This window comes from Dioscorea cayenensis, chromosome 15 (genome assembly GCF_009730915.1).
Source record: "Dioscorea cayenensis subsp. rotundata cultivar TDr96_F1 chromosome 15, TDr96_F1_v2_PseudoChromosome.rev07_lg8_w22 25.fasta, whole genome shotgun sequence".
NCBI lineage: Eukaryota > Viridiplantae > Streptophyta > Magnoliopsida > Dioscoreales > Dioscoreaceae > Dioscorea > Dioscorea cayenensis.
Genome location: NC_052485.1, coordinates 7,859,097 through 7,931,185, shown reverse-complemented (window position 1 = coordinate 7,931,185; position 72,089 = coordinate 7,859,097). Strand labels below are relative to the sequence as shown.

The 72,089-nt window shown below is 35.5% G+C and overlaps 5 protein-coding genes across 14 annotated transcripts; 2 read left to right on the top strand and 3 right to left on the bottom strand.

The window, feature by feature from the left end:
- Window positions 1–29,493: 29,493 nt before the first annotated feature.
- On the bottom strand, window positions 29,494–31,277 carry LOC120277661. Its single transcript, XM_039284518.1, has 3 exons — window positions 31,103–31,277; window positions 30,386–31,004; window positions 29,494–30,034 (listed from the first exon to the last, which is right to left on the bottom strand). Exons 1-3 carry the CDS (start codon window positions 31,275–31,277, stop codon window positions 29,494–29,496), a joined length of 1,335 nt encoding a protein of 444 aa, XP_039140452.1.
- A 2,032-nt stretch (window positions 31,278–33,309) lies between these two features.
- LOC120277068 (probable carboxylesterase SOBER1-like) lies at window positions 33,310–37,264 on the top strand. Of its 10 annotated transcripts, none has more exons than XR_005541455.1 (7): window positions 33,310–33,547; window positions 33,927–34,016; window positions 34,197–34,208; window positions 34,897–34,936; window positions 35,772–35,895; window positions 35,982–36,495; window positions 37,114–37,264. XR_005541455.1 is itself a non-coding variant. In XM_039283816.1 (5 exons), exons 2-5 carry the CDS (start codon window positions 33,945–33,947, stop codon window positions 36,008–36,010), a joined length of 237 nt encoding a protein of 78 aa, XP_039139750.1. In that variant the 5' UTR covers window positions 33,311–33,547; window positions 33,927–33,944; the 3' UTR covers window positions 36,011–37,061. The 10 variants fall into 10 exon arrangements, 1 of the variants encoding a protein (XP_039139750.1); XR_005541453.1 differs by having other exon boundaries at window positions 34,897–34,946; XR_005541450.1 differs by lacking the exon at window positions 34,897–34,936 and having other exon boundaries at window positions 33,927–34,208; window positions 35,982–36,089; window positions 36,396–36,495.
- Window positions 37,265–41,623: 4,359 nt separating this feature from the next.
- Window positions 41,624–43,815, bottom strand: LOC120277067 (auxin-responsive protein IAA30-like). Its single transcript, XM_039283815.1, has 5 exons — window positions 43,486–43,815; window positions 42,766–42,998; window positions 42,215–42,356; window positions 42,057–42,118; window positions 41,624–41,938 (listed from the first exon to the last, which is right to left on the bottom strand). Exons 1-5 carry the CDS (start codon window positions 43,743–43,745, stop codon window positions 41,901–41,903), a joined length of 735 nt encoding a protein of 244 aa, XP_039139749.1. The 5' UTR covers window positions 43,746–43,815; the 3' UTR covers window positions 41,624–41,900.
- Window positions 43,816–56,010: 12,195 nt separating this feature from the next.
- Window positions 56,011–57,354, top strand: LOC120277418 (auxin-induced protein 22D-like). The gene is made up of 4 exons (XM_039284263.1): window positions 56,011–56,292; window positions 56,408–56,613; window positions 56,703–56,802; window positions 56,912–57,354. The coding sequence occupies exons 1-4, from the start codon at window positions 56,102–56,104 to the stop codon at window positions 56,985–56,987; spliced, it is 573 nt and encodes a 190-aa protein (XP_039140197.1). The 5' UTR covers window positions 56,011–56,101; the 3' UTR covers window positions 56,988–57,354.
- A 2,317-nt stretch (window positions 57,355–59,671) lies between these two features.
- Window positions 59,672–68,321, bottom strand: LOC120277417 (protein OSB2, chloroplastic-like). Its single transcript, XM_039284262.1, has 5 exons — window positions 67,807–68,321; window positions 66,750–66,891; window positions 66,566–66,650; window positions 60,346–60,452; window positions 59,672–60,087 (listed from the first exon to the last, which is right to left on the bottom strand). Exons 1-5 carry the CDS (start codon window positions 68,175–68,177, stop codon window positions 59,899–59,901), a joined length of 894 nt encoding a protein of 297 aa, XP_039140196.1. The 5' UTR covers window positions 68,178–68,321; the 3' UTR covers window positions 59,672–59,898.
- Window positions 68,322–72,089: the final 3,768 nt, after the last annotated feature.

The following is a 72,089-nucleotide window of genomic DNA, read 5'->3' as shown; positions in this document are numbered from 1 at the left end:
GTATATATGCATATATGTATATGAGTATATATATATCTATAAATATATGTATATATGTGTATAAATACATATATGCATATGAGTATATATATCAGTATAAGTATATGTGTGTGTATAAGTATATATATCTATATAAGTATATGTATATCTATACATATATACATATACATATATACATATATGAGTATATATATGTATATGTGTAAAAATACTTGTATATGTTGATATAAATATGTAAATGTATATGTATGTGTATGTGTATGTGTATGTGTATGTATATTTCTATATATGTATGCATGTATCTATATATATATACATTGGTTTTTAACTCCCGGGATTTGGTTTTACGCCCAATTTTGGCGTAAAACCAAATACACCAAAAAAGCTATTGTAATGTAATCCCAATTACATCAGGGTTTGCAGATACACCCAAACAAACAATGAATTTCATAAAGTAAAGTATTTGGTTTTACATGTAAAACCAAATACACCCAAATAAATATACCTAACCAAACACAAGATTTAATTGCACTGTATTTAGAAAACCAAGTATTTCCAGTTACATTGTAACTGGAAATCCACTACATTTAGAATTACATCCAACCAAATGCCCCTTTAAATTCTTCTTCCTTGCTTCTCCTTTCCTCCTCCTTCTTTCTTTCTTCTTTTCGACCGAGCACCCCAAACCCTAATAAATTTTTTCGGCGAGCTTTTCCTTCGAATCAAAGCATCAAATTTCTTCCTCTCATCCTCTTAAGTGTGGTAAGGCCTTGATCCAAGGTTTTTTCTTCGTATTTTCTTCATATTTTCTCGTCTTTTGAAATCTTTGAAAACCTATAAATTTACCTTGGTTTGGGTTGTTTTTAGGTTTAAATCAAAGCCCTTTGATCTTGTGATTCTTTTGTGTGGATGCTTGTCAAGAAATTTCGTGATTTGGTGATGTAAATCAGCGAGAAACCATCATTTTAGGGATGGGTCACTGTAGCACTTTCTTAAGTACTGTAGCAATCTCGAGGTTACTGTAGTGCCGAAAATCTTTGGTCTTTTCTTGTATTTCTTTGGTCCAAATTGAAACCCAAGACATTAGGAATTTATTGGTAACCTAAAATTCAAGTTTTGAGTCAGCATTAGGATTGATTTAGCGTTGTTTGATAGCAAAACTTATTGTCTCGTTGTGTGATTTATTTTTGCTTAATTTGTTGGTGTTTTATTGTGCTTTGGCAAGGAGGTGAAGCGTTGGTTCGAGGCAAGGATCAGGTAGAGGATTAGCATTTGGAGAAGCGGCATCATCTTAGTTGTGAGTTGGATTAATTATGCACAATTATACTAGGAGAATGCCTATAATTATTCTATATTGCTTAATTATGCACAATTCTACTAGGAGAATGCCTATAATTATTCTATATTGCTTAAGTAAATTTTTATTGGTTATTATACTTGCATTGAGATTTTAATGGAATTGAAATGAGTTATTTACGTATGTTTCATACTTGAAAAGTATTATTGTTCAAAGGAAAGGATTTTCGGGTTGTAACTTGATTCGTAAGTTGTGAGTCGATTTATATTAAAATCTCTGAATAGGCTTGTGTTTATCATTTTCGTGGGGAAATGAGAGATATTTTAGATATTAATTTTTGTCCTGGTTATGGACTCCTCATTGCAAGATGCATGTTTGTATTACTTGATTGGTGACATCCTACTACAGTAGGTGGTTTTTCACGGCCAGCCTGTTGAGGTGGCGTGGAAGACCGGCAGACTTATTGGTCCTGTTTAGGTGGGAGTATAGAGACCTGACTAGATTTTCATCGGGAAACCGGGGTCACCACATGGTGGACCGATGGGTCAACGTCAGTGACATGAGTTTCTTGACAGCTCTGAACCTAGCCGCGGCCACGGCGAAGGTTTAGAGACGTTTCTAGACCATGTTGCGTTCCTATTGTAATGTCATATTAAATTTGTGGTTTTAGCGGTGAGTATTTATTTTATGGATTTTGAGACTCGTATTATATAGTTGTTCTATATATATATATATATATATAAGTGGAACTGTTATGATCCATTTGCATTATTATAAAAGTTTGGTTTGATGTTTAACTTGTTTTGTAGTACAATCCCTGTATTTGGTCTTTCGTTGATTTATTGTTGTAAACCCTAGTTTGGGTAAAAAGGCTTTCTTTACACTATCTTTTGTTATATTGTACCGATGATTTCTGTTATGTTTATTTATATTCTAAACTGTTGGTATTAGTAAAGCATTATTTTGGTGAGTTATTTCGTGTATTTTGGTCTATTCTTGTAGTATTGTGCTAACCCAATCTCTGAGTAACTTTAGTTGCTCACCCTACTTTCTTCTTCCCAGGCTGTTACAGGCAATAGTACAGTATTAAAGTGGTATACTAGCCATCCACTGTTTGTTTTCATTCAGTACCACGTTCATGTATGTTATCCTTGAGCATGTATATGTTGTAGTCGAGCACGGATCCTATAGTGTGTTTGAAACTCTAAAAGCATAGTTTGTATGTTTGTCCAATCTCTTCAAAACTCCGTTGTACTTGTGATCAGTGCAGTTCTTGAACTCGGTTATCAGGTCTTGTGGTTGATGCTTCCCTTGCGTACCTTTGACTTCCCCTATTTTGTACTTGTTGTTTGAGGTTGTTAATTCCCGGTGTTTTGTCAGCCTTGCGACGACTTGAGGGTTGAGTGGTGGAGTGTTCCTCCTCAAGATCATCATGGCGGTTATCGCGTCCCGGGGGCCCGTAGGTAGGGGCATGACATTGCACCTCCAAAGGAATTGTCTCACAGCCAGGATCTGATCATTGATCCTCCACCGAGTCATTTGATTGTCTTTATAAACCGCTTCAACTAGGCTTGTAGAGTCCATGTATATTTGACTAGGTATAGGGTCTCTGTCCAAACAACACCAAAACTCATCTTCCATCGCTTTTGCCTCGGCCTATGTGTTTGATTCCTCTAAGATATTAATTGCACCTGCTAGAATAACAAACTTATTAGAATCAACAAGAACAAAGCCCAAGCCACAACACTTGGTTTGTTTCAACCTATCAGCATCAAAAAAAGGGAGCTCAGAATGAAAAGGAAAGAAAGATAACTTTCCTGTTGCTTCTTTGAGCTCTCTACACTTATCCTCCACCAGCTCAACTACCTGATAATTAATTTTAATAAAATCTAGTTCTATATTGTTAAATACCCGGTTACAATGTATTTTCCAAATTATCCAGGCACAAGTAGCAAGGGTTACCTTGAACTTAGAGATTCCACACTTGGTTTTCCCATTCCTTAAAAGCCATATTACCCATCAGTTAACTGCTTTAAACTCTTTAGATCCACTACAGCATACCAACCCACAACATTCCAAGCCGCTCTAATCTTCAAGCACGTCCACAACCCATGCTCATCCATTTCCAAATCCAGATCATAAAAACGCCAATTTCTAGCTGGACCAATATTCAATCTATATAGATAAGCGAATGTAGGGGTCCTGCTATGAAACATCCTCCATAAGAAATGTCTAACCCTTGGAACGGTGTGAAGCTTCCAGAGTGCAGACCAGCCATCCCAAGCATCGTCTATAGAAATTCCATCTCGATTAAGCTAATTATAAATTGAGCTAGCAAGAGATGACTTAGAACTCTTATAGGTCCAAACCTAGTGATTTTTACTTTCTCTATTCGACCACCCATTGCTTGAAGGGGACCAATCCACATTATCCCCAAACAGCAGCCTACTAGTCTCATAGTTTCCATGATAAAGGCTAACACAATCTTCGACGGAAACATTTTCCAAATGCAAACTCATATTAAGAAACATCGGTTTGAAAGCAAGAAGAATGTCTGAAAACCAAGGGTTCAACAAGAAATCAGTTTGGTTAGGATTGTACTCTTTAATCCAGTAGTTGGACTTAATTTTAGAAGCAGCAAGGCAGAGAGCACAAACTAGAGACATTTCTCAACAGTTTAGTGTTCCAGTAGTTAAAAGGCCCATATTTTAACTGACACAGGTAAACCCAAAAACAATCCTCAGAATTCAAAAGTGTGAAAACATTTTTGGACATTAAATCTTGGTCACCCCCATCAAGTTTAGCAAGTGTAGTAGTACTCTATCCCATAGTGTGAAATCGCTACGATTGTAACTCCCACCCCAGAGGATTTTCCTAGCTATCTTCGAAATTTGGTCTAATATAGAGTCAGGCACATCAAAACAAGATAATTGATAAGTAATAATAGGCATTAACACACTATTGATCAACATAGCTCTGCCAACCAAGGAAAGTTTGTTAAGGTTTCAAGCTTTAATATAGTTTTGAGCTCTAGTAATCAGAGGTTGAAAACAATTCAAATTCACTCTTTTAGGACCAATGAGGGCTCCCAAGTATTTGAAAGGGAACCTACCTATTTTCATGCCCAAGATAGTGCTAATGGCTCTACAAATCTTTTTGTTAGCCCAAGAAGGAAAATGAACAGTGGACTTATACTCACTGGGAGTTTGACCAGTTAGATCTGTGTAGATGTTCAAACATGTCTTGTAGCCCCTAGCCACCAAATAGGAAGCTCCAGACACAATTATGAGGTCATCGGCAAACATAATATGGTTCAAATTCCTAGGGAGACGAGAATCAAAGCCATGAATCCAATTCTACCAAAGAGCACGATTAAGCAAAGTTGAGAGGATTTGATGGAGATTTTTAGGGAATTCTTCACTTTTCTTTTAGGTGATTCTTTGAGGCAAAGTTAGGGAAGATAGGAGACAAATCTCCAGCACTTAGGGGGCTATTTTAAGGGAGATTTGGATCCACATTCAAGGGAATTGGAGATCATAGACGTCAAACTCACCTTGGTGGCATGCATGGAAACTTTCCTAGGGCTTCTTACTATTGAGAAAGGGGTTTTCATGGCTTTCATGTTTCCTCATATTTTTTGTATCTTGAATACTTACTCTTAATTAATGGAGGGCTAATTTGTAGATGTTTGGGTATAGTTGAATTCTAGGGTTTATTTCTTTGATATTAGTTGTTGGATCTTTGATACTTTAATTGTTTCCTAAATTACAATCATTTCTATTTGAATCTAATTGCGTGTTTGAATGCTTGGTTGCTAACAAGGCTAAAGCCGTAGCTATCATGTTTGATGTGCTATGTGACGAGTATAAATGCTCACCTAGCATAGACATATTATGATTAGAGTGAATTGTGAGTAAGACAGGAGGTTTTCAACATGAAAGACCTTGCTTATGAAGATGTCCTTTTAGATCTCACCTACTTCCTCTTCGAATCATGAGTTGTGCCTAGTGGTGTTCCTAGTGGGCATTTGGCCATGATATACCCGACACCTGAACAACGCTGCATGTTAGTTGATGCCAACATTTCTCCACACTGTGTTCAGGTCTTAGGCATCTTTTACATGCAGGTGTCACTAATATCTGGGGAGCAATGACATTTCAAAGTTGGAGCAGTATCTGTCTTAACGGCACTAAACATCTGAGCCTTGCCATTCTTATGAATTGTTTGCCATTCTGAAGCTTTCTCAGAAGTGTCTAGATGAGGAGTTTCAGGAGTTTGGGAGCCTTGTACCACATCATCATAAGATCTTCCTTCTCGAATGGAATCTTCTGTAATTAGGAAGGTCTAGGCTTGTGAAAGAAATGAGATAAAAATGAGCCACTGTGAGCACCGCCGCAGGTGCCTCTATGGAATCTACTGAAGAACCTCATTGTAGTTGTTGTCTTGCTTGGATTTCTATAGCTAGAGACCCGCATCAACAATTCCCTTTTAACTTACAATGAAACATCAGGTGCTCCCTTGACTTCTTAAGCTTGAGATCTATCTGCTGACTATGCCAACATCATAACTCAGCAACCACTACTGGAGTGATTCCCCCTAGATAGCTAGATTAGACCTTTTTTACCAATTAGTGGACTTCATCAACTCAAATGTGGTTAAATTTTTTCCCCCATATTATGTTGTTTTTTTATGTTTGGTCGTTAGGAGTGCATTACCCCTACTGATGGACTTCTAACCTTTGTTTGGCCTTGGTGCTTTCTCTTGTACTTTGTTGGTTCTCTTGACACTTGTTAGCTTTCAACTAGTTCTGTCTATACTGATTTTTCATTTTAATAAATTAGTGGTTTATCCAGTTTTTATAAAAAAAAATATATATCTAAAAATTAATAAAATGCTTTTGTTATCCAAGAATCACCATCACCTAGGGTCTCACTACCAATTATGAAGGAGATTATTAAATCAAAGGAAGACCTCAAGAAAATGATGATTATTAAGGTGTTATCTAGTAATGCTAGTGTAAGATCCTTATCGCATTGCTAGAGATGCTGAAAATTTTGATAGTTTTTCCAATGCAAATTATCATCAACATTGGAGTAAGAAGCTTTATTGTGTTGCTTGAATACTATGGTATTTCAATACTCTGATTGAAGATAATCCAGACCTCTATTGTCTCATCAAAGACAAACGTCTCAAGCTCTGATAAATAGGAAATGTTCAAAACTCCTAACACTGGTGCCCATCTTCTCCATGATTATTGTTATCAACCATCCTATAACACTCATCAAATACTAAAAGAAGCCAAGGATAAATCTACGGTACAGGTGCTACTCCCTGTCGTGAATTCCTTTAAGTCTGTTAAATGCGGCTCTGGGCTTGGCCTATCAATGGAGGTTGGTGATGTTTCCATTGAATCCACTTAACCGGTGTCACCCCTCTCTCCTCTCACCGTGATAAGACGAAGCTCCGGTGATTGGTGAGATAATGGTACTAATGAGTGTACAACATTCATATATTGTATATCACTTTGTACACTCATTCTGCATGAGTTAGAGTCATATTGTGTAGTTCAATGATAAATCTAGAGTATTTCACATTCTCAGGCTTAGGGCAGCATTTCAAGATGAGAGAGAGCCTAAGAAGCATTTCAAACCTCAAACAATGAAGTTGGAGCTCTCTCGGCATCATTTAAACAAGGAAAAGGCAAACTGGGTGGCTTATGGCCAATATTACGCCCGTAAGTTAATTCCAAAGGACCTTGCAGGCGTGCTTATGCCTGTAAGAAGGATTCAGAGCCAATTTAGAGGACTTTATGAGCAGGGCTTACACTTGTAAGGATGCTTGTAAGGACCATCCAGAGAAGCTCATGACTACAGCTTACTCCCGTAAGAACAATGGCAAAAAGCATAACAGTGAAGCTTACGGTCCATCGCGTACGGCCGTATGCTAGACAATAACACAAATAGAAGACCTTATAGACGTAACTTACAGCGGTAAGTTTTTTCATAAGGCTGACAACTATCTTCTCTAGCTCCCTTATGGCCATGTTCTTACACCGGTAAGTAACCCATAAGCAGTCGGGTATAAATAGAACTTATGAGGATTTTTAGGGAAACTTCTTGGTTTTCTTGGGCCGAATCTTGGAAGTGAAGTTAGGGAAGATAGGAGACGAATCTTCAATACTCAAGGAGAGATTTGAACGGAGATTTAGATCCACATTCAAGGGTATTGGAGATCATAGCCATCAAGCTCACCTTAACGGAGCGCATGGAAGCTTTCCTAGGGATTCTCCAGCGATCCTTTATCGGCACAATTGAGAAAGGAATTTTTATGCCTTTCATCTTTCCTCCTATTATTTGTATCTTGGACTCTTATCCTCCATTAATAGAGGGCTAATTTGTAGATGTTTGGGCATAGTTGAACTCTAGGGTTTATACTTCTGACATTAGTTGCTGGATCTTTGATATTTAAATTGTTTTCTTAATTACAATCATTTCTATTTGAATCTAATTGCATGTTTGAATGCTTGGTTGCTAACGAGGCGAAAGCCCTAGCTATCTTGTTTGGTGTGCTAGGTGACGAGTAGAAATACCTACCTAACATAAACATTCCGTAATTAGAGAGAATTGTGAGTAAGCCTAGGTATGGGGTGCTTTGGAGACTCTATCTCCCTCAATTCTCCCGAGTGAGATATTGGCAATCTCCGTGCTCTTTGCATTTCTGTTCTGTATTCAGATTAGGGGTAATCTCTCTCTTTTGGGGAGAATATCTATTTAAGAGATTATCATTAGCTTACAATGACGTTTCATAGAGTGTTAATGCAATTGTGTAGATGTCTGTATCAGCTCTACACCTATTCAATTACTCTTCACCTAAAAAATTGGGGTTTAGTATAATTCTGGAAATCTCTCAGTTCAAATAGGATTGCATGCATAAACAACCTTTGTCCTATACTTTATAACCTAAGAGGGATGGTATGCCTGTACATCACTTTCTTCCTTGAATTCTCTCCTAATATTTTCCATATTTTCTTTTCTTTTCTTACTTTTGTTCACACACACAACATTCGATCACTTAAGCTATTTTTTGGGTTTAGGGTTACTACTAATATTCACTTTCTTCCTTATGGATCGACACTCTGCTTCTAGCATACTATTATTACATGATTGGCACGTACACTTGCATCCCTATCAGGTGCCCCCATGACCCCTCTGGTCTCGAGTGTGAGTGTCAAGGCCGGGGATGCACTATTGATGAGCGCATAATATTCTATTATTTTATATCATTTTCTACACTCATTAGGCATGCATTAGAAGTATATTATAGAATTCAATGCTAAATATGGTGTGTTTTATATTCTTAAGCTTTGGGCAGCATTTAAAGATGAGAAAGAGCTGAAAAAAGCATTCTAGACCCTAAACGAAGAAGATGGAACTCTCTCGGCATCAATTGATTAAGGACAAGGTAAATAGGATGGCTTACGGGCAGCCTGCGACCTAGCTTACGGCTGTAAGCCTATTCTAAAGAACCTTGTGGGCATTCTTATGCCCATAACGAGGAGTATGTCAAATCAGAGGACTTTATGGGCAGGGCTTATACTCGTATGGCAGTCCATAAGAACCATCTAGAGAAATTTACTAGTAGAGCTTGCACCCATAATAGCGATTGCAAGGGTAACACAGAGAAGCTTATAGTTCAACGCTTATGACCATAGGTTGGACCGTAATATAAGACAAAAGACCTTACAGTTGGGACTTACGACAGTAAGCATTTTCATAAGGCTGGCGACCCATCATTTCCAAATCTTTACTGCTATGTCCTTATGCCCATAAGCATTCTATAAAAAGTATAATTTAAATAGATCTGATGAGGATTCTTAGGGAAATCTTTGATCCTTTTTTTGGAGGCAAGGCTAGGGAAGAAGGAAGGTGAATCTCCAAGGCTTTATAGGTGATTTTTGAAGGAGATTTGATTTTGTCAACAAGGAGAGGAAGATCGTAGCCATCAAGCTTACCTTGGCGGTATTCAATGAAGTTTCTTTGGAGTTTTCCAATGATCAACTTTAGGCATGATTAAGAAGGGGGTTTTAATTCTTATGTCTATTCTCTTCGTATCTTGTAATTTGAATGCTTGCCCTAGATGGAGGGCTAATTTCTTTGATGTTTGGATATAGTTAAACTCTAGGGTTTTATCCTTTGACATTGGTTGTGGATCTTTGTGAATTAATTATTTTTTAATTGCAATCCATGTTATTTGAATCTAATTGCATGTTTGTATTGCTTGATTGCTATCATGGTGAAAGCCCTAGTTTTTATATTCGATGTGTTTTATGACAAGTAGAAATACCCACCTAGCATATAAATGCCCAAAATCTCCTTAAAGAACTTAGTCTTATTAATGCTCATCTTCATGCTTGAGGTTACACATGGACCCAACTGTTAGATAGACCTAATATGGATCCAATTAGATTGTTTCTTACTTCCCACAATTGATCTACTATCTTTCTAAGGACAATATGCCTTGCCTAGATTTGGGTCTAATTATGCCCCATTTGTCTAGAGTTCGGTGCACACCCATCACAACCTTGGACTTTTTCGTTTGGAAAATCCTGGCACTCCAGCAAGCACTTGGGTGTGCTTATCCAGGATTGGTGGTCTAAGATTAACCCTAAGGGATATGGTGCTTTTATCCTCTCAAAGAGACTCATCAATTTGAAAACTAAGCTTTAAAGATGGGCCTCAAAGATTTTTGGGTCAGTAAGAATGCATAAGAAAGCTCTACTATTGGAACTAAATTCCTTGGATTCTAATAGTGAGAGGAGACCCCTTTCTGACATTGACTCCAAATATATCTCCCAATTACAGTTGGAACTCTACTTCCTTTTGCATCATGAGGAAATATACAGGAAACAACAATCCATAATTACTTGACTTAAAGAAGGTGATTCCAACACAAAATTCTCTCATTTGATGGTTAATGGCAGATGCATCAAAAACTTTATTCCTTGTATTCGTCATAATGGGGCATGGATCTAAGGGGACCAAAAACTAGGCAACACCTTCATAAATCACTTTCTCCTTCTTCTCAATCCGTATGGATCCTATCGCTTCCTTCTGGATTGGCAAAACTTGTTTGCATACAAAGAGAAAATAGATCTCTCGTCCCTTGAATGACCATTTACAATTGAGGAAATAAAATAGGCAATATATTACATGGGAGAAAATAAGGCCCTAGTACTTAGTAAGTTTCCCAAGTTTTTCTTTCAAAAACACTAGACCCAGTTGAAGATGTTTTTGTCAAACTTTGTGACGACTTCTTTGAGGGTAGGATTAACCTAGAATGCCTAAATTGGGTTAACATAACCCTAATAGGGAAGAACCAAACACCATATAGTGTCATTGACTTTCGTCCCATTAGTCTAATCAACTCCTTATGTAAAATCATTTTCAAATTGTTCAATAATAGACTAAAGTTGGCTAATCAGTACATTTGTCAATGATTTCCAATTGGCATTCATTAAAGCAAATGTATAGTGGATAATATAATTGTTGCATAAAAACTTATCTTCAGTCTTCAAAAGTAAAAGCTCCTAGGATATGCCTATAAAATACATTTTACAAAAAGCGTTTGACTCACTAGATTCAAATTTTCTTCTGGATACAAAATATCCTTAGATCCACTAAGACTCTAGTTCTAATTAATGGGGTGCCTGAGGGACACTTTAAGGTGTGTGTGAATTATGCAAATATATAAACATGCAAGTGCACAAATAATATTTCAATAAGTCCATGAATACCGCAAATGTATGGGTCATCAAGTAATACCTCATGGGTGAGCACGAGGGTCATATTTCCCCAGGAACGGCGAGAGGCTCCTATTACTTTCTTTGCGCTTAATCAATAGCCTGAACGTTTGTGTTCTTTCTTTAATCTACTTCTACAATTAAAGAATAGTTAAGCACAATTGGAAGGAGTTGAGTGGTTGTATGATAGTTATCTTGAGTATGACAATCATATTCTAGTGTTGAACCTGAGGAATTCAAGGGCCTACTAGTCCTAATATCTTAGCAACCAGGTCTAAACATAGGAACTTAAGATGAAATCTCTTCCACCCCAACCTCCTATGTTTACCTTAAGTACAAGAACTCCACTAGAAGGGTTAATTAAATTCAAATGTAGAAATCTAATCAAACCCTAATCTAGAGATGTAGCAATACCTAACCTCTTAGAGCATGCATAGATCTAACATAGCACATGTCTTTTAACATGGGGGCATATCTTCCTCATCGACATTAACTCTGGCCGCCCTACCTTATTCGGGAAAAGAATCTCCCCGAATTTTGAGAAACCTATAGTATTTATAGGATCGAGTCTGCCACGGCCTCACCACAGGCATTATGATTCCTGTAGTAAATAAGTTATTACTTGTGCTCCAAGTGGCATCTTAGCACGGCTCTCTCGGAGTTGTATGGCTCGATCACGGCCGTTATAGTTTTCACGACGGCCGTTGTGGCTTCTGTGTTGCTTCCAGTGGTTCCATGCTACCACGGCTTGATAACGGGAGTGGTAAGTGTAGACAATGGGTGTGGTACCTTGTCACCACGCCCATTGTAAACCGTGGTGAAGCTTTGATTCAAGAACTTGGTCTATTTTGCTTTAAAAAACCCCTGAATTCACTTATTTTTCCCTAAAACAAAAGTAAAGGCTATGGTGAACAAAAAAATGAAAATTCATACTATTTAGGTGCTAAACATGTCAGAATCCATGCTAAATGTAGTGTAAATGATGAGAAAAATGAACTATTTTGTACTTATCAATACCATAACCTTGTGTGAATTATCATACCATTCCATACAATCTTCAAGGAACAAGATCTAAATGGTGATAGAATATGTGTAACACCTACCCTGAAGAAGGATTAATTCCTAGGAAGTGTGTGAAACAGTGGTCCTGCAGGTCCTCTATTCAGATAATTGAAATGGATGATTTTAAATCAGCAGTTTAATGATTTATTGAGTATAGGAAACTCTTAGAGTAGTTAATGGTGAGACTGAAAGAATCTTCAAAAGATAAAGAATTAGTTTAATGATTTGAAGGTCTTCTTGTCTCCAGCTGAGAAAATAATGAGATCATCCGCATATTAAAGGTGATAGATGTTCCCTAAGGTCTAAGGGATAACCCGATTAATACTTTCGAACGAAGCGTGTGTGTGAACATTATAGTCAAAGTATTTATTGCTAATGCATAAAATGGGGATGAGAGAAGATCTCCTTGTCATAGACCTCGCTTATAGCGGATATATCTATGTGGCACTAATAATTGTTAGAAAGTTCATATTTTACATATCATCTATACTGCATTAAGCATGAGATTTGACATGTTTAGCACCAAATTGGTACATAATTTCATTTTTTTTTTTCACAATGGTGTCAAATTGCATTTTAGGGCAAAAGAAGCAAATATTGAGGCGAATTGAAGCAAATCGGACCAAAACACAATTCTCATAACCTCACAATGACCTCACTGGACAAAGGAGAATAGCATACAGTATGAGTGAGCTCTATTTTGTCAATATTTAGAAGATTTATCGATGCCCACACACATCTTGGTGGATTTCAATCACCAATCACTATAGCAATAATATTGTAGCAGATATTACTATAGCAAATCACTGTAGCAAATTAATATAGTAGTAAATTTCAATCACAATGGGCATGTTCCAATCATGCTAAAGAGCAATTGACTTCACAACGGGAATCACCATGCCCGTGGTGAGGACGTTGTGAACATAACAGGCATGAAACTACACCCATTACACCCCTTGGAAGGTCGTGCCAGAGATTTTGAGATTCAAAAGCTCACAACGGCCATGGTGAGATCTCATAATGGTCGTAGTGATCACAATAGCTTATTTACAATGCCCGAAAAGACTGTACCAGGACGCGACTTGGAGCCCATGTAATAACTTACTCACCACGGGCATCACAACGCCTGTGGTGAGGCCGTGGTGGATTCGATCCTATATGTACCCTATGTTTTTCTGATTTTGGGGAGATTATTTTGCTGAATAAGATAGGGCGGCCGAAGTTCTAGAGATCTTAGTTGCTGGAGATGACTTTCAAGCATATTTCAGCAATTCCAACGAGTTTCTCAAGGATAATCCAACGATCAACGTTAGAAGAGAGCACGTGAAGGCGTTCGGCATTATCTTGTCAATCTTGAGATCCTCTCACCCTCAACCTTGACAGACCTATTGGATGAAGTTAGTTTAGGAATTCTTTAAATGCTTATCTATTCTTTGGTCTTATGGCTCTCTCTTGCTTTAATGCTTTATTTTATGATCCATAAGAACACAATTTTAGGGGAATTGTATATCTAGGTCCCTCAATTATTGTTTATGAATCTTGATTGATAATTCAATAAATCTTCCTAGTCTTTTGTGAATCATTGCATATTTACTTGAATGATATTCTTATTAATGTGGATGAGGAAGATATGCCCCACATTAGGAGACCCATGCTCTGTTAAATCTATTCATGCTCTTAGAGGTTAGGTATTGCTAGATCTCTAGATTAGGGTTTGATTAGATTTCTGGATTAGAAGTTAATTAACCCATCTAGTGGAGTTCTTGTACTTAAGGCAAATATAGGAGGCTGGGGTGGAAGAGATTCCATCTTAAGTTCCTAATATATTGACCTAGTTGCCAAGATATTAGGATAAGTAGGTCCTTGAATTCCCATGGTCCAAAACTAGAATATGATTGTCATACTCAAGATAACTATCATACAACCACTCAACTCCTTCCAATTGTGTTTAATGATTCTTCAACTATATTGTGTAATAAATTATAGAAGTAGTTTAATAAATCTTTCTAGTCTTTTGTGAAATCATTGCATATTTGCTTAAATGATATTTTTGTTAATGTCGATAAGGAAGATATGCCCCCACGTTAAAAACCCGTGCCATAATAGATCTATGCATGCTCTAAGAGGTTAGATATTGCTAGATCTCTAGATTAGAGATCAATTGCCCCTTAGGCTTAGGGTTTGATTTGTCACTTCTAGAGGAGTTCTTGTACTTAAGGAAAACATAGGAGGCTGGGGTAAGAAGATATTTTGCCTTAAGTTCCTAGTAATTTAGACCTAGTTGCCAAGAGATTGGGACTAGTAGGCCTTTGAATTCCTTCAGTCCAATTCTAGAACACGATTGTCACACTCAACGCCTACAATAAGTAATAATCAAGATAACTATCATACAACCTCTCAACTCCTTCCAATTATTGTTAACGATTCTCCAATTGTATTGTGTAATAAAGTGTAGAAGTAGATTAAAAAAAGAACGTAAATGTGTAGGCTATTGATTAAGTAAAAAGGAAGTAAAAGGAGTCTCTCCTCGTTTCTGGGGAAATACGACCCTCGTGCTCATCTATGAGGTATTACATGATGACTCATATACTTGCAGTATTAACAGACCAATTGTAATATTATTTGCATATTCGGATATCTATATTTGCATATTTTCACACACCCTAGAGGTCCTTCAGGTATGATAATTGGTTAAAAGGTAGAGCTCAAAAAGATTTATGACCTGATCTTTTCAATGATTGCATCCTTCCTTGCATTTTGTTCAAATAATTCACACAAGCTTTTTCCTCCCTAAAGATGTTATTTCAAACAACCACTCCTATCGAAATCTAGGAGTACTACCTCCAGATTGCTCTAGACATATAAAGAAATGAAAACATAAATCAATGAATATGAGCACAAGTATGGTCAAACAAGTAGGGAAAATAAGATGCTCGGGCATAGACTCCCTCTAGGATTTTATAAGTAATGGACAAAGGTTGTAAGTTAGAAACCTATTTGAACTGAAGGAAATTCTAAATTATACTACCCCTTTTCTTAAGGTAAATAGTAACTAATCTAATACGGTGCTGATACAAACAACCCCACGATCGTAATGCACTCTATGAATTCTCAACAAGAATTAACAAGAATTCAAAGTGTATCCAAACCTTCTTTGGAAGAGATTGCCTTAATCCAATACTAAGTAGAAATTATATTTCTCTCTTGATCTACTCCCTATAATTACAAAGAGAATGGAATTGCTTGCTAATTCAATAGGGAGGATTATGGCAGGAGAACTCTCAATTCTAAAGTACCATATTTCTAGGTTTACTCACAAATCCCCGCCAATTGCAGCTGGCCTATGTTAGGTAGGTCTTTCCACACATCACACAAGCATATCATACATGAAAGTAGAGCATTATCCTTAATAGCATTCAAGACAATAACAACACGTGATTGATTTTGAATATAAAGGATTGCAATTAGAAAATAATTAAAACATGAAAGATCCACAACCAATGTCAAATAAATCTAACCCTAGAGTTCATCTATGTCCAAACATCTACAAAATTAGTTCTCCATTAAGAGAGAACAATCGTACAATTTATAAGACAGTAAGAATTAATGAAAACATGAAAATCCCTTTTTCTATTGCCCTCTTGAGATTGCCATGAAATCTTCCCAAAATCCTTCCAAAGATGCTACCAAGATGGTTTTTGATGGCTCCAATCTCTATCGTCAAAGGTAGATAGGCTCCATGCCACTCCTCTTTTGCATGTATGTACCGCAAGTGCATGGGTGTCAAAGTAATAAAGTACCCAAAGGTCGGGTAGTCAAATCCACAGGGAAATGAGAGTACTAGTAGTCACTTTTTCTCTATAATATATCCTTAATGAAGTTGTTGGATACAAGAATAATTAAGTTAAAGGAGAGGAAAACACAAAGGATGAAAGAATACAAGAAAATAAAGAAACAATCCATAATGGAGTGGATACTCAGGTGATGATCCCCAAGGGTTGAAAACATGAAGTGGGGGACTTAATACATGCTTTCTACTCAAGATGAAATAAGTCACGGTAATCCTAAGATACACCAGTCCCGTTCTTATGGCAACCTGTGACTATTCCTATGCTAGGCTCTAGCAGTGATCTCTCTCTTCGACTAAGCCACCTATGAATGCAATGCGTTCTAGGAATCTCGAATGATCAACTAGACTCCCAAAATTAGGTTTAAAACTCTCTTGAAATAACTAACCCCTAATCCTATACAAACCCTAGTGGTGATCTCTCTCTTCACTAGGGTTCATATGATCGCCTAACGCTCATAGGAGTACGAAGGTAGTTGTGATCAATTCGGAGGGGAAACAGGCACTCCTCTACCTAAGGTTCACCCTCTCAATCCTCTCCCAGCTTGGTAGGTCTAGCCCTAATAGGTCTCTCGACTCGTGATAGAAACGCAAGTGTACGTGCTGATTGCGTAATAATAGTGTGTATAAAGTAAGATGTCGGTCCACAAGGAAGAATAAGAATACCGGTAATAGCCCTAATTCTGAAAATTAGCCTAACTAATAAAGTGATGCGTGTGTGAATAAAAGAGAATAAAAGCTAGAAATACGGAAATAAAATCAAAGAGAAATCAAGGGAATAAACGATGTCTGAGCATAGTATCCGTCTAGGGTTATGAAGTACAAGACAAGGGTTGTCAATATATGCAATCCTATTTGAACGAAGAGATTTCTAGAATTATGCTAAACCCTCCTTTCAATTGTAAAGAGTAACTGAATCAGTGCAGAGTTGATACAGACATCCACATAATTGCATTAACACTCTATGAAATCTAACCGTGAGCTAATGATGATCTCTTGAGTAGATAATCTCCCTGATAAAGGGAGATTACCCCTAATCCAAATACAGAGTAGAGGCGTAATTTCTCCTAAAATCTACTCCACATGACTGCAAAGAGCACGAAGACAATCATTAACTCACTCAGGAGAATTAAGGAAGACGGAGTCTCTAAAGTACCCTATACCCAAGCTTACTCATAATTCCCTCTAATTACAACATGCCTATGCTCAAAGCACATCAAGTATGATAGCTAGGGCTTTCACCTCATTAGCAACCAAGCATTCAAACACGTAATTAGATTTAAATAGAATGAATTGCAATAAGAAAAATAATTAAATCATAAAGATCCAACAACCAATGTCAAAGAGTAAACCCTAGAGTTTAACTATGCCCAAACATCTAACAAATTAGCCCTCCATTAATGGAGGGCAAGCATCCAAGATATAAGACATGGAAGAAAACATTGAAAACATGAAAACCCACTTCTCAATAGTGCCATAGGTCGATCACCGGAGAAACTATAGGAAAGCTTCCATGCACACCGGCAAGGTAAGCTTGATGGCTACAATCTCCTATCCCCTTAAATGTGGATCCAAATATCCTTTAGAATTGCAATTTTTGAGACTTGGAGATTCATCTCCTTTCTTCTCTAACTTTGCCTCCAAGAATTGCCCCAAAGAAAACCAAAGAATGACCTAAAAATCCTCATCATATCTATTTATACCTGACTGCTTACGAGTATAGGGACATGGCCGTAAGGGAGCTGGAGAAGATGGTCATGAGCCTTACGGGAACACTTACAGTCATAAGTCATGTTCGTAAGGTTTTCTGTCTTTGTTACAGTCCAGCTTATAGCCGTAAGCTCTGGATTGTAAGCTTTACTGTGCTGCTTCTTGCGACCACCCTTACAGGTGTAAGTTCTAGTCGTAAACTCCTATGGATGGTCTTTACAAGCATAAGACATGCCTATAAAGTCCTCTGGTTTAGCTCTGACTCCTCTTTTTGGGTATAAGCATGCCAGTAAGGTTCTCTGGAAAGTACTTACACCCGTAAGCCTGGCTGTAAGCTGCCTGTAAGCCACCCAGTTTATCTTGTCCTTAGTCAAATGATGCCAATAGAGCTCCATCTTCTTAATTTAGGGTCTGGAATGCTTCTTTTAGTTCTCTCTCGTCTTTAAGTACTGCCTGAAGCTTGAGAATGTAAAACACACTAGATTTAGTATCAAATTCCACAATATAATTCTAATATAAGTCAAATGAGTGTACAAAATGATATGAAATACATGAATGTTGTACACTCATCAACTTGTCACTAGGTTAAACCAAGCATACAACCGAGCTCCCACTACAAATGGATATATGGAATTCAAACACAAGGTTGGCGCCTATTCCTCACCAGTTCCAAAAAGGTTCACTCATGTTGAAGGGAGAATCCCACTCAGTAATCGGGCCGCTAAAGCGAGGATGAGGGAAGTCAGTTAGTGTATCTGTCATCCTCTATGAAGGAAGTAGTTAAATCAACAAGAAGTAGAAAAGCATGAATTAAATAAAACAAATGAAACCCTAGGGTTCATACACCCAAGTATCCAAACAAGATTTTAGCTCCTCATTGAGCAATGTATTCCACAAACAATAATGAACATCAAATACATGAAATATAACAAATAAACTCCTTCCAAAATAATAGTAAAAACTCTAACGATCTACCCTCTGAACGGCCAAATGACACTTCACTGGCGAAGACTCATTAGTGTCGAATGACTCTTCTGGAAGGCCTCCCGGTGGTGTGGATGATGGTGTGGACGACGGTGAGTAATGCCGCAGTCTCTCCTTAGTTGGATCTGCCAATAAAACCATAGCCCAAGTTCCCTCCTTTCCTCTACAAAGCCGCCAAGCAAAAAAAGTCCCTTTCCTATTAGATAAATTGGCTTATATTGGGTTATATCGGGTTTTCCCACGGCCTTGGGAATTTTTCCCACGACCGTGCATCTCTCTGCCTTTTCACCTCGTTCAGCTAGAATAGATATGCTACAGTACTGTTCACAAATATGGCTATGTATCACACCCGTATGAACTCCAATGAATGTGTGGTTGGTGATGTGATCACCTATTTTCTGCATTGGGCCGATTTTCTGCTCAAATGCACTGAATTTGCTTCACATCACCAACTTTGCTCTTATGGGGCCCACGCACACCCTAGCTATGCAAATAAATGTAAAAACACCAAATGGGCACATATAACTAATACAAGACATGCTCAATCTATGTACCATATAAACTTAAAATATGTACAAACAAGCACTTATCACTCCCTCTCTTTGATAATTCATCTGGAAAGATCTGGTGAGAAACCCCCTCTCTTTCCCCAAGCTTGCCTGTCTTCAAAGCCCTCATCAGATATTTATACTTATCCACTTACATCCTACTTACAGGCGTAAGAATGAGGTTGTAAGAAGCAGAAGATAGAGGTGGGCACGGGCCATCTAGAAACCCGACTTGGCACGTAACATGCCCGAAAGTGGCCCGCTGGGTCAGTGGCCCGGTGAGCCAGTTCAATGAACGGTAACCTGGCCGTCATATAGACGGGCCCGTTATGGGTTAGGGTTTCCCCAACCCATGACCCAGCGGGTTGGCCCGGCAGGTCAAACCAGATTCCCAACCAGCCTAGTAACCTGGTGGGTTGAGAGACAACGGCAAGCCCTGGTGATAACCCTAGTTAATTCCCTTTTTTAAAAAAAAAAGAAAAAAGAAAAAATCCAATTTACTGTCACCAATCACCATTATCCTATTCTCATCCCTTTAATCCTTTTCCCCCAGCCGAAACATTCAGTCTCCTCACTGGTTCGTCTTCCCAGATCAGTTCTCATTTCGGTAAGCCTCGGCGATAACCCTCAATGAAGACTTCCTCCGTGGCTTGATCGCCACAGTCTATTCCAGCCTCCGGCAAGCCTCCTGCTAGGAGAGCATTTTCTTCCACTTCCTCGTCTCCCAACTGAAGCTTGAAACCGTAGTTTGCTCCGCCTTCCTTGATCTCCACTTCAAGGTCTAATGCTTCGATCCCAATCGCATCTGCAATCTCATATCCACCTCCGTCCGCTTAGCCCTCGAGCAACTGCCTCACAGACCTCTTCAAGCCCTAAAAGGCCAGGCGGGTCCGTTCGGCGGTTCAACCTGGCCCGTCGGGTCAACAGGGAGCCGGGCCAATTCTGGGTCTGGCTCCCTCTGACCCAAACCCGCCAAGTTAGACTGTTCAACCCAGCCCGGCTAGTTTCATATCCCTGCCGGGTTGAGGTTCCGGTGAACCGCAACCCGGTGGGTTAGGCTAGTCGGGCCGGTTAACAGGCCTGTGCCCGACACTAGCTAGAGATAATGGGTCACGTGCCTTATAGGCCATCCTATGATGGTAAGTCCTATCCGTATAAGGTTTTCTGTTTGGTGTTATGGCCCAGTTTACGGTCATAAGCATTGGGCCATAATCTTCCCTGTATTGTACTTGTAACCACCCTTATAGGCGTAAGTTGCTCCTCGTAAGCTCCTTGGGACAGCCGTTACGGTCTGAATTACAAGCGTAAGTCCTACCCGTAGGTCCCTCTGTTTGATCCTTATGCTCCTCCTTACCAACTTAAGGTCATAAGTCCCTCTATTTGATCCTTATGTCCACAAGGTTCTCTGCCTAAGGCTTACGGTCGTAATGTGTCCGTCAGCGATATTAACTTACATGTTCTTTATTTGTTGTTACCGAGAGAGCTCCATCTTCCTCATTTTGGCTTTTGATTGCTTCTTTTGGCTCTCTCTCATCCTTAAGCACTGCCCATTATCTGAAAATACAATTACCATCATGTTTAGCACCATCTTCCATAAGAATACTCTAAAACATGCCGAATAAGTGTACAAATGATATTAAATAAAGTAAAAATGTACATTTATCAATGATGTGAAGACTTGGACTTTGGAAAGCAATAGAATATTTTTTGTGCAATTATTTTATAAGTTTTTAGTGGATGGTGGACTACGTAGTCCACTATACCTTCGATTTTAGAAAATTGATTGGTCGAGTAAAATAACCTTTTTTGTTGGCTGACATGGGAGGATAAAATTTTAACACTTAGCAATCAAACCAAGAAAGGTTGCAATATACAAAGCACCACTGATACTTGTGTCTGTGTCACAAAGACTCAGAAACGGTAGATTATCTCTTACTCAGGTGTGAATTTTTCAAGCATATATATTTGGTATTTCTTTAAGAAGAACCTGGATCTACAATCCCATTCTTAGTCTCTTTCAGAGGTTTGGACGTCCTGAATTCCATCCATAGAAGCTCGATAATGACTTCTTTGAGATCAACTTTCAAGAGCAATTTTCTGGAGCATATCGCTTGAAAGAAACAATCGTATTTTTAGATATGCATTTTCTCTATCATTCTCATTAATTTCTCCATCATTCTCATTAATTCATTGGTTTTTTTTTGTGTTCAATAAGAATGCTATTTTGTCATATTAATGAAGATATATCACATGAATTTTCTATAGTTCATATATAATCTCTATTTCTATCAAATTACATGACTTCTTCTGATCTTTGCATTAATATATATATATATATATATATATATATATATGTATATTCTTTACTTGATTTAAATTACACATCTTTTTTTGCTGTTTGCATTAATATATATATTTTTGTTTCTTTGCTTGGTTTAAGAGTAGGTAGAATGTTGCTAGCCATACATGGACGACCTTAATTACGTATTTTTTTGTTCAAATTAGAGCAAGATAGTTTCCTTTGCTTTACCCATTGAATATGTACAAAATTCTAACTCTTGTTTTTATATATTAGAGGGAGAACTATAAATGTGTTAATCATTTATTATTTTATCATAAAAAATTGGGTAAAAAGCCTAAATGGTCCCTTACTTTTATTGTATTTCTATTATGGTTGCGTAGCTTTAAAAAGTTACGTTTGGTCTCCTACTTTTAACTTTTGTTACGATTTGATCATCCAAACATCTGCCATTAATGTCGATCAGATGTGGCATATGCCAGGTTAGATGCTAGCTCTAAGAAAAGATATGCCATGTAGTATGCCACATGTAATCGCCATTAACGACATATGTTCGGGTGATCAAATCATAACAAAAAACTAAAGATAAAGGACCAAATCATAAATTTTTAAAGTTGAGTGACCGAAATAGAAACATACGGAAAGGTAGGGAATTATTTAGGTTGTTTACCCCCTTTTTTTTGTTAAGGTATACAAATTACTCAACTCAACTAATGTTGTAAATAGAAGTTGATCTCTCAATCTCTCATTTGGAAAAGAAAAGAGTTACAGTCATTTTAATGTGAAAGTAGTAACTCTAGCTTCGTACATTCATATTTTTATAGTGACATAAAAATCAGCGAAATTATATATATATACACACACGCATATATTCCAATACTACCTTGTCAGCTAAATAATCTCTCCTTTTTAATCAATATTATTAAGTTGCAAGTTTTCATAATATATATATATATATATATATATAAGAAAAAAATACAAAGCTCGTTCTTGTTGAATCCCTTTTTTTTATATATTTTCCCTATAATTGATGGGAGCCCATGTGTTATTTTTATTATATATATATATATAAACACTTATTTAAATTTAAATTTTATTTTATATTTAATCTATAAAATCCTTTAAATTTAAATTTTATTTTATATTTAATCTATAAAATCCTTATTTAGTTCTCCTTTTTAATCTCAAACCTAACCTTATCAAAACCATAATCAAATTTCATGATTTTCTCGCCTCAAATCCCTCTTTGTTTTCATTCAAGTGGAGTTGTAAAGAGAGACAAGAACCTTAGTTTCTTCTTTATTTTTCTTTACTTCGTTAGTGTGGGTGATTGTTGATCTGTAAGCTTGAGAGCCTGTGGAGTGAATACCCAATCTACAGCACGAGCCCTAATGACCATCTCTTTACATTAGTGCTGTAAACGAGCCAATACGTTCATTAAAAGCTCTAAGGCTCGGCTCGTTAAGGGCTTGGCTCGGCTCATTCGTTAAGTTAAATGGACGATTCTCAAGCCTGATTATTAAGCTCATAAAATAAACGAGCCGAGCCTGAACACCATCAAGCTCGGCTCGTTAAGGCTCATGAGCAGACTCATTTATATGAAGCATTAAAAGCTCGTTTATATGAATCGTTAAAAGCTCGTTTATATGCTCATTTATATGAATCGTTAAAAACTTGTTTATATGAATTATTAAAGAACTTGCATAATGTATCAATTAAAGCTTGTTTATAAGAATCATTAAAGGACTTGTTTATCATCTCGTTAATAGCACATTTATAACCCTTATTCATTTTGTTATTATTGTTTCATGAGGCTTTTGACAAGTTTGAAGTCGAGCCGAGTTTTAAATGATTCCCGAGCTCAAATCGAGCCGAGCTTTAAATGATTCCCGAGCTCAAATCGAGCCGAGCCTTAAATGATTCCCGAGCTCGAGCCGAACCAAGCCTGCGTTAAACAAGCCTCAATGATATTTTTTTAATATAAAAATTAAAATTAATAAAATTATCGAGCTTAAACGATCTAACGAGCCGAGCTCAAGCCTTTAATTTTCTTAACGAGCCGAGCCCGAGCCTTATTAATGAAACTCGAAATAAGCTCGGCTCGAGCTCAAGCTTGATCAAAATAGTAACGAGCCGAGCTTAAAGATAGCCAAGCTCGACTCCGCTCAACTCGTTTACGGCCCTACTTTACATAAATGCACTTATGCAGTGGTTATAAAATTATTACAATAAGCTATCTATTGCAGCAGATTTGTAGTGATTTCATATCATTGAAGGCAATTTTCTAGATAAGTATTACACTTGACTCAATCTGTTGCAAAAATCGCTGCATATTAGAATAGATATGTAACGGTTTATACAATCGCTGCAAATATTAAAAAAAGTAGGGTTTATAACCGCTGCATATGCATTGTAATGTAGCGGTTCTCAATAACCGTTGCGTAGGGATTATTATATACAACAGTCTTTTTATAACCGTTGCATGGTTTTGATTAAAACCACTCCATATGTGAAAATAAAGCATAAAGTTTAATAAAATTTATACTTATAGATGACAAAACCACCAAATCTAATAAATAAGAAAAAAAATTATTTGTTTAAAATAAATGATATAAATAAATAAATTAGAAAGAGTATTTTTACTTGCGCGAGTATACTATTGAAAATAATTTGTTTTTAAGTATGGTACACATCTCCTTAATCAACAATTAATTAATTAAAAAAATTAAACAATTAACCGGTAAAGAAAAAGAGCAGTTAGAGCACACATCTCTCTTTAATCAACAATCAATTATTTAATAAATATGACGGGATATATATGTATTACAGGAAATTTAGAGAATATATTATATTTATGACAAATATATGCAACACATAATAAAAAATTTAATATATGAATAAATTGTTATTAAATAGATAAAATATCAAGACGACAACAAATATTCATACTTTGTTTAAATATTATTATATATTATAAAAACTATGTTTCTAATTTGCTTCTATAAAAAGCTAGAAATGGATTTAAAAATTCATATTTTTGTTTAAATGTCAATTTATATATTTTTAAAAAAAATTCAAATAACTTATTTTTACTCATTATTATTCTAGTAATATAAATAATTATTATTAGAAATTTTATTTTTTAAAAATATATATTACATTTTTGGGGAAAAAGTCTTTACATATATATAGCCTTATTTGTTTATTTTAAGAGGAATTGCTCAAAAGGTCCAGGAAACACTACCACATGGCCAAAAAATCCCTTGATTTTGCCAAATCCCTTAAAAGTCCTTCTTTTTTCATTTAATTTCTATAAAGCCCAACGGATGGATAACACCGTTATCTTTCAAGGGAAATTACCTGATTGCCCATTCAGTTTTAACTGATTTGAAAGCTTTGAAAAATGAGAAACTAACTTCTCATAAAATACAATAACTGTCACATCATTCCCCACCTTTTCTTTTTCTTCTTCTCCCGAGACAACCAAAAGTTTTTCATCTTCCATTTGAGTTACAAGGGCATCCTCGCCGGAGTTGCACCCATTGCCGCCGGAGACCGGAGAAAAGAAGAAAGCCACTTGACTGGACCATCTCGCTGCTCCCGTGCCATCGTTACAAGCAGGTATGAAAGCCCTATGATTTCCATGGCCAAAATCGTTTGTGTTCTTGGGTAATGTTAGGTTAGTTAATTTTATTGTGCATTCTATGATGAATGAAGCATGGAATCATTTGGTGAATGATCTATATTTCTTCGAGAACATGTGATCTTGTAATTTCCATCTAATGGTTGGTTAGTGTGATTACTTTGTGCCCTAATTTGCGATGAAACGAACAAAATTGTATATAGTTGTGTAAGAGAGTTGATTCCTGTCCAAAATCCTTGCAGATTGTTTGTTATAAATCACTGAATTCCAATCTTATTATGATGTGTGTACAGAATTTTGTCAAGATTCTGTGTTTGCAGAATTTTGTCAGTATGTTCTGTATGTAAATTGTTAGTTATAAATCACTGATATCAAAACCAGTGTATATTTGTGGTATGTATCTCATAATGATGAGTTATTAGAATTGTTTTATGTATGACAATATTTTTAGCATTTAGTGTTTATTTTTGTTCTTTGTCGTTCATTCAAATATAATACTTAATATATGGAATGGATATGGTTGTTTTATGTATCCAGTTTTGTACAAACATGTTTAGTGTCATTCAAAATAATCACCCGAATGTGTATGTATTGTTTGTGCAATCAGAACAGTTATGGCTAGCCAGTTGGAAAATTTGGTGAATGGGCGTTGTTACTTAGCACCACTCATAGACAGTGTACGCCAGTTGAAAGAGAAGATGACACGAAGACACTGGGAGTTACTCCGAGGGACGCCATTTAGTCATCTGATGGATATTGAGCCAATAGCACAAGAGCGTACTGTATTGGATGCATTGATGTAGGTTTTCGATACACGGACCAAAACCTTCAATTTGGGAGACAGTCACTTACAATTCCGTCCTGAAGATGTTTCAATGATACTTGGACTAAAATGTGACAGTATCACAATAGATTTCTCAAGGAAGAAGGAACATTGTACACTTGAGGAAGAGTTCTTAACGAAAGGAGTAGACCAAACAAGGGAGTGCTTGTTGAGGACTTTAATGAGTCTGGTTGGCAAGAAAGACAGCAAGAAAGAAGAAAGTTTTGTAAAACTTTTGCTAGTATACATCATGGGATCCTTCCTTTTCCCCACCACTTCATGTACATCTCCAGCATGGTTAGCCTACTATGTGGAAGACCTGTCAACGCTGGATCAATATGCATGGGCCCAAGCAACCTACAAGTGGATTATGGATGATTTGCCCAATGCAGCTGCTCGTGTGAAGGACAGATGTTCCGAGAAGCAATCGTGCATAGGGTATTTGCGAGGATGTACAGTTGCATTGACAATTTGGTTTTATGAAGTAACTGGGACTGGGAAGAAGATCCACTTTGGAAGAACACCACGCATTCTCTGTTATGGTGAAGCCAGTATCAAGAAACAAGCAGGTGTGAGTGCCTTGATCGAGTCATTGGATGGAAAAGAGGTATGCAAATTAGAATCCATTGAGTATTTCCTTTTACTATTCTCCTTTTGTGTCATTTTTATTGCTTTTACTCATAGGTCGTTAATATCCATATTTACCAATCTGTATCACATTTAATTGTTACATATTCACGGTTCTTGTTTTTATATCGATTCCAGTTTAGTATCTTACACATGTATTCAGTTTTTTTATTAGATGTTCCTTTTTGAGAATAATGTGTATACGTCCATATTAATGTTTGTTGTTGAATTTGCTAGTTTTCCCCGCTTATGCCAGAGAGACAATCTGAAGTTGACCTCATTCGTTCGGGAAAGATTGAGCTCAGCTTTGCAAGGACAAGTTTGGTTCTATCCGGTGCAACGAAAGCACCAAAATTCATCAAGGCATTGAAACAAAAAGGTAAGAGGAAACAAGTTGGAGAGGCATCCCAGACAACAGATTATGAAAGTGAGAAGTCAGTAAGCCCACCAAGAGAGTCCAAAAAATCATCAGGTTCGAGTCCAGCGAGGAAACAAATGGAAGATAACAAATACAAAACATTGATGGCTGAAGTGATAGCTCTTCGTGCGAAGCTTGCTATTCTTGAAGAAAGGAAGAACACAAGCAACGAGAAAGAAGATGTTGTACCACCTCCATTAACAGATGACATTGGCCCAGCTCCACCATCGAGGAGATCCAAGAGAGTGGCATCGAAGCCAAGAGCAACCAAACCTCCAACATCGCAAGAAGCCTCAGGCTCAGGAATCGCTCAGCCAGAGAAATGTGTCACTCGTGCCTCGAAAACTGCACAACCAACAAAAGTTGCCCAAGTAAAAGGTGCACCAGCACCCAGAGGTAGGAAACGAGCTGCACCAACTCCATCCCAATTAAGTGAAGTGGACAAGCAAACAACAGAGGACATCGACAATGCGATAGAATCGCTAGCATAGCTAAAATCCGGGGACTCTATATGCATACCCAAGGAAGGAGATACAGAAGGTGAAGCAGAGAAATTGATAGAACAACCTGCCCCACGAACCGGTTTCAATCCAACTAATAAAAGGCCTACCGGATTTGGCCGGCTGCAAAAGATACACCAATTGTCACTAAGTGTTTTCCTTAATCGACAAATTGACGAGTAAGCACATTGTTCAAATGTTATATATTAGAATTTTAAATATACAATTCAGAGTTGCAATCCACTTTTCTGCTAGAGTAATCAATATTTATATTTACTGCTGTTTATTGATACATAATATTTACTTTAAGCATTAAGCGTATAGTATTCTGAATAAATGCTCATTATTTGGGATACGATATTAGTTTTCAATCATATATGTGCACTATCATGAACATGCATCACATTGTCAGCTACCTAATTAATTGATTGTTGTATATTACATCAGCACAATGGTCTGGACCAGGGAGAAGGGTCACACATCCCGTTCTCATCTGTATGCATTGATTGATGGCAAACAGATGGTGCCAGATGATGTAGTTGACGTCTTTGTTCTCATGTTACTTGATACTTTGAAGAAATCTCCTAATGTGTATAAGATGACTGCTACAATCACCCGCCCAATGGCCCTTGCTTTATCTAGGCAAGAACATTCGTCCGCTGGAATGGAAAGAATGATGAGCCATGGGGTAGAAGATTTCCCCGCCATAGAATTAATCCTCATGCCAATCGTGTGGAACAAACATTATCACTTACTTGTTCTTGACAAAGTTAAGAAGGAGTACTTGCACTATGACTCAATCGGTGGACATGTTCATGATCGAGATGCAGTAGCCATGGTAATAACAAGATTTGATCAATTTGGTTTTTAATTTCATTTTTAAATGTGTGTGTAATATCTTTCCTTCTTCCAGCGTGCATTGTTTGAAGAGCATTTGCAGAAGCAGCTTGGTATTAGTGAAACTGTGGCATACACACTAACTCATGTGCAAGGATATCCAAAACAAAGGATGGATAGTGTGGATTGCTCAGTTTATTTAATGCGGTTTATGGAGCAAGTGTTAAATGATGAAGAGCTGTATCTCCCCCAATCAGATGTCCCGCACGTGCGCCTAGAGTATGCTGCACGTATCGTGGAGGATGGTATTATGCGAAACCCTCAAAAGATGGAGGCAATAGCCGAAGAGGTGCCTGAAATTGACTCAGAAGTTGTGCCTGCAAATGAGCCCATACACAAAGATGGTAGTGCAGATATTTCAGAGATTATGATTGGAATTGCGCCAACAACTAAAGATGTCAGCAATGACCCAGCAGAACCCATGCTCAAAGATACAGTCACTACTCCACATATGCAAATAGATCCACATAGCCAGCCGAGTGAAGAGGCACCTGCACCTATTGATTTGGCCCCAGCTTCAGACAATGGTTAATATAGGACATTTTGATTTACCTTGAACGTTGTATGGAACTTCTTCAGATTTGACTTTTTTATTTACTGTTTTGTGCTAATTGACAGCGGATATACTATTTCAGTATTTAGTGGACTTACTTTATCTTTTAATACAGCTAAATGTATCCAGTTTTTAATTGTGGTAGCTGATTTTGATACTTTACATTTACTATTCATAGATCGCCTTCAGTACACAATTTTAATCTTCAGGTTTGATACTTTGAATTTACTATTCTTAGGAAACTTCAATTTTTAGTGTTACCCGTTCAGTTTTTGTACTTTGAATTCACTATTCATAGATCACATTCAGTTTTAAATTTTGTTTTTTGGTTTTTCGTGTACCCGCTTATTATTTGAGGAACCTGATCAAATTCATGTACTGTCAAACAAACTTCGAGAACTTTATATGCAATATATATAAGTATCAATCATTCAACATACGATGGTAGTGGTCAAAAAACAAAAGAGACGGGTACAAAGGATACAGTTAGTCTGTGATTACTTCATTACATGTGGCCCTGTTATGCCCAACTTCGTGGCATCGATTATAATGTAAGTCACGAACACCAAATGCTTGTGATTCAATCCTCCTTTTTCTTGGTCGTCCGGGTCTCTTCTTTGAGATAGGTGGACGAATATGGAGATGTCTACCCGCATCCATCGGTTTGTCGTGATCTGGTACAGGGAATATTGGACTCTCATATGCTTCTTTGTACAATACGACTGTGTAGTAGCCTTCCACGTAACGATGAATGTTTACATCAGTTTGTAAGATTGCGCAGCAGGCATGGTTATAAGGAAGACCGTACACCTCCCACCGACGACAAGAATAAGTTCTATTACGTAAATCGACATGGTTGCCCTGCTTGTCAACGACTTCAAAAATATCACCATCAGATCGGCCTATGACTAAGCATCTGCTTTCTTCAATAGTCTTTTCAATCTTCTTGTGAATCTCCGGGCAAAGATGGGTTTCCCATTTCATGCTATTCTCGCGCCGCTTGTACATTAGGTTCATCATCTTGAACCTACATTGGTGGGAAGTACACATGAGAGAAAAAAACACTACTACTGCGAATATAATAAAAAACCATGGCAAAGCCACAATATTAAACACTACGCATAAATAAGGAACACTAAATATCTATTGTATGCAAGAAATACAAAAAAGGAACAACAACCATAAAAACTATACACCAAAAACAAATACGAAATAACAAAAGTGTAAAGTACTCATTACGGTTTAAAACCACATGGTAAAGCCAAAACTCAAACATTTAATATAGATACTACATTAGAATGTTTGAAAGTAAATGCATTCAGCTGAAATAGAACGACAACTACGCACAGTAATCTAATTAAATTATTTATACGCATACCTTATCGCGTTAACCATGTTACAGACAGGTAGATGTCGTGCCTCCTTAATCCATGCATTGAAAGACTCTGCCACATTCGAATACATCTCGCCCCAGCGTTGTCCTCTAAACAAGTAATTGCACCAATACATCATGTCTGACTTTTGAAATAACCAATTATGGGCCTGTGTTGATGCCGCTGACAACGCACCCACAGTTGCATCATACTCTGAAGATGTGCATGCATATGCAATCTTAACAACCAACCTCCAACACTCATCTTTTAATCCTTTCCCTAGGTGACCATTAGCCTTCAAAAAGTTTGCTTGGAGATGTCGCAAACAGTAGCCATGTGGGGCAGAGGGGAAGACTTTGGCAATAGCATTAACAAGTCCCTTAGAACTGTCTGAAATGAATGTAATGATTTTGTGGTAGTCATCTTCACCATATATTGCATCACCCAGAGTGGAAATGAACCACATCCAGTTATCATCAGTTTCATTATCAACAATAGCAAAAGCTAGATGAAATAGACCTTCATTACCATCCTTTGCAGTTGCGCCTAGTAGGATGCCACCATATTTACCTAGCAAATGGGTTCCATCGAGGAATAGCATGGGTCTACAACCACGCTTAAAACCTTGAAGACATGCATGAAAGCAAAAAAACCACGCTTAAAGCGTTCTCCATCCTTCTCAATGATAACGATGCTACCTGGGTTGGTTTCGGAAACCTTACTTGCATACCATATCAACAGATCATAACTTGCAACGTCGCTTCCATGGAGAATTCCCTTTGCCACCTCTTTACCCATCCATGCTTGTTTGTATGGTAGCCGGACACCATGGTTACACAATATATCACGTTGTATGTCTACAGCCCGGTATAGAGGACGATCTCGCAATTTACTCATTACTTGCCTGCTAACCCATTTTTTAGAAACCCTCGGATGAGATGTTGTGCCGATACCCCCACCACATGTATGACTATTTTGGATTGTTTTGATTCTAAATGTTGGGAGGTTACTATCTCTTGAGGCGTGGACACGCCATTGACATAACTCAGCAGCACATGTGATAGTAACTCTATCTTTATCATTTTTTATGAACCTGAAGTTGAAATTGCGTTTGATGGCTAAGTCGCACAATGAATCCTTGAATTCTTGTGCATTTTCGAAGCGTTGGCCAACCATGAAAATTTTAGCTTCTGTATCTTGTAAAGAATTTCTTATAGTTATGCCTCCTCCATGTGTCACTGCTAGTGTATTTTGCGATGTTGGTACCCTTGTTATATACATTCGGTAAACAGTTAGTAAAATAAATAAACAACAACACTTTAAAACTGAATAGTTATGGCAAATAAGCTTCGGAAATAACAAAAACTAATGGCTAAAAAATAAAACTAATACCAAATAAACGATACTATACCCAAACACATATTAATGACCACATATGCGAAACATAATGCAAATCCTTGCCACATTATACAAAAATGAGTGCAAAACCAAATAGAATAAGATATTTACAGTGGCATTGGTGAAGTACAGATGGCCTCCGTTGTTTCGTTCACAGTATCTATGATCATGTTCACCACGGTCTTTTTGAATATACGATGAACATTACACATGTTTTGAAAGTCATCCTCTGAGCTAATGGAGCATATTGTCTTGTGTTCGTCTGGCATTATATACTTTACTCGCACTGTAGGAGGTTCGAGAGCCCAATATGTGCATATCTCCTCAAATAATGTTAGTCATCCAGTCAAGACAATGAAATCTAACACATAACCATCTCCTTTATACTTCGCAACACCGTAAAACATGTCCATGAAGACCCTGCATTAAGAAAAACCACTATAGATGAAGGATCGATGAACATGATACCAGGAACCCTACATTAAGACCAAGATTTGCATCTTGATGGGGATCTAAGAAATACCTTCACACGTTCTTTGGGATATAGCTTTGTGAAGTTAGCTTGCCGCCGAAGAATAAAGATGGTGAGTAGAGATGGGTGATAAAAGAGGAGAATCACTCCAAAACCAAGGCCAAGGAAGAAGAAAAGAAAATGAAATGAAAAAAGATTCAAGTTTCTCCAGCAAGACAAAAGGTAAGGATGAAGACTTTTGAGTGATGTCAAAGTTCAAGCACCATGCTGCCTTGACATGACATGGCGCCAGATTTCCCTCCCAAAAGTAAAGGGTAAAGTGGGGTTTTTCAAAATAATAAACAAGCAAAGATGACGGTAGGGACGAAATAGAAATGATTCTAAAAAGGAGGGATTGCAGGGTATACTATTTGGTCAGAGGGACTTATTTGTATAAATGAAAAGTTTCAGGGACTTATAAGTAATTTTCCCTTATTTTAAATAGTACAAGTATTTTAATATCGAATTAAAAAACATAAAATCATTCTTATAAAATAAACATAATTTAATCATAAATAATTACCAATTTAAATACGGGAGAATTAGTTATAAACCCCTCAAAAGTTCTATAATTGCATATTTACCCTCAGGAAAAAAATATAATTTATATATACCCTGAAAAATACAGGTAATTACGGATATGGCCCTACTCTTAGATTCCGGTAATCAAATTTGATTAACTATGGTTATAACTTGGATTAAGATATATAAAATGTCTAAAATAACCCTTGTACAACTTTAAAAAAAAACTTTTCAAGGGTATATATGCAATAGTATAATGGTAATTTTATATATTTATTGTTTGTTAATGGATGGTTTTTCAACTAATTTGAACCTCGTATATACGCAATTATGGATATTATTGAAAGGTATGTATGTAATTAATTTTTATTCAGGGTAAATATGCAATTTCAAAATTTTTTAGGGATACACCTGCAAAAGCATCTTTAAATAAATATTTTTTTTTTTTCATTTATTTCAATTTAATTTTCTGCTTGGATTTAGGTGCTCCATCAAATCAGAGCCGTTCATTCCTTCCAAGAACTCCACAGCCACATCCCCTCCATCTCCTTCGACGACAAACTGAAGACCATCACGACACCGCCATCACCTCTCCCGTCTCACCCTTCAATAACGCTAATTCGCCGACCGCTACGACCTTTGCCTCTCCCACCTCGAAGATGCTGCCGACGAGCTCAAAGCCCTTCGTCAAGAGAACGCCGACCTACGCATCACTAAGAACGACCTCGGCATCGCTGTTAGTATATTGTATACATGAAAACCTATTTGATGATCAATTTTTACTTCTGAAACATCATCTGAAGAGCAATTTTTCTTAAAAATTTCTTTATACGATTTATTGATAAAACATTGTTGTTTGCTGTATGAAATTTATCCGATTTATCCCATTAGAATTGATATGATTAGGCTTGATACACTGTTTTTGTGTGTTTTATCAGGCTTGTGATTTGTCTTTTTTAGCTCATTTATGGTATTAAGATCAAGATAATGACTTTTCACCAATTTGCTTGCACATTTTTTCCTCCTGATGAGTTTAGAAAGGACATTTTCTTAATTGTTGTAGTTTTATTAGTGGATCATTTTCTTATTATTTGGTGAACCATGTCTTTATATAGGAGTTCAATCAGTTGTGTATGCCTTTCTTTATCTTGAGAAGAGAACGCTTCAGCCAGAGAAGTTCCATTGGTAAAACTGGATCATTTGAGGTATGTGTTTTATTTGTTGAAAAATAATCGAACATTGATAGGTCTTTGTTATCTTTTTCTAAGACATTGACATTAACATTTACCTTACCTTGATCCTACTTACTTGATGCTGCCTGTTAATGTGCTCCCTACTGTGCCTTCCATAACAATCTCGATGATGTTTCTATGAACTTTGTGCAGTGGAATGAGGAGGTGTGTTCGTATTCTCTATCTGTTATACATATATACATATATTTGTATGTATCTATATCATGCTTATATACATGATCTGGAGTTCTTTGCTTGCTTGGATCAGGAATAAAATCAGAATAACAGCTGTGGTTGATGCTGTTATGATGAACATATTGTGGTTAATGTTATGGGTTGCATGTAGGACGTGTATCTTAATCTTATGTGTATGTGTATGTGTATTATATATGTGGCAGTGATGTATTATGCAATGCTTTTTATAATAGGAAAATGCAGCTTGTTCATTTGTTCTTGTTCTAGTTTTTAACTATATTTTGTCTTTCTTTATTTGTACATAATTGTCTATACTCCCTTTGAAACTTCAAATTTTAAAAATTGATTAATTTTATTTTAGTAAATATATTTTTACAAAATAAGTTTTATTGATAAAATTATGTTTATTTTATAAGCATGATTTTATGTTTTCTAATTCGATATTAAAATACTTGTACTATTTTATCTTTGGTACTCAGTATTGTTGCTTCATTTCAGCATTGTTGCCACTAGCTGCCCTGCTAAAGCTTGTGTTTTATACATATCATGGTCATTATGCTGGCCATTATGCTGGCCTTTACTAATATTGTTGTATTTGTATATGACTTTGAGCCATAATTTGAGATTGTAAGAGGTGTTTGTCATACCACTTTTGCAGGTACCTATGTTAATTCACATGAAATAACTAAGATAAAAGGGTCTGATTTGGTATCTTTACTTTCTTTATTTTTTCTAAAGTGTTAGTCAAGTTAATTGGAATTTTTTCTTTTCTGGGGTTATATTGGATCCATTGTTTTACTATCATAAACTAATATTTTAAAATGTCATACATCATTGGAATCTCTATGTTTTGTTGGTGTTTTCATTTTCATACTTACATCCATAAAGAGCTTGGTTGCCGCCATTGTTGGCAATTTGTGAAGAATATAATGCCAAGATTGGTAATCTTTCTTCTCTGAACGATGGAAATAAATTTTTGGCGCATACTAAAGAAGCCCTTTTTTCAGCAGTCTCTGACAAAGTAATTTACAATTACAGTCACTAACTTGGCTATATGACATATCTAGTTAATGTGTGTGTGTGTGTGTATTCTCGCATTCAGGAATTTTTTTAAGACATAGAAAAGCCAACAAACTCGTAGTCTTGCCTGCTCATAGCGTAAGAATTCCATGCGTGTTGTCTTCAATGCCATAATTTAGTAAATAACTGGAAATGAATTTTGGCTTGGTGAATCATATCTCACCTTTTAATGCTGCCAAATATTTTATGATATGGATATATTTAGGGTATTTCACAGCATAGTACATGATCTACTGTAAGGTATGATATATTATGTGCTTTTTCCTTATCTGAACTTGTAAACTTTCCGTCAGTAACTTCAGGTATACTTTTTTAGGATAGATATTCTTCACTTCTAGTTTGATAATTGCCAATGCTTCCTTCCCTTTGAGATCACTTTTCTGTACTTCTACTCAGTTTTGTCATGTAGTATCATATTTTGCCAATATGGCTAACATGGGTTGTATCATGTAGGAATTACCAAAAAATGAGAATGATGTCCTTAAAGCTGCTGAGAGTGTGCATGCAATGATAGACAAAGAGGTCGCTGCTGGCATAAATCCTGAAAACATTTTTGTATGTGGATTTAGCCAAGGAGGTAAGGCTTCTCTTTTGCTTTCTTTTTAATTTTTATTCTATTGTCAGTCTTTTGTTAATCATAGGTGAAAATGATATGATGGATAGGTGCTTTGACCGTAGCAAATGTGCTTTAATTCTTTATCCAAAAGCTTTAGTGGATGGGTGCCTTTCAATTCATCTATCTTAGAACGAATTTCACCTGAAGCTAAAAAGGTATGCCACGGTGAATATTTATTTTCTGCTGCCTTTTTTATCAGAAAACACAACATTCGTATTTTGTTATCAGAAAGCTAATAAGGTTGCTTAGTACATAATTATTAAGGCATTCATACTCAGAATTTCTCACTTGGCTGGAAAATGGAAAACATATCAAGATTTTTAAACATTATTAAGGATTTTCATTCCCTGGTTATATGCATGTTAGCTCTACTGTCGTCTACATATACATTTTAGTGTGACTGAAATTCATTCATTCCCACCATATAAGATAATTGTTTCCATTAATTTGTGGCAAAAAAGTGAGGGCTTGACTCACGTACAATATTCTCGGAAGACTTAAATAGAGTGATGGAAAATTCTCTTGGGGCTCTGGATCAGCTGCAGCCTTGTTGTCCATCAGGTATATAATAAAGAGTTTTCCTATAAGTTCTTTGAAGGAAAACCAAATGTTCCTTTTATCTATTAAAATGTTGTTATTTTTCAAATGACTGAAAGTACATTTGTGGAACTATATTAGATTCATTGACTTGAAGCGACCAGAATGTTATGTTCCCACCGAGCAAACCTTTATGAAACATGATACCCTCCTAAGAAGATATACACTGTGCCATGAGTGCGTGTTAAATCAAATTATTATGTTGCAATGTCTCTTAGTCAGGAAATTACTTCCCAATAATGGTAGCACTAACACAAAATTGGAACTAATTTTGGCAAGTTGGTATTCATTGAAACTGAGAGTATACTTTTTAAATTAGCTTTGATGGAAAAACAAATGATTAAGTCTAGAGCAAGTTCTCATATAAATATTTAGGCTACGATAGGTTGTAGTCTTTAAAAATGAATGTTGATTTATATTCAAAATCGACTAGATTGAGATGGTAGCATTGATACAAAATCGGAATTAATTTTAGCTTGTTTTATTTTACAAATTTTATTATTATGTTAAGTAATATAAATTGTATATATTGCATAAGTTTCTTCTTATTATTTTTACTAACTAATTTTTTTATTATTATAGGGACAATGATGTTATAGTTTCAATTGGTTTCATCCCAAAACATTGAAGATGATATGTTTTGTATTAAATTCAAAATTATTTTCTATTAACGAGTTTTTTCCATGAATTCTTATGTTATAGAATATTTTTGTCAATTTTAATGTTCATTTGTGTCCAAGTGTTTATTACATTTTAGGATGATGTTTGCTTATGTTATAATTTTATTGAATGGAATTATTAAAATTATTATTTATAAAATGGTATAAAAAACCATTACAATAGAACTATTAATTATTACAGCAAATATTCTAAACCGCTACAATAGATTCGAGAAAACTGTTGCAATAGTTTTTATACAATTGTCGCAACATATATTACCAAACCAATGCAAAATGTATTATAAAACTGAAATGTATTATAAACTGCTATAGTAAATATTTTACAAAACCGTTGCATTAGATAGTTACAACACCGATGTAATAGATATTATAAAATTGATGCAATATGTGTTAGAATACCGTTGTGTTAGCTATTGTGAAACTATTGCATTATATAAAATAACCATTGCAAAATAAACCGCTGCAATATATGAAGTAATTGTTGCAAAATTAAAAACCGCTAAAAAAACCAATGGCAATTAGAACTGTTGAGGCAACGAGGTTGAAACCGCTGCAATAACCTATTATAACGGGAGCAGATGCAGCGGCTGGCAAACTGCTACAATAGATCTTATGTAATGGTTGTAAGACCTTTTGCAGCAGTTGTAACGGAATTCTAGCTTTTTGTTGTTTAAGATTTATCTATTTGTCTGGTTAGTATTAATGTCACTTTGCTCTTGCATTAGAATGTCTTTCCATGTGAGATTTTTAGGATTTTAAGCTTCCTTATTACATCATATGTATATAGACAAGGAAGTCAACCTTGCATTCGCTTTGTTTGTTTGTGATTGTATGATAGCTAAATGTTAAGGCTATATTTTTATATATGCCTACATCTGGGGGGGCTAAACCTGGAGATAAAACTTCACTAAAAGAGATTAATAAACATGAGTACAATCTCATAACTCATCCTCACAAAGATAAACAAGAACCTTCTCTAGATTGTCCAATGGCCACTCGCTGTCACCCACACTCTTAAGTCTCTCCCAGTGGCTCATCCTAAATCTCAAAGCATGGTCTTTTATATAGTCATCTTCATGTTCCTAATATAGCTCATCCCTCTTTTAGAATTTCCGTGATTCCTAATGTGGACTTCTTTCAAACTTAGATGTTGTAACTCATGCTACAACCTAGCTTGTAACATGGCCTACCTGCTGACCTTGACTGAATTCTAGCTTCCATTGCAATGTTACTTGTACACGCCTACAATCCTCCTCTTGATTGTGTCCAAGTTTGAATCGATGTAGTTAAATCCGTCCGATCTTAACATACTAGCAACTAGCTTGCCTTCTCATGTCCTATCAATAATATCCTCGCAAGGGTCTCATCCCTTATGGCGTATCTACTCCATGGCAAAGATAATCTTCAAAGGTCTTCAAATCTTCTTTTCAAACTTAATCTTCATTCATCCAAGTTTGTTTCTTCAATCTTTTTGTTACTAAACTTGATATCTTATTTATCCAAGTTTAGTTCTCCACAATTTTGACTTCATTCATCCAAGCTTGGTCTTCAATCAATCTTCTCCATATATGAAAGTGTTTCAAATAGATCCGTCCACAAATAGTTTCTCTCTAATTTAGAGATTGTGGCTTTATTTAGTTCTCATCAAACTATGCTTTAATATAAACTTGGCCTCCAAGATAGTTGATCTCCCATTGTTGATTCACTTGTCAAAGATAGATTGTATTTTCATATGACCAGTGCTTGCACTTCAAAAGAGATCATCTAAGTTGATTGTCGTGCCAAAAATAGCTCCTCCAAAGATATAGCTTCATATCTTTATGTCATTTCTTGCCACATCATCATGTCTCATCATTTTGGTTGCCATGTCACCATGACATGTCATCACGCTTTGCTACATCATCTTAAGTTGCCACATTATCAGCAATGCATGTCAAATGATGCCAACATGGAGCTTTAACTCTAACAATCTCCCCCTTTGTCATCATTTGATGCAACATTTTCTGCCAAACCAATACACCTTATAATTAGCAGTTACAACATATATAGAAAACTGGGCATGACTGAACTGGTTCAAACAACATTGACTGAAAATACATCATCTAGTTGTGATATCTTGAGTACATGAATGGTTTACATAAGTTGCAACTAGTGACTACAAAGCTTTAAGCACTTAACAAAATAAACATCAATATTTTCTAAAAAACATCATAAAATGGAGATAAAACATAACAACATTAGGTCAGTCTGCAGTCTTCTCCCGATTTGTGGTGAATGATGGCAAAGGATTCTGTTGTCTGAGATAAATCAAGTTGCAACTTCCTTAATAAATTCCCTTGTTTTGCTTTACAATTGTCTGGCAACTATAAAGCAAACCACATTTTTACTCATAACAATTCAAGAGATATTCATGGGATTACACCAAATTAAAAATTTTATCTATAAACCAGCTTACGTGCATGCGCGCACACACACACACATGGTCATTTCAATTCATCTTAGGCCTTGTTTGGATTGGTTTTTCAAAAAAGTGTTTCTTTTTCAGTTTAGTAGAATTGCCTCTGGAAAAAAATGCTTCTCCAGAGTAAGTTAAGCACTTTTTTGTATTTTGTGTTCATATTAGTTTTTCTATAGAAGCATAAGCTTTAAAAATAAGATAAAAACACCTTTTTTTAATAAGCTAGTCATAACTAGTTTCTGAAAAAACGTGTTTTTCAAATTTTTACCGTTTCATTTTTGCAAAAAACAACAACAACAACAACAACTTTTTTAACCTAGAAGTGTTTTAACTTATAAAAAAAATATTTTTGGGGTTTCCAAAAGCTAATCCAAACAAGTCTTAAAATTCACTTTGAAGTAAAAAAGTTGGTTCATTGAGAGTACTGGATTTTGAGGTAATTCCGGTTATTAGGATTCAACATATAATCAATCATATATTAAGCTGAAGATAGTCAATATAAGTTTCTTTGGCAAAAATCAAATGAATTTGACTACACAGCTCATTTAGCAAACAAGTACAAAAAGCAGTGAATTTGAACATATGTAGTGATAAGGGGTTCTTGGTGTGTGAGGGTATGTGTTAGGGTTTGGTCGTCATGTACAGGGGAAGAGGATGAGGACAAGTGAGTTTAATTGTTTGTTTATTATTTTAATTTTTTAATAATATTTCAATTTAGAAAAGAACCGCATTAGCGTAATTAAATGGCAAAATTAACTCCCTCTTAGATTGTGGATTTAATTTTTCTACTTTAAAAATTGAAAGACTTATTATACCAAATTCTCGAGGGATTAAAAGAGAAAAAAGAAAATAGATGGACTATTTTGGCTCATAGCATCTTCTAGCAACCCATCTTATAATACTTTTTTAAAAAAAAAAAAAAACAAAAAACAAAAAATTTTTGCTGTTGGACTTGAAGCCCATTTATTCGCAGCCCACTAAATGGGGCTAAACTCAACATTGTTAAATCATCAAACTTAAAGAAATAATTTAGTGCATTTATAAAATTCGTAAATTAAACCAGCTGGCAGCTTACAAACTTGACTAAGTAGAAACAAAAACATCTTAATTAGCAATAAAATTTGGACAGCCATGATAAATTTGAACAAGATTAACACAAATTAATTTTGTAGGGCTAGCAAGATCACTGCCTTGGTCATCCTTTAATATTTTTAATTTCCTACCTTCTTTTCAATTAACTTCTTTACATTCATGATTTTATTTTTACTGTTATAATATTTCCGATTTATGTCGGTGTAATGTTTCGCACTTCAATGGCGTTTTTTTAAAGATGAAATTAATTGATTATCTCAGTAATTTTTTAATAAATAAATACTTTATTTAATATAAAAGAATCATTGATTCATTATTATTAGCAAATAAAAAAATCACTCCAAATCATTACTTTTATTCAAACATCCAACCATTTATATATTTATTTATTTATTTATTTTACTCCAATCAAAAACATATATCTCTCGGTGTATTGAATTCTGATGTACCAAAAATAATGCATTCCACATTTGCCGAAGCAACTAATAAGAGTAAGCAACTTTACTTGCGTAAAAATTAAACAGGGTTTAGTACCATAAAAAAACAACTAGCCAATTTAAGGAAACTTCCTCCACACCAGCCACATTGTGTGGCCTTTAACCCACTCTTCTAAACACACCATAACATAAGTAGATCATCAATTACTTAGATGTACCAAAAAAGAATATCTTTTATTGCCATGCACATGCCCTTGCTCCCTCCTTCCCTAATCACCACAAATAAATATATATATATATATATATTTATATATAAAGCAATGGCCACATAAAGAACTTAAAAGTCTATAGTGTATATGCAAAGAATCTCATCATGAAATGCTAATTTACAAAGGAATAACAACAGCACACATACACCAACCGGATTACTGAATGCTTAATTAATTAAACACAACATTAATAAACAATGTGGACATAGCAAAGTCTTGAAGAACAAGTATCAGTGTTTATTGCCCATAAACAAAAGAAATAAAATAGAATCACATATCCCTTATACTGACACATTAACATATATATATAGATAGATCACAATATTACAGACACACACATATGTCTTTCTCCATTGAGATCCATGGCACATGCTTCTTGTCGAAATTTCGATTTTTTTGATACCTAACAAGCAGGCAATGGAGCTTTGGATCTTCAGCTTCTGTTCTTGCACTTCTCCATGGCTCTTGGTGCTGAAATTCATTGAATAAATAAATAAAAACTAAGAAATTCTTTTTTTTTAATTTTTATTTTAGATGAAAGTCAACTCATATCATGAAGAAAGAGCTTGTTTATATTTTATATGCTCACCAAGTCCAATGGCTTCTGATCCTTTCATTATCCTCAAACGTTTGCAAGAATCAACAAACATCCTGCAATTACATTAAAGGAAAAGCGTTTGAGATGAATACCAGTTTAATTTCTTCTTTTATCTTGAGATATAATTAACTATATGTACATATACTTACTCCCAAGGGACATCACCAACAAGCATCCAATCTCCATCCTTATCTTCATAAGTTGGTACATACTCTGACCCATTCAACAGATCCATCAACTTGCTCTCATTCATGAAATCCCTCCCATTGATTCCTTGAGAGCCACAGTTTCCTTCAATTTGATAAATCAAAAGGAACACTAATTAATTAAAACATTTGTAGTACTGTTTCATTAGTTAATAATTATTGTTTCATAACTTGGAACTAATCCTTATTTTCTCACTTACAACTCTTCAGATCTATTCTTTGTAAACTAAAAAGTACTTTAAAAAAAAATCCTAAATTCCAACTCCACTGAGCTGTATATTATGCATGAGCAAACATACATCTCTATACATCAATAATTCATGTACGTTGGCATGATATTGTAACCACATATATAATATAAGAACATAAAACAAAGTATCCTACAGGAGGGGAACAGTCTGCATGTGAGTTGCAATCCTATTGGCAACCACATGGCGGCCCTTTGAGATCTAGTGTATGAATTATAATTAAGCTGCATTTTTTCTATAGCTTACCAATGGTGAAGGAGCTGAACATCTTCTCAAGTGCAAGGGATAACTCCTTATAACTGTTGTACATCTTTAGGTCCACCTTGCGAAGATAAGGCGCACCATCCATGCTCACTTTCACGAAGGCAGCGACGCCATTAGCAGACTTTTCTCCGTCATCTTTTGCCGCCTTCTCAGACTGCACAGCCATGATGTTTTTTCTATAGGATCTAACTGGTGGCCACCCTACAACTTGTGCCCTGAACAAAATTCCATTTCATGATCACTGTTATTGCATGAACTCTGCCTGAAATTTAATTATTTTCATATTCAAGACAAAGTCATCTATGAATCATATATAATCTAACTTTTCTCTTCTTTGAAGAAGAGAGTTGTACTGTATTTAGTTATATTTTCTTTCACCATCCATTATTTCATGTGTGCCTTTAAGAAGAGAGTGAGAGAGAGAGAGAAAGAAGAAAGAAAAGGCCAAGGCTATGCAACACACAAGGCTCTAGCTAGCTAGCTAGCTAGCTGGCCAAGATGTGGATTAATCCTATCTCCAAAAGTCAGTCCTCTAAACCCTTCCAATATTCCACTCTTTGTTTCCTCTCATCCTACCTGATCTAACTAGTAACAACATATTTATCACATGATAAACATATATTCATCACCATTTAATTATAGCACACTCTTCAACCTCAAAAGAAAATACAAGAAACAAGCTTATCAAAAAAGAAAACATACTTAGCAGGAGGCTTCTCCGGGTCCTTGTTCTCAGAGTGAACGTTCTTCTGGCTCGGAGACCTCTCCATCTTCTCCGTCTCCACTCCACTTTCATCAGCATCATGAACAGTCTTAAGCTTAAGCTTCAAATCTATAGTCTCAGAGAACCCTCTTTTTCCAGAGTTCTTCGTCATCTCACCGTCACCCGGCGGGCCTAGACGGAGCTCCGTCGCCTCTAAACAAAGCCCAAACCCTTTGCCTACAACCATCTCAGTTGTCATGGCTTCTTCTTCTTCTTCTTCCAAGCTTTCCACAATCTCTCAATACAAAAAAAAAATAGCAGTAGTAGTTGTATATGAAGAGCTAGTTATTGTAACTTTATATAAAGAGCTTCCTTCCAAATTGAACTAGTGGCAAAACCGTAAATAAACACACACGAGCAAGCCACCAACACGTGTCGCTCATGAGCTGGATCTCCCGCGGTTATGTCGGGCGGGACACTGGATGACGTCAGCATCCCTTTTATTGACTGCGGCGATCCGAACCGCCGAGGAATATAAAAAGATCGGCGATCTTAATTTTTGCCTTTTTTTTTTTTTCGTTTTCTGTTTTACTTTTTAAGCGGGAACTGAAAGTGAAAAAAGTGAAAACGTGGAAATGTGAAACAGGGAAAAGCTGTTTTCTGGAGCCGTTCCCGCTCCACTGGAAAGTGGGGCCCAAGAACGAGATAAGGGAAAAGAGAATGGACGGTGAGATGAGGAATGAGGGAAGAGATGAACGGTGGAGATGAGATCAAAAGGTGGGGCCCGGTCAACTGGGAGACGCATGTGCGGGAGAGTGGGGGGACCAAAGTGTGCATGTGAAGGTGTTCGCAATGTCTCACCGTGTCTGATTAAGAGCCATGAGATAATTAGTCCCCACTTTTCATTAATTACTTACTATTAATTGCTACTGGTTTGCAATTACTCCACCTCCCTATTTTTATGGTCCCAATCTCTGGTTAATTGACTTGGTTGGACCATGTTCTAAATGAATTCCTGTATTTTAATTGGTCAAGTTTAATTTGGTTCATCGTCGCTCTTATAATTGCGTAATATTGTCTATATTCCGGGTCTAGTTATAGTAATATGGGTTGAAATTCGTTTTGTATAACCTTACTAAAATTTTGTACTTATATATGTGGCTTGAAATTGAACATGTAAAATATTATTTATAAAACAAAATTATGAACTTCTAGATCGGTTGGGCGAGTTATTACAAATGAATCAGAGTTCAACCTCTTTTAATGAATTGGAATAATTTAGTAACTCTTACTTTATAATGTGATTTGTGAATTAGTTCAGAGATGCATTAAATGAAAGTTGATAGGGCCTATAATGCGTATCCCAAAATTTAATTTAGGTTTATGGTTGTCGATATATTAGCTATATATATATATAATGTTCACAAAAAAATCTTGTTTTTATAACCGGTAATTTTTCATAGGGACTAGACACATATAGTTGTTACAAGATATATATTTATATATTATGATTTTCACTCGGTTATTATCTATATATATGTGTGTGGGTTTGAGTTTGTTTTTAGTCTAAAATTTTTATTGGTTTTAATTAGGCTATTAATGCCCATAAACATTGAAGTTGAATCTCGGTAAAGAATGGAATGTTTGAAGGTTTAATTATGTGTCGGTTGTGATTGTCCTTTCTTTTTTGAAAAAAAAAAATACTATTCATTTTTATTATCAAGTAAATATGATATTATATATTTTCTTTTCTAAAGCATTTATTTATTCATCAGCATTAGTGTTTCATATTTATCGCCATGTCTTTCAATTTCACTGTATGAGAATATATAGCTTGAAAAGAAACGAACAAAGGTGGGGTGTGTGCATGCATAGTTGGGGTGCATTATTAACACGTTCAAAAGATTCTCAGACATGGTTTTCTACCTTATTAATTAACAAAACTGAAATTGTTTCTCATGGAGTAATATATAAAAGAATACAGTACTCTGCATATGAATGAATGAATGAGTTAGTCAAACAGACATTGGGGACATGAAAAATCAAGTCATGCTTTGCTTTGTTAATCTATTACAAAGAAATCAAGACATTAAAGTTCTTATGCTTTGTTGCTGATTAGCATCTATTTATGTTTAACTTGAACAATCTATGAATGTGTCCTTAAGCTAGTCTTCTGAGATTCTCCTTGTTTTTCAATATTACCCCTAGCTATTTAATGTTCATTAATATCTAATACTTATCATAGTTGCTTGTATGATAACTATGCTTAACAAAGTAATGAACTTTTTCCACCTTGTATAAAATATTTAACAGTGATATTATAATGTATAATAGAAAGTGAGAAGGTGATCAATAGCACATCTCAACCACTAGATTAAGAAAACCAAGAGAAGGTTGAGGACAAATTAAGTCTACATGTAATCTGAAGCAGACTTCATGAGAATCAAACCTCACAGACATCTTGTCACATATATTAACTGTTGGACACCACCACTACTTTATATATGAATATGTCTAGCTTGTCCAACTCTATCATGTCTTGCTTATTTCATGTCAATGTTAGGTCTACCACTTGTCTTGTTCCTCCCAAAAATAAGATATAGATGCTATTCATGGAAGTCATAGTAAACAAACATCTAATTATCATTTATCACAAGGGTTATATGTATACATGTACAAATAATATTCAAACAACCAAAGTGTTTAATTGCGTGAATAATATCCATTAATTAAGAAATTAATATGACTTTTTTTTTAATCTTTCCTAGCTAGCTATAAGTTAGTTTTTCACTTAAATAAGAAATTAGAGCATGCATGGACAAGTTCACAAGCACTCAAACAAAGATTGGAACATGTGCATGTGCATGAGTTTCTCAATAAGTGCATGAAAATGAATGTCTATGCACACGGGTGATACAAACAAGCTAGATTTATGTTTCTTCACTCATTTTGGGCATGTTTACTTGTTCACGGGAAAGAGGAAGGTCATGCGAAGGTGATGAGAGATTCAACTACTTTACCTACTTGATTATATATCTTGGCAATTAACCATACATCATATAATTATCCATAACTTGTCTTTCATTTTTACACCGAGGAAGTAGCTTCAATGAATTTTACTTTGTTTCTCTTATATATTTCCTTTTCATTCTAAATGTTCATGTATGCATGCATGTATTAAATAAACTTTAATTTAGTGAGTTTTAATATTATATATATATATATATATAAGTATGAAAATAATAGTCCACAAAATTTTAATGGATCACAACATTATAATTGGTAGTTGATATATAATGCAATATGCATTGTATGAAGGAAATTAAAGTTTATCTATATATACATGCTGCCTAACAGCTTGATTGTGGCTTTGCATGGTCATAAACCAAAACCAACCTGGATTGAGCCTGACATCAATGAAAATTTGGTTTGGTGTATATATATATTGGCACCATTTCTTGTTACACCATTGTTGCTCATTAATGCACGCTTGGTCCTTTCTTCAATTTAAAATAGTTGGTTTATGTTGCTTTCAAACACTCAACTTTCTATTCAATATATATCTTGTCGATCATATTAAAAAAAATAATAAAGAAAAAATGAGAGGAGAAAACTATGGGAGTCAATAAATCTCTCAAAAATGAAAACAGTCACTACAAGAAAAACAATTTATAATGGTAGAATTGTTCACTCACATCAATGTATATACAATTAGCATATTTAAAATATACTAACAACTTTACATAAGAAAACTGCAACTATAAATACAAATGCAATTATGACTATCTATGAAATTTTAGAATATATAACAAACTTTACAAACCAATATTATAAAAGTCATCTTGCCTATTTCAGAACTAGGTTATTCTTTGATTCTCTCCTATTATAGTCTGACACGTATCCCCCAATCACAACATAAAAAACTTAATAGCATATGTGTCAGGGTGTAATAGGAGAGAACCAGAGAATAATTTAGTTTTGGAACTAGATGGGATGACTTCAATATTATATGCCTTATATATATTCTTAAAATAAAATTTTCATAATTAAAGTAGAATTTTTTAAAATTAATCCCTTTAACAAATTCTCCTTATTATGTTTGCTTGTGTGAGTCGGTTCTTAATCATCACTGTTTTATGTCTAAACAACTGGTTAATTGAACAATCAAAAGGCTTGGCATCATTACTCACAGAAAAAAAAAATGACAAAAGAAAAAGATGATAGAAAGAAAGAAAGAAAGAAAGGGTATCTGTCTATGCTTGAGAAGCCAGTGTTGAACACACATAATGCAATTGTTCTTAATATATATTTGTTAATTAATTATGAATAATATTGACACATCCAATGACTTAAAAAAGGAGGAAAAGAAAAAGGCAGCATAGAAAAATCAAATCCCATACACTACTAACAAAGCACATGTACACCCTTGCTCCTTTCCCTGAGTATATGATTTGAAATTGCAATGATATAAAATGTTTGTGAGAGCAAAGGAAATAATTACAAAGAGAGGAACACACATAACATGCATATATTTCTTCAAAAGACAAAGACAGAAACATGCACATTCAAAAAGCATATTGAACCTTCCTAATTCTTTGAATAACATAATTTATTAAGAAGTTATAGTAAATGATGGAGTTTCGAGTGGAGAAGACATGAGGTGCATGGCCATACCAAGTTAAGGGCAAGCAGGTATCATGGCCAGTGTTACTGGTTCCTCCAAGACAAAAACTGATCAACAAAAGACACCAAAATGGAAAGGGTCCCTCCAGCGGTGTGATGGGGACTCAACTCCAAATTAAGGGTCCAATCTATCTTGATTAATTACACACTAGCTAGGTTGTACATGAGTCAGTCCAGCTAATGTCAACCCTAATTAACTTTTGAAAAGGTGGATAAACCACTTAAATTAGATAGAAAAAAAATAGGGTACCAAAATACATAGCAGAGAGAAACCGACCCCATGCACCCCAAGCGGTGATACATAGGTTACAAAAGACAAAAAACAACAGAACAAACCACACGAGGAAAACATGGCTCCTCACAACCCGATCAATCACAGACAAACTAGCTCGTGGATGGGTCTGGTGCCTCCTCGGCAATAGGGTCCTCTAGGCGCAGAAAGAACTCAAGGCTACGCCGGACAGTAGACATGGATTCTTCAATCTTCTCCTCGGTGATATCTTCCGAAGTCTCCTCTAGCAGCAATTTCTTTTTTGAGGACCTTGGAGGTCCAGTCAGGTACCCTGCGTCTTCAATGAATCTGGATGAAGGTTTTTTCGGTCTTTATCTTCTCATGGCCCCTTTAGGTTGCTCTACAATCCCTGTAGAACTACTTCCTTGAAGCCCCGGCAACAGGTCCTTGAGGTTTCTTTCAAAATCTGAAACTGAATCATCTGAGTCCAAATCAATATTAGAAGAAATTTTATCCACTGATTGGGTATCATCCCGCAACACCTCTCTCGGAGTGTCAACAGTAATCCCCACCGGCCCTACCATTTGCAAGAACAGCGCCTGCACACCCGCTGAGAAAACGCCATCTGGTGGGACCATCTCAGGTGGTATTGAAGTATCACTAAAATTCAAACCCACCAAGGAATCGAAGCCCGGAACATCTAGCCCACTAGCCATGTTAAAGGTCGACCCCACATCATCCACACTGACAGAGAAGCGACCCAGCCTTGTTCCACAAGAAGAGCCCACCTGCTTTCCCTTTCCACTTAACAGAAATGGGACCCCACACATGAGCCCCACATCATCTTGCAGGCACCCATGGCCTATTCCAAACTAGCGGCCCACCTGGTCAGCAACTGGATCACCTTTTAAGCCCAGAGAACAAATAGGTGCCACATTTGGTCCCACAGCCTGTGTCTGATTTGAACCAAGCTGCTCTCGAGATGGTTCCATCGAGACAACTGGCCCCAACTTAACCTCAGATCCAACCACCACCTTAGATCCGACAACCTCGTTCGTCCTAGGTTGGACACTTGAGCGATTCATCCCAGGAATCAGCACCGAATCTGGACGAACTTTCCATGATTCGACACGTCGCGGCCTCGAGCCATGCATCCGTGCCTTGTCGCCATCCCCAACCTTCCTTTGCTCGGGAGGCTGCACCCTCCCCGATTGACCAGCGGTCCGTTCGGTCATAGACCTGCGAACCGGACCTCTCGTCTCGCCGTCGCCGTCGCCGCGGGAGCTATGCTCGACCATCGACTTCAACTTCTGCAGCTCCTCCTTATCATTATCGTGGGAGCTCCACTCAACCAATGGTCTTTGATGCTTAATCAGTTTCACAGACTCCTCACTTTCTTCCGTTCTCCTCTTCAAAATGGTAACGCCAGTACCTCTCGCCGGACCACCTTGCCCTCCGGTATGGGAGCGAGGCTCAACCATTGCCGGGCTTTCTTCCGTCTTGGTTCCGTCACCAACAAACCGCAACACCGGCGGATAAATTCTAAACTTTCCACTGGGGTGAAGATCGACCAGCAACAGCATCAACGGGGTACCCTGGTCACTGTGGGAGCAAGGCTCAACCACTACCTGAGGCTCACCGGAAGAGATACCCAGCCAACTGTGGAAGCGAAGCTCAACCACAGCCGGTATCTCCATCAACGACCAACCTTTGTCTGCCATTTTTTTTGCTCCCCAGAGAAGATTAGTCCTCCCATATAAAAACCGTCAGCTCTCCATGTCGAGGCTTCCTGTCGATCACTATAGCTTGAGCCTATCTCCACCAACCCCGGAACTTAGTGCTTCCCTTTCTCCTCTCGCGAGATTTCATGCGTGAACCGATGATCCACCGGACGGGGAGAAATACTTGCGCCTGTCACGACTGACTTCCCCTCGTCCCAATGCATCGAGTCCCATAACGCCGATAACACCCCCTCGTCTTCCTCCTCGTCATCAAACGACCAAATGTACTCCTCATCATCCTCATAAATAGAATGTGAGTACACTGGCAAATAAATCGATCGACCGTCAGGAGCAAATGTGAGACGAACATCTCCGTTCATCTTCACCCGCCCTAATTAAGTCTCCCATCTTAATTTCACATTATTATTAAAAATGTATATTTAATATTTTTTATATAATTTTAAAATGTTAGTTTAATGCATTTTCACTTGACTAGCTAGTCAATATAATATTTTATATTTTATTATTAATATGAAATTGTATATTTAATCCTAAAACCACTCATATAATTTTGAGAAATATTGATTTTTCTTTTCACATATATTGAGATATTTAAGATGATTTTGATAGTTTTACTTGTTTTACATTAAAATAGTTTATTGGTTTGAGTTCAATTCAAACTGCTGGAAATATTATGGAGGTTAGATAAACAATTAAGGTTATTTCCGGGATGTATAGGCAAACAAATGTTTTATTTGATAACTTGCCATTAAGTTTAAATGATATATTTTTTGGGTTTTTGTATGTATATAGCGATATCCTCCTGAGTCCCTTTTTGTGTATTTAACCATTCAAATATTGTAGTTCTTTGTATAACTGCTTTCCATCAAATAAGTTTGACTATTGTAAAGTTTATTAAAATTACCAAATAAATAAATATTTTTTTAAGTGAAATCAAGTTTTTAAAAGATACTTTAGAAATTTAAAGTTGTTTTATAAGTTTTCTACTCTGTTGATCTAAATTTTTATTGGTTTCTCGAACATTAATTGATTATGTACTTAGATTTTTTAATGTTTCTTTTACACTTTGTTCGGATATGCTCAAGTATACGTACTGATTATTAATTGCCATTTTTCTTTGTTATACTAATTAAACTTTTTACCATCAAATATTGTAGGAATACACACTAACAATTTGAGCATTGTTTAAAGTGTTCAGCAAGAGAGACATAATATGGTTAAAAAAAATTTAGATATATTAGAAAGCTCTCTAGTGTATTTATATTATATTATGTTTATTTATATATTATTAAAATTATTTTGATAAAAATTGATTAACCATGAATTTATTAAAACAAAGGCAAATACAAAATAACAAAAGAAACTAATATATGAGTACACTAGATGTAAAAGCTACAAGGAGAAAAACACAATAAAGAAGTAAAGTACAACATAGCAAAATAAATACAACAAACACAACAAAACAACAGGTAAGAGAGACAACACTAGCTCTCCTACACGGGTGAAACATTAAATCCTGAACTACATGTCTGCTGGCAGATCTGTCTCCTTAGTATCAAGATTAATTTATATATTAATTATACAACGATTTTCTTAAGTTTTATTCTAATACAGTGAGTACTTTCTTTAAAAAAATAATTAAATTCTAGTCTATGTGGAAAAGCCTATACGGCTATACATATATATATACAAGAAAAATACAAATAATAAATAATAAACACTTATACAAGAAACACTGCCTCTTAAATACAATAAATTCTATACATTGAAGTCATACCCTAACAACTAACGCTAACCCTAACCCTAAATTGAGGGAAAAGGATGGCCCATTGGCAAGTATACAACATGTCACGAGAGAGCGTGGTGGTGGTGATGAGAGGGCCTACTAATTAACATGGCAACACACCAATAAAGAACTAAGGATCATAAATCACTCAGCCACTCATTTGGGTCAGCACTCAGCAGCCATGACCTTGCTTTCCACAAGACAGCTCACGTGCACCTTGATGTTTACATGCATGCATGCATGCAGGCATTCACGTACAACTCCCACTGCTTAACGGGCCCGTACTCTCCCGTACTCACCATCTCTTTGTTCTCATCTTACGTGTGGCATCCAATCGTCCACGTTGCCGTTCTATTATTTATTTATTTTATTGATTAATTATATATATTTTATATAAATTTAATTAATTATAACACCATCCTAATAATATGCTCTTCTTTCTCTTGTTGTATATGTTTTGTATTGAATGTTTATACTATTTATATTAATTCATGAGAGGTCAAGTAATAGTTCTTTTGATTTATTTTTTTTTATGATAAACAGTTAAATATTTAATGCTAATTGACACCGTAGCTAACCACTATAGCATGATGGTACACAAATTAAAAGAATGAGAAAGACTTACAAATATATATATATATATATAATATGGAAAAATATGATTTCTACAAATATGTATTTTTGGAGATACACGTACATAAATAACTTTTTGATAAGATTATATAGTTTTGGATGTCTAACTAGCTAGTAACCATATATGGGGGGTATGAAGCTTTGATAATAGATATAATTATGCTGTAAGGCATCACACAATGAAACATACACAAACAAATTAATATATATATGTGAATGATAATAATTAATTAAGTGAATATATATATATATATATATGATTAGGAAGAAGAAGAAGAAGATATTATTGAGAATTCAAAGGAACACTCGTGCGGCACATACGTGGATGTGTTGGTATCCATATAAAAAAAAAGACCCACTTGATTTTAATGAGAAACAGTGAATCGGATGGGTCTTGTCTGTGAAGAGAGGATCAAATGTGGCCGGGAATTGATCAGTGATGTGAACTTCAAGTTAATTATGAGAAATTAATGGGGACAAGTAAAGTGATAGGTTGTTTGTTGGATGTTTTATCGTCTAAATCTTTAGATTCATTGCATTTTGCTCTAAAGTAAGTAATCATGCATGGGTATATGTATACACGTTTTATTTATTTACTTTATTTGGTCTGGCTCCATCATGTAAATTATTACTTCTTTTTCTTCTTGTGTGCTTTCAATGATCATCTTTAGTCTTGTCTATGTATATATACCTAATTTTGATTCAAGATCATGATGCAACCATGCACAAGAACAACCCACAATAAATGTATATATATATAAATGTATATGTATATAAGAACTCTAACTAAATAATAAGCAAAACTTTTAAAAGAAAATTATTTACAAAGATCATGCAACCATGCAGAAGAACAATTCCCAATATATAAAAAACTCCAAGCTAAATAATGAGCCAAATTAATAAAAGAAAATGTATTTACAGATAACAAATCAAATAAGACTCGCTCTTTCTCTATGGAACAAAATTTCAACTTTGATTAAAACATAAGTGCAGCCATGCATGTGCCGAGACATAGATATATAAATATATATATATATATATATATATATATAGTGTTTGGTGACTTAATAGAACAACAAAAATATGCCATTTATATTGACCTGCTTTATTAAATAAATTTAATTTTCCAAATCATTGCTAGCCATTCAAAATATCTTGGTACTGTGATTTAATTTATACATATATATATCACAACCCACGCATGAACCAATAAGTTATATATATATATATATATATATTTAAAAAAAAAGGGATCCTCACTCAGTATGACAGATAACAGTAGACAACAGTTAGAACTAGAGTCCAAGTTAGTGTGGGGATATGTAACAGTATTGAAAGATGGTGATGATGATAAGTAGGAAGTGGGAGAAGGTCCCAATACAAACTAGTACACGAATGGCCATTCATTTGGGACCAACCCTAACTATTCTCTACATCATCGCTGTCCTTTTCCATCTTTTTTCTTTTTTCTTTTTACTAACTTTTTAAATGTTGGGTACCTCATTATTGAGCTTCTCTCTCTCTCTCTCTCTCTCTCTCTCTCTCTCTCTCCATCTTCTTTTCCACCAAAATTGTAACACATTTGATTCAGATTGATGTAAACTATCTCCAGCATAATGGGTTTCCTTTTAGGCCAAATTTGTTCAGTTTAATTCACACATAGGTAAAATGTTCTAATTCAGAAGTATGTGTCTATATATATATATATATATATGAATATACATGTATATGAAAGAAATAATGAACAATAATAAATCAAATCAAATAAGAATATACAAATTTACATGAAAATTTTAAAATTGGGAAAAAAACCTTGGATAGAAAAAAAAATAATTTTATTATATTAAAAATTAAGTACAATAATAGCAACACAATTTGCCAAAGTTATATCATCATTATAAAACCCTAAAATATTTTTAAATAAATCATAATTTAATTACAAATCAAATTAATCTAAATTAATTTTAAATCATAACCTAGTTATGCTCTTCTTTATGTGCACTTTAATCACCTAATTCTATGAATAAATTTCTCCATTACCACTGCAATTCCTCAAAAAATTCTCATAATTTAAACAATTACATGAATCACACCGCAAACTTTTGAGATCAAGTAAACTAGAATTTAAGCCACAAGCTAATTACTGGTATATACTTGGATTATACAATTAATCTCTCTTATACATTTCTTTATTTAAATTAATAGATATACATTTATTGTTGATAATAATAGAGAAGATCAGGTTTTTCCATATCTTAGATTTCTGCAATAATAACAAAGTATATTAAAGTTAAATATACCAGTAAAAAAAACAAATGAATAAGAATTAATGTATAAAAGAATCGAATCATTCAATAAGCTTGCACAATGCAAATAAAGAAAGAAAACATTAGCATCAAAGTTTGTTTGATAAATCAGGTCATTTAATTAAAAAAATGGAAGCAAACCGACCAACAGCATCAGTCAAGTTAATTTGCAGAAATAAATTTAATTTGTCCCCTTTGAATGAGTCTTTAAAATTAAATAATTAATTAAAAAGTTTTGGATCTAATGGTTCCTTCTTCAACAGTGGAAAAACTTGGGCTGTTTATTCAATCTTTAAGAAGGTACATTAGAATATCATGGAGTTCCATAATATAAATTAGGCTTGAACTAACAAGTAACAAAAAAGTTCTATTATTACTTTTCAAAAAAAAAAAAGTTCTATTATGTAATTTTTTTCTTTCATATAACAATTTTATTATTGAATTTCAAATTTTAATCAAAATTAAATTTAGAATTACAAAAGCTCATAAAATTCATAATTTAAAACTACAAATATACCCAATAAAAATCATATTTATGTGTACACCCTCAAACCACCAATATTTATGTATCTCAAATTCAAGGAGTTTTTAACTATATAATCTACTCGAAATGTGATATAATACCAAAAAGCAAAAGTAATATGTTTATTTTGTTTTATTTACTTTTTTTTTACATATACGAAAAAAAAATGTATGTTTGTTTATTATGATATAAAGAAAGACTATTATTTAATTTATTTCCCCAATTCTCTAAAAAAAAATAATTAAAAGAAAAAAAAAGAGTAGCACTGTAGCAGAACAACATATACCAAACAGACAGATGCCAAACACATCATGTGCAAAGATCCAATCCCATGGGTTGTAATAGGCCGGGCCCCATATGGGCCCGGGGCCCACAAGCTCACATGGGCTACTATCAATACTGGGCCCCTCCTTCCAAAGAATCCACGCTGCCCTGACCCAATTGGTCGGCAATGCCTGCCTCCTTTTAGACAAGCACCACACCATTCCCTTGTCCCCTCCTTCATAGACCAACCTTATTGTCCTTGTCCCCACCACCCTCTCTTTCCATTAATTCCATTAACAATGCATTCTATTTCATTGCATGCACATCCAACTACTCTCTATAAAACTACTCCAACCTCCATCACAACCACAACAACACACTTAACTTTGGTTTTCAGACATAACATAGCAGAGAAAAGAGAAATATAGAGATATACAATAATAGCAATGGAAGGTAGAACAAGCAGCTTTGAAACTGACCTTGATAATTTGAAGGCAACAGAGTTGAGATTAGGATTGCCGGGGACAGAAAAGCCAATGAAGAATAACCGAGGCAGCAAACGGACGCTGGCCGATGAGGAGAGGTCGGAGACAAACTCGGCAGAGAGTGGGCTTGAAACTGCACCACCTGTGGCCAAGTAAGTTGTTTGATATATTATAGATAAATAGAATAATTGTGTGTGTGTGTGTGTGTGTGTGTTTGTCAAAAGAATTTATAGAGATTGAACGGTGTTGTTTGTTTTTGCATGGCAGGGCACAAGTAGTAGGATGGCCACCTATTAGATCTTATAGGAAGAACAGTTTTCAAGCCAAAAAGGAAGAGAGTGAGGGTGCTGGAATATATGTGAAAGTTAGCATGGATGGAGCTCCTTACTTGAGAAAGATAGACCTACAGTTGTATAATGGGTACAAGGAGCTTGTGGTGGCATTGGAAGGCATGTTCAAGTGCTTCTCTCTAGGTAAATAACATAACTATAACATGTATTATTATTATTATTGTTATTATTATTATCAAGATGAGTAAGAAATGACAAGGTTTTTAATACAGGTGAGCTTTCTGGGATGGAAGGACACAGTGGATCTGAATATGCAGTTACTTATGAGGATAAAGATGGAGATTGGATGTTGGTTGGAGATGTTCCATGGGGGTGAGTGTCTATATATATATATATATATATATATGATGTAAAATGGGTTTAAGGATTTGAAGTAGTGGAAATTGAGATGCTAAGTCTTACCTCTTGTGGTTATGTGTAGGATGTTCATCTCTTCTTGCAAGAGACTGAGGATAATGAAAGGATCTGAAGCAAGAGGACTTGGTGCAAGTTCATGAGCGTTACTGCATGCAGTTCTATATCTGCACAGAATTTGTTACAGATATGGAGAAAAGTGATGCTTGAGCTCACCAAATTCATAAAAGATGGAATTATATGTCATCATCATTATCATCATCATCATCATCATCATCATCATCAAGGAACAGAAATCAACAGAAAAAATAAAGCAAAAAAAAGGAAAGAGAGAAAAGTCTGCGTTTAGATAGTGTTTTCCTTTTTTCTTATGTTAGGTTTCTTTCAGAGCATGTTATTTCCCATCTTTTTTCTTTTTTTTTTTGTCTTTTTTCTTTTTTATGTTAACACTTTCATCCAAGACTGAAAGCTGGATATAAGACACATAGAACACATGTTTTTTACCTGCAATTGTACAGAGTTCTATCTTCTTTTCTATTTTTTTCTATTTATCTGATTTCTGATCAAATTTAAAAAATTTGAGATCATAAAACTTGGATGTATATGTAGAACAAAGGAATCAGATGAACCAGAAGCCCATTCAAATAACTTGTTTAATAATCATATAATCACATGATGTACAAGAATGAAATTAATTTCACTGAATCAATCAGTCCTGACCATGAATAACTAATTGTAATAAATAAAAGCATGAACACCTCCTTGTTGGATGAACTGGCCCAAAGAACATGAAAGTTATCAAAAGAGATTACTGAGATTTCTAGCATGTAGATCCATGCATGTTAAAAATTAAAGCAGACAGGTTTGATCATCAACTTATATATAGGGTGACAAAGCTAGATAACTGTTGTTTCATATTTCACATTACTCTCTGCAATGTAGAGTCTAAAATTAAAGAAGAGAAAGAGGTCAGACAATGCACATGTGATATTGCACATGAATGAAGTTTCAGAGAAAAAAAGAGATAAGAAAGCATCCAATGCTGATGTAGAAGAGTTCAAACCTGTCAACTTTGGTGGTTGGATATTGTGCAGTAATAAATCCTCTAGACTTGTATAATCCTAAAGATAGAATCAGGACCACATACAGTTCATCAGTATAAATGAGTAGATGCATCAACAAAGACATCCTACTAATTCTGAACCATCTTACAAGTAAATATTTGAAAAGTCATGGTGAGTGTAGTTGAATACATTAGATCAATTGATCGTATACTTCATTTGATGTACTTGGAGACAATTGTATGCATTTTACACCTATCCATAACAGTCTTGTCTAGTAAGGAAAGTTTTTCACTTTTGTACTAATTTTCCTAGCAAGTGGGTGAGGCCATGCATTGATGAGAACAGCAAATGAGTAGTGGGTCAGCACCTCTCTAACTGCCCCTATGGCACTCAAAAAGACATTTCACCAGAGGAACAATTTCAATCAGAATATGATACAAGAAGGCCGTGTTGAAATGTTTGATAACCATGCATTATTGTGTGGTTTTCATCCATGCTCACACTTAATTTGATTAAGATCTATTGATGGACAACATATCTAATTCTAGTTGTTATTTGTTCTCATTAAAGATGCTGAAGTTACATTGTCAGTGTTATGGCTTCTTGTTAATTTGACATCTCCTTTGCAAATGAACAGCCATTTTTTCATTTCTTTACATTGCATTGTCAAAGTTTAAGGTCATGTACCTCTATATTTATGAAAACTAGAAGAAGGATCAAGTGGCACTATATAAAAATGATACTGATTTTCAAAGCAAGTACTAGCATTTATGAAGGGACTCTAGAAACTAAGTCACAACAAGAAAGTTTCTTCATTATATCATCAATAGAGCAGTATATAATCTCTGTACAAGTCTCAAAATAAACTTTCATATAAAGAAATAGAAGCGTCAAACTAAATTGAGAAAATAAAATATTCAGAGAAAAATAGATCTATACACTATGAAGTTCCCAAGAAGCATCATCATATAAAAGTTTCTCAGAAAGTCTCTTACCAGGCTATTATTTAAGGCAGAGAGAGAGAGAGAGAGACAATGAAAAACATAAATTAATTTTGATTGGTGAATTGAAAAAGACTGTCCCAAGTTTAGGAAGCATGTTAGAAGTTCTTGCTTTTTTTCAAGTCAGGAAAGGTGTGATTGCCAACTCTGACTTGTGGAAAAAGATAGAGAGGACTGATGAAGAATCAAACATTTCCTAAATGACAAGAATTACAGGACTTTTACAGACATAATCTAGAAAAGCATGGAAATTTTCCAAAGATATGAATTTTTCTTGCATAATTGCTAGAGCACCTTTAAAGTTGAGAGACATCTGGAGTTTTTCTATCAGCCATGTATATCAGACAAGACTTCAGGCCAAGCCTCAGCAAAAGACTCACATCTTCATAATCTGCATATTATAGATACACTAGCTAGTTAGGAGAAACAAGTTTCTTTCTACTCCGCAAATGAGAAGAGCAATAGATACGATATTTCTTACTCCGCAAATGAGAAGAGCAATAGATGGCCAAACTATAAATGAAATAACATCAAGAATTTCCTCAAACTATTGGAACGAAGAGTATCATCTTACCAGTCTCCTAATTCTGTTTCGCAATTACTGAAAACTAAACAACAGCCACATGCATTATCTTGCTGTTGCAAGAAAACGCTAAACTGAAAGAATTGTTTCTTTGTTATAACTGTGCACATCCTCAAAGAACTAAAGGTTAAGCAGAGGCTTTATGTTGGTAGATGACCATGGCATCTTGCAAAAGGGAATATCAACAAAAACTTGCTGTTTTAAATTCAATATACGCTGCAGAGTTGAACAATACAGAGTATACAAAAAGTAGCATAAAACAAAAGGAACTGGATCATATCAGGCCAAAAACTACAACTTTCCAGCTAGAGCCTCAAAACAATAATTTTCATAGCATATCTTGATCAAACCAAACAAAATTGGCATCTAGCAAGGTATATTGACTTCTAGCATCAACACCGTAATGCTAGAAGGAAGAAAAATCATCTGCATGCATGAAAGAAACAGCAGAGCTTGATCCATTGGGTTGAAGCGAGCCCATCCTCGTATCCAGTATAGCCAGCTGAGACTTCACCCATGGTGGGTTGTACTTGCCTTCAATCCACAAAGCTTCGCCGGTGTCTTTGTGCTTAAAATCAGGAGCCTTTGGATTTCTCTGGAACAATACATACAATTAATGCCTCATACTCCATATGTATAAGATTGACATAGGTTTTCTTCTTATTAGCATGCTGAGAGGAACCATTAGTTTTGACTAGATTAACAATAAATACAAATGATTTCATAAGAAAGAAAATTGAGTGAAGAAAATTAATAAACGATACATGTTCTTCACAAAATTAGCCATGGCACTAAGGCCATACGACTATGCACCCAAATATGCTTGTGATTAGAATAAAGATAGTCAAGAAACCTTGTTTGTCCTGTTATCCCACCAGTCAACTGGATTGGCAAAGAAAGCTTGCCAGAGCTGCTCCATAGAGCCAGAATTATTACTGACAAGACTTGCAGGTTTGACACCTACAAGATTGAAGAAGAAAGAGAATAATGACATTGAAATAGCATCATCAAAGGAAGAACTCTTCCATTCTTTCAGTTACAAAAACAAATATGAGTGTACTGTTGGAAAGTTTGTGATTTAGTCATTATCGAATGGGTTTGTGAATTGTTTCATTAGGTTACACACATTAGATAAAATTTCACTCGAGGTTTGTTATAAAATTTTATCAGCCTTCTCGGTAAATGTTGGCCTATTTACTACAAAGGAAGTGTGTCCAAACAACTCTATGGAGGCTTCAAAGAATTCAACATGCTTATTATATTTTAAATGCTCTTCAAGCTCCATAAGCAAGGTAAGTACACTTTGTACCTTCTAACTTTATATTTCCCACATTACAATGGAACTCTTACCAATACATAAGAAAATAGGTCTTCCATATTTTCTTTTACTGTCATCTCACCGTCACTTAATAATTTTAGTCCAAAAATAAATCTGGCTGCAAGAAGTCCGAGGGATCATGGTTTTTTAAATTGTTTGAGGCGTATGCATTGAGGCGTGCAACAAAGCGAAGGGCAAGGGCAAGGCCAAGGCCTCAAAGTGCATGCCTTCAATCAACTAATTGAGGCTTAAACGTCATTAAAAAAAGCGCACGCACTGAGGTGGTGCGCATCAGTGCGTGTGAGACTTAAGCCTCAAAAAAACCAATCTTCAACTACAACTAACTCTTCTTTAATAAATGATAAATAATATTCTTTAATAGAAAAAATTAAGAGAAATAAGAGTGAAATATATATTTTTTAATTGATGAAAAACAAAATATTTTTTAAGATAAGTTTTAACTTACAAATAAGATGAGTTACAATTTTATTAATTTCTGAAAACAAAACAAAAAAGTAATTATTTTATAAATAAAATAATATATTTTAATAAGATAAGGCCTCTCATTTTCAACAAAAAAGATTCTTTCAAAAAGGAAGCAGGAGCACAAAAAAGAACTATACACATAAATTTACATGTTTAAAAAGAAATTAATTAATTATATATTTTTTAAACTATTCACACATATACCTCCCAAGATGAATAAATTCTATATTTTCCTAAATTTTAATTACCGGAAAACAAAAAATATTTACTTTACAAATGAAAAAATAATGTTCTTTAATAGGAAATACGTTAAGAGAAATAAAGAGGCTACTTCTGAAAATAGTGTTTTTGGAAAACAATATATTTTTCAAATTTTTTGATTGCCGAAAAACAAAAATATTTATTAAGATTAATAATATTCTTTAATTGAGGCTTACTAGGGACGGCAACGGGTTGGGTTGAGTGCGGGTTTTGCCATACCCGTACCCGCACCCGCTACCCTGCCCCCATACCCGAACCCGAACCCGAACCCAAACCAAATGGGTTTTCAAAACCCTAACCCACACCGGCACCCGACAAGGAATCGGGTACCCCGCTGGGATACCCGCCCCGCCATGACCCTATTTAAAAAAATTTAAAATGAAATTAAAATACCAAGTACAAATTAAAAATGCCAATCCAAAATCATAGTTTTTTTGTTTGAATGAACACCATAGAGTAGGAATTGAAAATAGACATTCAAAGCAACACAAAATAGACAAATTCAACACAAAATAGACATTCAAAGTAAATAGAATAAGAACAAGAACAATTTGCTCTATAGAACAAGAATGAAATTTAAACATGTCTTCATGGTCTCAATGTCACAATCTAACGCATAGAACATTCAAAGTAGGAATTGAAAATAGACATTCAAAGTCAACCCAAATTGAATATATATAATTGAGTATATTTGTTAATTGCATTTCGGGTTCGGGTTCAGGTTCGGGTACGGATATTAGGATTCCCATACCCGCACCCGCACCCGCTTTGTATTAGTCGGTTTTACCCGAACCCGACCCGAAACCTGGTCAAACTTGGTTTTCCCCTTCAAACTCGGGTCAGGTCAGGTCGGATTTGGGTATTATTGCCATCCCTAAGACTTACGCCTCACCTCACGGTTGAGAAGCGCCTCAACACAAGCCTTGGGTTTTTAAAAACCTTGCGAGCGATAAAAATAAAAATAAAAATAAAAATAAAAGGTTAAATCTTTGGTGAAGAAAACCATCAGTCCTCCATTGAAGGGGTACAACATTTACCAGGAACAATGTTGCAAATGTAGTCATCGTCCTAATTCTTGAAGATAAGATCTTTCCATGCCTAAAAAGTTGGTAGCCTAAATTTATCTATATGCCAATTATATATACTCTGTTGTTTGATCAAGCCAACAAAGTTTGCTGATTCGTATTTTAGCATTGGCCACGCTAGATGGACTACCAACTCACTTGCCTTAAATTGATTGACATGCCTTCTGTATCACGCCCATCCAACTATGATGACGATAAGCATAACAAGTTCCAACACAGGCATTTCATCTGTGTCAAGTGAAATTCCCTCTGGTTTGTGTAGTGAGTTACTAGCATTCTCGTTGGTGCTGAATTAATAGAGGACCGTTGGAAAACCCTGGGAAGTAACTCTTTACATATACAATTCTAATTCCATCACTAATGATATCCATGAGGTTCACCAGATAAGCAAGGAAACTTCTATAAGAATTTAAGGTAAAGAAAATTATAAAGAAATTTTAGGTATTATGAACTTAATCTGCATTTGATACCTTGGACACCAGGATCATCCACTCCTACAGAGAAGGATATGCATATGAGAAAAACAAACTACAAAGAAGAATGATCTGATGAAAACCGAGCCTTATTTTCTAGATCAAAAAGCTAAGGCAAATTTATTTCAAGGACCCAAAATATGCACCTAGAAAATTAAATCATCAACATTTCCAAAAGAAATGGCTCGAAAGCATGCCTAAATCCACCAAAGAGGAGAAAATTTTGAAAGCATCCCATTCATGTGGGAAAAGCTTCCATGAAGGAATACTGAATATCTAAGAGTATATACTTCTTCAGCCCCAAATGCATTTGAAAGATTTTTCTTGTTGAGCATTTGCCTGCTCACCTCCATGAAAATTTCGTTATTCCTTTCTGCAATACAATTTTGTTGTAGAGTGTGTGTAACTATCAATTGTCACTCCAAGCCAATATCTTCATATAATTTCTAGAATTCTTTAGAGTTATACTCTCCACCTAAGACACTTTTCAACACCTTCATGTGATGAAGCATTGAAATTTTTTGAACATTATCTATTTCTATTAAGAAAACATCCAACTTATACTCATGAAACACACCCAAGCCATCTGAGAATAATCATCTATGAATGTAATGAAGTACTTGTTTCCACCATGAGAGGGTGTCTAAGCCTACATGCATAAGCGTGAACAAGTTCCAATAGTGAAATAGCCTTCCAAACCTTTTTCTTTTGGAAAAGAGTCACAATGTTTTTTTGCCAAGTGTTCATACTTCACAAACATCATGCACTTCTTGAATTGGAGGGAAATAACACAATATGTTGTTTTGTTGTAGATATTTTAGACTACGAAAATTCAAAGCTTAAAGCTCTAGTGCTATATCCAAGTGTCATCTTCAACTTGCATCTTTAATGCCATAGCGCTTCCATATTGGAAAGTGAGTGGAAAATTTCTGCTCTCTCCATTCGGATATTGGTGATGACTAGCTTTATTTATCTATTTATTTCCTTTGTCATTAATCTTATGTGTGCTATGGAGATGAATTGGGTAACCATGGTTAACCAGTTGCCCAATACTCGCTTGATTTGGTCAGAGTTTAGAACAAGTAAGACATTTTGCATGAATTTTCTACAATTCTTTGTCTCAAGGGCTATTGTGCCTTTATCCTTTGCTTAGACAAGTGAGCTATTTTTCATCTTTACTTAATAGTTAGATGCATCAATCTCAATGAAGATATCTTGATTGCCAATTATAAAGTTGTTACAACCACTATCAAAATAACATACATCATTTTCTTACTCAAAAGCCGCTTAATGAGCATAGCCATGTTAGCATCTCCATCACCTTTCTTTCCCAAGAAAAGTTTGTTAGTTGTTTAGTGTTGTACCGGTTTCATTTTAAAGACGGCTAAATCTTTTGCGATATTAAGGCTTGTCTTTGTCCCAAGAATCTTTGTCAATATGACCACTTTTAAATAGGGAACATGTAAGTTGAAGTGACATCAATATGATTTATTGTATTTCTACCTCTTCGTCTTGCCTGTCTTCCACCTCTTCCACCTCTAGAATATTTGCCTCTACTTTGATCATGAATTAAAGATTCTCTTTAAATGTTATTTTGTGATGTGATTAAGCTCAAATTGAAAGGCACTTTCGAAAGATTTATTTATTTATTTATTGGAATCCTTAATCACTGCTAATGAGGCTTAAGAGAACCCAATAACTCATGAACTCTCAAAGTAGTTAAATCTTTTGATTCTTCAGTTACAACAACAATTGGATCATATTTTTCAGGTAAGGTAATCATAATTTTTTTTTTCCTACCATTCTTTTGATATTAATTTTTTCACCAAGAGTCCCCTTTTGGTTTACTAACTCCATAAATTAAAAAAAGTAATCATACGTGCTTTTTTGTTCTCTCATCTTCGTATCTTCAAAGTCTATACTAAGTGATTAACATTTGTTTATTGCCTTGGAACTCCTTTTGAAATACGTTCTATACTCCTTTTGGCTTTGGTAGCTCCAATGATTCTTGGAAAAATCTTCTATGACTCCTTGTTATACAAAGAAAAGAGTCCTAGCAACTTTCTATATATCATGCTTTAATTTTTCTTAATGGAGTTAAGGGTTCTTCAAAACCATCTTCTACAAAATCCCAAATTTCTTGAGATAGAAATAAGGCCTTCATCTTGATACTCCAATAATTAAAGCTTTCTCCATCAAGAGGGTAGTTGGGTGCTCATACCATAAATACTTGAACTTGGCATGTTAATCTCCTTCTTTGATCTCCAATGATCTTCTTGAGGAGTTGTCTTCCTCCCTTTTTCTTTTATTAGCACCCATTTGATGATAACCTTTGAAGTTTTGGTACCCTTTTGAATGGAATTAGAAGGTCCGAACTCTAACCAAGAAGCAAATATTTCAAGAGAAAGACAAATAGAAGAGAGAAAGACAATAACAGAGATGAAGAAGCTCCATTAGTTTCTTCTTCTATCTGCTCCAGATACTTTCATCCCTTACAAATCACTTCTTTATATAATTCTTAAATGACACATGTGTAATGTAAAAGTCATAATTTAAGATCCCAAAAAGTCTTAAGTTTAATGCTAGTTACACTAATGCATGTTAATTAAATCTTAGTGCACATTTGAACTCTACACTATAATTCAAACTGCAGCATCAAGCCAAGCCATTATTTTCAACATGCCTGGGAAAGAGAAAAACCAAATTAACATTTTTGTAGACCTGTAGTCTGAAGAAAACACATCCAACATGTGCAAAGGCACATGTTTTTTATTATTTTGATCCCTAAGTATGTGAAATTAGGTTATAAATGAATCTTCGAGAAGTCATAACCATGAGGTTCAATAAAAGGTTCAAAACAAATAAGTAGCTAAAGGTTGCAAACAAAGAGGATGGAAATACTATATTGACATTTTGCTTTTGGGAGAAAGTTCTGTAGTTTGTACTTTTAATTGGTTAATATAACACCTAAGTAATAGCTAGTGCCATATGAACCCAATCATAAAACATATTACCCTTAAATGATTATGAATATCACCCTTCTAAATCCAATCTAGAAGAGGTTTGCGGTGAACTAGTAAACCCTTGACATATGTTTTAATATGTCTCTAAGATGCTTTACAAGGAAATCAAACCCAATAAAAAGCTGAAACTGGTGGACTATTTAGAAACTAGTCTTTGCAATCGTCTTATTGGGCCTATTCCTAAGGGAGGAGCTGAAAATTTGCACTATTACTTTCACATTATGTTCACTTGTCCTTTCTATTTGGCAACAAAGTAAAAATGGGTCAGTTAAATACACTCGCCAGTACACATCAAGGAAGGGTCAAACTAATGCAAATGTTAAATCTTAGAGGAACAAATGTGTCCGATGCCAATAATTGGAGGAAACATTTTCTCTTGCCAATGCCTATTTGTGCTATTTGCCAATAAAAAAATCCATCAAATCACCTGAAATCATAGAGTTCATCCCTGGTTCATACAAAGGTATTGGCGGGAAGTTCCTCTCAACAAAATTCAGCTGCTGTACCACAATCTGGAAAAATAAGGACCAAGATTTTATACTGAATCACCCATGAAGGAGCAAGAAATGTGTGAACCTACTAGAAAACACAAGAGAGGACAAAAAATAAACCTTGTAATAAACCTGCCGGTCTTTCTCATCATCTCCTTCAACAGTGTCTGAAACAAGCCGCCCAGAAACATATACCTGTTGACCCTTCTCCACATGTTGAAAAGCTACATGTGCCAGCTCATCCCAGAATGTCAGACTGATCCTGCAACAGAAACAGATCATCATGATGAGTTCAAAAATAGAGAAGGAGATAAACAAGAAGCACCAAAAAGGTAACTAAAAAATTTTTGACTAACAGGTAGAACCATAAACTGACTTAAGATGATGTTTAAGTTTCTCTTTCATAGATAATTAGATATACATGCATTTCAGACGAAAGCAGTTCATCCAATGAAAACATATCATCTCATCGATCATCTTCTCAAAATCGGCCCACTAGAACAGAATTGAAGACTTTATTTCAAACCATATGAACTGAAGCAAACTACTAATGAACTAGTAGTATAGTGAGAAACGTTCATCCGAAGTTCTTCAGCTTGCAATCTGACACCAATTTTGTAGTATCTATTTCTAACATTCCTGAAGACCAAATGTTGTTCAGATTACACTCCAATGCAGATCACAATGACGCTCATCGTAGTGTCAACATAAACACTATCTTCATGTAATTGAATTAAAAACTCATATAACATTATCGGAATACTTTCTTACACTCCACTTGCCTCTAGTAATATAGCTCAGCTGGTAGAGCTCCACTCTTGCAATTGGGTCATTGCGATTACATGTTGGATGTCTAATTGTCCAGGTGGTAATGATAGTATCTTGCACCTGAACCGGTGGCTCTTCTTTTGTTCCCTCTTTGTATTGTGCTCTTATAGATTTTTATGTGACTTCAAACTTAAAATGTTGCTATCTTTTGCCAAATGTTCTATGTTAACTCCATTATAGTGTAATACAACCACCAAATTGGTAATATTTTTCACTAAACCAAATCAGGTAAGAATTCCAAATAAACAAACTACAAAAGAGAAGCAATACGTCGAACAACTCATCTACAAGCAAAGAAAGCAACAAACCCCATCCCCAGTCAGCTAAAAACAAAAAGAAAGGGGCTAACCAGGTGGTATCGGTGGCGGACTTCCTTACGGCAAGGCGCGTCCAAGCGAGAACCTTGCCACTGCTGAGGTGCTTAATCTGGACGGGAGCCCCAACAATCCCAATCAAATGGACGGAATTGGCGAGGTCCTTACTCCAAGGGACCTCCTGTGGCCGCGGGTACACAACACGCTCGTGCTCATAGTCTCCGCCGTGGGGGGTCGAACACCTTATGGACCTCCGCCGGCGAGCGGACGAGGAGGGGATAACGAGGGAGGAGAAGATGGCACTAGGATTGGAACTAGGGTTTGGGAGCCTGAAAAAAGGTAATGGAGAAAGAGAGGGTTTTGGAAGGAGATGGGCTTGGCATTGGGAGAGCGTCGGAAGCGCCATTGGAGCTCTGAAGCGTGTTTTGTGGAAGCTCTGAAGAGTTATACGTAGCCTAACCTTGGATTGTTTTAATATTACCCCACAGTAAACCTCATAATTTTGTTGTAGGGTAGAGGGGTTTATATGTAATTATAAATTTGCTTTTATGCATGATGGAGGTTCCTTAAGGAGGCTGTTTTATGGAATATTTTGCCTAGAAAAAGATAATCGCATTTTCAAGCAATGTATCTTCCACTGATCTTAATTATTATCAAAATTATTCATATATTTAGATCTTGGTCATATGCAACTTACGATTCAAAAAGGGATAAATTAAGGAAATGATATCTATTATAAATCCACCCTCGACTTCCTATGTGCATCTCTTCCAATGTGAAGACGAGTTTTTGAGTGCTAAGCCTTCAAATTCCCCAAAGTGTGACTCTGAGTGACAGTCCCTCAGAGTGACTGAAAGATTGACCTTACATATGTCATCACGACATCACCTTGAAACTGTCGGCATCCTTTTCACTTTTGTCTCTTAAAGAAGGGGAAATATATTAGAAGTAACTTTTTCAAGGAATAATGAAGGGAGCAAGGAAGAAAAGGAAAAACATTGTGTAATAGATCTAATTCTCTAATATAATTCCCAAGTAATATCAATACAATCACTAGATCAACATAACTTAACAGCATAAGATTCTATTCACCAATAGAGATAAGAGTTCATCCACCTAGACGTGGCCATTTTGAACCGAAACCGTGGAACCGAACCCGAAAGTAACCGCTAAAAACCGGGAACCGAACCGGAAAACCAGAATCAGTCCTAAAAGCCGGAACCCGGAACCTTCATATAAGGTTCGGTTCCGGGTTTCAAAAATTTAAAAACTGTGGAACCGCGGTTCCAACCGTGATTCCATATGCTGCTCAACCGTAGCTCCACATACTGGTTCAACCAAAAGGTTCAAAAACAAAAGTTCATATTATATTATATAAATATAATATGAATAATGTCATACTATATAAATAAAGTCATTTATGATTAGGTTTTTTTATTTTGTTAATATCATTAATTAGTAATTAATTAAGTAATTGCATGTTTAAAGATATTTTAAATAATTAATTAAAGATATTAACCAAATTGATTATTGATTAGGTCTGATTCTAAATTCTTGATTAGCCGATTAGGTCTGATTTGTGACATTCAGTCCAAACTTATATGTCTTGTCTATGCGAAACTTTTATTACTCATGCAAGAGGATAAGTTATAATTAATTGATTATGCCACAAATTATTAGTTACAAATTAAATATGGATTTATTAAAAACAATTTAATTAACGAGAAGTACTTAAATATTCAATTCTTTAGTAGATTTCCATATTATTTTTTTATAATTTAATATAAAAAAACAAAGACTAGACTTTTATATATCTTCCGTTTTTGAAACTTACAAAAATTAACGTAGTTCATATTAAATTATATTTATTTTATATAAATGAAAAATATCTTGAGTAAAAATGCTCTCATGTAAAAACATTTGAATCATTAAAAAAATATATAAATAAATAAAATAAAAATAAACATGAATATATATGTGTATATATATCAATTTGCCTGATTTTGTTGATCATTTAAAGATATATATATATATATATATATATATTCCAATATATAGATAAAACTCCCAAGATTTTTCAATTTGTAAACTATGCAACTTATATAAGTATACTAGAAATCAAAAAGGAAAAGGAAATAAAAACAATTCCTAAAGAAAAACAAATAACATACATGAACATTAAAAAAATAATAACAACAAAAATAAATAAAACATTGAAACCTTTGGGTATACTGGTATACGTACTAACTTAACCTACTATCTTATATTAGTATTAAATTAATTCTTGTATTTTTGTGTTAATTAATTTCAATTATTGAATTATTGAATTATTTAGTTAAAAAAAAAACCGAACCGTATGAACCGTCAAACCGGAACCGTTGAACCAAACCGCCGAATCGGAACCGAAAACCGAACCGGAACCGAACCGCCAAGAACCTTGCCTAGGGCGGTTCGGTTCCGGTCAAGCTCTGAACCGAACCGGCGGTTCGAGAACTCGAATCGCGCGGTTCTCGAACCGTGGCCATGTCTACATCCACCCAATACTCAGTGAATTAATAAGAGACAATGGAGAAAATAATCTTCATGTCTAGTAGCAAACAATTAACAAGATAAATGCATATACTTCCCTTAGGGAAGAGATCCGCATCTCTGCTTCACCTCCTAGCTTCACAACTAGGCTTCCAAGTTCCATATCCTTTTCCTCCCCTCCTTTCCTCTTGCAACCCCATTTTTATATAACCCCTCCTTCAAGTCATAACAAAATCCTTGTACTAGAGTTTCTATCTCTTTCTCCTATTACTCAGGTGCCTGCCCTCACTCACTTACACGTGATTTGACTGGTATCCTCCCTTTGGTGATGATTTGTCCATATGTTTAGCCTTAACACCTTCTCCTTCGTTTATTTTTATTAGAGTTCAGCCTTCAATGATGATCTTTCCATGTGTCCCTCCGGTGAATTGTCAATGAGCTTTGTCTTGACTACCAACCATGTTAAGGAAATGCAATATTTTCCCACCCATCAAAAGAGACCTTGTCCTTGAGATTAAGGTGATGGAATTGTTGTACTAACTGAAGGAGATCTTTCCAAGTAGACAATACTTCCTATTTAACAAACACTACATTGGTTGTTGTGCAAGATCTGCCAATATTGTAACAAATACTTAGGTTGAATCACAGGGCCACATTCATTTGTAATCAATGTTAATGGCACCTTGGAGCTAGTAAGATTACCATAACACTTCGTCAGTAGAGAAGTAGAGAGGCATGGAACAGAGGGTGTATTTTAGACTTAGAGGGAAGTAAAAGCGTATAGTCGACAGGCCCAAGCTTCTGTACAATTTGGAATGGTCCGAAGTCTTTCATGCTCAATTTGTAGTTTCGGTGGAGTGAATAAAGAACCACCGATATGGTTAAAGCTTGACAAACATCTAATCACCAATTATATTAAAATGTCAATGTACTTTGTATTAGCAAAGTGTTTCATACACTCCTTGGCATGGGAAATGTTGAGTTTGAGCTGTTGCAAAACCAAATCTCTTTGTTGTAGTAAGGTAGAAACTAATGGAGTATAATTTTCATTAAAGTCATATGTTAGCACCTTGGGGTCAAGGCCATAGACAACCTTAAAAGGAGTTATTCCCATGCTAGTATGTAGTGTCATGTTGTAGTAATACTTGGCCTATGGTAGCAACTCCACCCACTTACTTGGATCAACGTTGGTATTGTTCCAAGCATTTGTTTAAAGCCTTCATTTGCCCATCAAACTGGGAGTGATAGGCTGAAGACATGGCTAACATAGAAGCCATAATGTGGAACAAGTGCTACCATAAGTAACTTGTAAAAGTTCTATCTCAATCACTATCAATCATTTTGGGTACTCCATGGAGCTTGGCAACATGTTGTATGAAGGCCTTAGTTACAGTTGAGGTAGTAAAGTCTGTTTTGAGGGGAATTTAATGCCCATATTTGGAAAGATAGTTGATGACTACATAGATAACTAAATATCCTTCTGAATTAGGTAAACCTAATATGAAGTCCATCCAAATGTCTTCCCATATTTATTGTAGCAGTGCCAGGAGCTACAATAGTCTTCTTGGGTGGGTGTTACCTATTGATAGGTAAGACAACATTTGACATATTGGTGACAACTATACGCATTCCTAGTGATAATAAAACTATTGAGCTATCTGAATATATGTGAGCCAGTGCTTGCATGTCCACACAAGTATGATTCATGAAACTCATACAATAGCTGCTCCCATAATTGAGAGCTATTAGGAATGACACTCTTTCCATTACACCGAAGAAGATCATGTTT

Bases quoted from the DNA above. Each gene is read 5' to 3' on its own strand.
- LOC120277418 (XM_039284263.1), top strand. From the start codon at position 56,102: ATGGAAGGTAGAACAAGCAGCTTTGAAACTGACCTTGATAATTTGAAG. The intron at 56,614-56,702 runs GTAAATAACATA...TTTTTAATACAG, and splicing joins GTTCAAGTGCTTCTCTCTAG to GTGAGCTTTCTGGGATGGAA. The intron at 56,803-56,911 runs GTGAGTGTCTAT...GGTTATGTGTAG, and splicing joins GTTGGAGATGTTCCATGGGG to GATGTTCATCTCTTCTTGCA.
- LOC120277417 (XM_039284262.1), bottom strand. From the start codon at position 68,177: ATGGCGCTTCCGACGCTCTCCCAATGCCAAGCCCATCTCCTTCCAAAA. The intron at 66,892-67,806 runs GTTAGCCCCTTT...TTTCTGTTGCAG, and splicing joins TCCGCCACCGATACCACCTG to GATCAGTCTGACATTCTGGG. The intron at 60,453-66,565 runs GTGATTTGATGG...TCAATCTTGTAG, and splicing joins GATGAACTCTATGATTTCAG to GTGTCAAACCTGCAAGTCTT.
- LOC120277661 (XM_039284518.1), bottom strand. From the start codon at position 31,277: ATGAGTAAATTGCGAGATCGTCCTCTATACCGGGCTGTAGACATACAA. The intron at 31,005-31,102 runs GTAAGGTTTCCG...CATGTCTTCAAG, and splicing joins TCTGTTGATATGGTATGCAA to GTTTTAAGCGTGGTTGTAGA. The intron at 30,035-30,385 runs GTATGCGTATAA...CCACCAATGTAG, and splicing joins AACATGGTTAACGCGATAAG to GTTCAAGATGATGAACCTAA.
- LOC120277068 (XM_039283816.1), top strand. From the start codon at position 33,945: ATGCCTTTCTTTATCTTGAGAAGAGAACGCTTCAGCCAGAGAAGTTCC. The intron at 35,896-35,981 runs GTAAGGCTTCTC...TATGATGGATAG, and splicing joins ATGTGGATTTAGCCAAGGAG to GTGCTTTGACCGTAGCAAAT.
- LOC120277067 (XM_039283815.1), bottom strand. From the start codon at position 43,745: ATGACAACTGAGATGGTTGTAGGCAAAGGGTTTGGGCTTTGTTTAGAG. The intron at 42,999-43,485 runs GTATGTTTTCTT...AATTTTGTTCAG, and splicing joins CCGGAGAAGCCTCCTGCTAA to GGCACAAGTTGTAGGGTGGC. The intron at 42,357-42,765 runs GTAAGCTATAGA...ATCAAATTGAAG, and splicing joins GTTCAGCTCCTTCACCATTG to GAAACTGTGGCTCTCAAGGA.